Here is a 60,298-nt window from a genome sequence, read left to right as displayed (position 1 = left end):
ATTCTGTAAACTTAAAATAAACCACTGAAATTAGTGTTTAGTGTTTTAAAGTCATTATTAAAAAACATGAGTCAACATTACTGAAGTGACACTTTAACGATGCTTCATATCACAGTCTTTATGATGATAAAACATGTTCTCTCATAGTAGATGTCTGTGCTGACACTTGTCATGAAAATGTCCTGAGCCAGGGTTCCTCTTGGATTACCATTGATCATTAATAGGACGCACAAAAGATTTGTTGCGTTATCCCCATAAACAACATGCTTTTATAGAAATCATTGTGACACAAATATTTAGATTCTTGTTTCACAATGTGCCTGAACTCAAAATCTTTAGAGTTTCATATTTATAAAGTATCGCAAAGAATACATTTATACCATTGTATGAGCTACGCTTCTTGTAAAAAAATAAACTGATTGGTAATGCGTCTGAGAAAAGCTCCAGCTGTGACCTTCCTTCTGTGAGGGCACACACACACACACACACACACACACACACACACACACACACACACAGAGAGAGAGAGAGAGAGAGAGAGAGAGAGAGAGAGAGAGAGAGAGAGAGAGAGAGAGAGAGAGAGAGAAGGAGATCATCAATACAAAGGATTGGAGCCGTTTTTGGATTTTCACTTGTTGGCTTTAATATGAACAGTCACATTAAATTCATTCCAATTTTTAGCCTTTGCTTCAATTAAGATGCTTCTTTAAATCTACAACGGCTTCCTTTTCAAAAAGTTTACTGACATAATAAGGAAGTAGCTATGGAACTCAGTAAGTATGAGCAACAATAGCTTAGGGACAGTTTCCACAATAAAGAGGATTTCATCATCTGCAGTTCGTCAAAAAAGGGCCGTATTAAAAACAATTCAGCAGACCCTCAGAGTGTGGATACAATCTGTTTTCAACTGTAGAGGTAGAGGTACACTTCATGTACTTATCAATATGCAGTTTAGAGGCTTGCATTAGAGGGCTTTGGTGCTTGGGCCTCTTTTATTTAGCATGGTTATACCTTTGTGAATTTAGCTATCATATGTTTGACATTCAAATTCAAATTCAAATTTTATTTGTCACGTACACAGTCATACACAGTACGATATGTAGTGAAATGCTTGGACAACTGCTCGTGACCTAAAGAGAACAAAAAAGGAAAAGGCTATGTATAAGATAGGAAATAAATATGAAAAATTAAAAAGGGTAAATTTAACTAGGAAGGAATAAAATATAAATTAAGGTTAAAAATGAAATAACTGTACAACACAAATTAGAATGAAGGGTAAATTTAACTGGGAAGAATAAGATAAAGATAAATATATAAATTAAAGTTGAAAATAAAATAACTGTACAACAAAATACACAATACACAATATAGAACTATATAAGAATGTATGAAGAAATCTAAATATAAATAAATATATACACAATAACAGCAGCTGTACAAGTATTAACCGGAAATGAAGAATATAGTGACCAGTGTTGTGCAAAACCAAAGTCCAGAAAGTCCAGTGTGTGTGTAAGAACCATATACATAGACATGCAACTAAAAATTCGAAAATACATTTTTTTAAATCAGTAACTTTGCAAATTTAGAGGAATTGTTTTCGGACAACATATGTGTCACATTTTAAACAGGGTTTGAATAATCAGCACTGACATACAGACAGACATTTATGCCCTGGGTATAACAGACATGCTTACCTTGTGAAAGGCCCTCGGATTTCTTGGAGCAGAGAAACAGGCTGTATTGTTGCTTTTCTCTATTGTATAAGCAGCGCCCGACTGTCAGAAACGCTCTGTGCGGGTAGCAAAGTCGGCTCCAACGCACATTCAGGTGAAAAAATAAAAAGTTAAAACGATATACCTTGCGGCATTTGTGAAGTGCTGAGGAAATACTATGTGTCTGATGGGGTGTTTTTATATAGGTGGACTTGGTTTCAGTTGGGCTCTGAGATGCAGATATAAAGAGCAGGTTGTAAAGAGAAAGGTGGAAAAACTATGGTGGTTCGGTTAGTCAGTAGGATGTGTAATTGTCTGCCTGTAGAGATAAAGGTGTGGGGTGTAAGAAAATGTGAAAAACATTTGGAGGCTCAGTTGGACATGGTTTCAGTTGACCTCTGACATGATAAGATAAGATAATGGAACTGTTTGTAATTAAAAAATGTGGAAACTATGGAACTATAGTTGGGTTGTGTGCTGGGATGCTCTTGATAAGGGAGCCTCTTTTATTGTTTCATGACTTCTTTTGCTGACTGTTGGGGGCCTAACTGTAACCCTCTCTGTCTAACTGTTGCAGAGTGTGACTAGGTGTGAATATGTGGTTTTAGAAGTATCACAAGAAAAGTTTATTTCTAAAGGAATACCTATTCTTGTTTGTGGTACTCTATTTAAAACTATTAGCCTCTGTGTCTTTTCGGAGCGCTAAGGAAAAAAGTAAAATGCCCCTAAAGTAGTTAAATCATCTATGTGTAATCATCGAGTCTTACTGTTGCAGTGTGTTTGTGACTAGTAGATAATCATAGGGCTAGTTGCATTAAAGGAACATTGGGGTTGATACAGTGCTAGTGTGACTAGGTGTGAATATGTGCTTTTAGAAGTATCACTGTTTATTTCTAAAGGGATACATGTTGTTTGTGGTATTCTGTTTAAAAACCACTAGCCTGTGAAACTATTAGAAAAGTGAAATCTTCCTAAACTAGCTAAATGCCGTGTGGAAATACACGGTTTTTAGAAGTATCACTGTTTATTTCTAAAGGGATACCTGTTATTTGCGGCACTCTGTTTGAAACTATTTGCTCCTAAATAGCACTAAAGAAAAAGCAAAATGCTCCTAACTAGTTAAAATACCCCTAAACTAGTTAAATTACTACAGCTCTGCATTTAACACCATAATTCCCTCCACACTCACCACCAAGCTGGAGCATCTGGGACTCAGCTCATCTATGTGTCAGTGGATCTCCAACTTCCTAACTGGCAGACCACAGGCAGTAAGGATGGGCGGACATGTCTCAGCCTCCACCACTCTCAGCACTGGAGCCCCCCAGGGGTGTGTTCTGAGCCCCCTGCTGTACTCTTTGTACACATATGACTGTGTGGCCACTACCAGCTCCACCACCATCATCAAGTTTGCTGACGACACCGTCGTGGTGGGCCTGATCTCTGATAACAACGAGACGGCCTACCTGAAGGAGATTAGGAATCTGGAGAACTGGTGCCAGAGGAACAACCTCCTTCTAAACGTCAGTAAGACAAAGGAGCTGATAGTGGACTTCAGCACTAAGCAGGAGAGGAACTACCAGACCCCCGTCATCAACGAGTGCCCAGTGGAGAGAGTGGACAGCTTCAAATACCTCGGAGTTCACATCACGCAGGACCTGTCATGGTCCTGTCACATCAACACCGTGGTGAAAAAGGCCCGACAGCGTCTCTACCACCTCAGACGCTTGAGAGACTTCCAACTGCCCTCCAAGGTGCTCAGGAACTTTTACTCGTGCACCATAGAGAGCATCCTGGCGGGAAACATCTTAACCTGGTTCGGGAACAGCACCATGCAGGACAGACGAGCTCTACAGAGGGTTGTGCGGTCAGCTGAGCGCACCATCCGCTCCGAGCTCCCTGACCTGCACTCAATCTACAGCAGGCGGTGCTGGACCAAGGCCAGGAAGATCGTGAAGGACCTCAGCCATCCCAACAACAGACTGTTCTCTCTGTTGAGGTCAGGAAAGCGATTCCGCTCCCTGAAGACCAACACAGAGAGACTGAGGAGGAGCTTCTTCCCGCAGGCGATACGGTCTCTCAATCACACCACCACACAGTACTGACCCACACATATAGTTCTTACACACACACTGGACTTTCTGGACTTTGGTTTTGCACAACACTGGTCACTATATTCTTCATTTCCGGTTAATACTTGTACAGCTGCTGTTATTGTGTATATATTTATTTATATTTAGATTTCTTCATACATTCTTATATAGTTCTATATTGTGTATTTTGTTGTACAGTTATTTTATTTTCAACTTTAATTTATATATTTATCTTTATCTTATTCTTCCCAGTTAAATTTACCCTTCATTCTAATTTGTGTTGTACAGTTATTTCATTTTTAACCTTAATTTATATTCTATTCCTTCCTAGTTAAATTTACCCTTTTTAATTTTTCATATTTATTTCCTATCTTATTCATAGCCTTTTCCTTTTTTGTTTTCTTTAGGTCACGAGCAGTTGTCCAAGCATTTCACTACATATCGTACTGTGTATGACTGTGTACGTGACAAATAAAATTTGAATTTGAATTTGAATTTGAATTTGAATTAAATCATCTATGTCTAAATAACAGTGCTCTGAGACCTATACAATCCTTTAAAAAGAGTTTAATTAAAACACATAATGGTTTCTGTGAGGAGAAAACTCTTAGGAGGCAAGAAACTCAGACTCAACGATTTTGCATGTACATGGGCGATGCCCCGCACAGAGGAATCGCGCGGGGCTGTCAGTACATTCTTTATTTATACTCAAACAGCTTTCACACCAATAGGTGTGGCATGTACAGAACTCAATAACAACTCCTTAAAAGGAGAGACCGTTAGCTTATCTGTTGAAACAGGAAAAAGGCGTTTAGCTGTCACAGCACATTTTTTCTGCACACAATGTCTCACTTCCCTTTCCTGCAGTTGTACAACTCATAAACTCTTCTTCCTTTAAATGAAGCTACAAATAAACATAACACAAAACTCAAAATCTTCCAACATTCCCTCCTGTTGTAGCTGAATTTAAAATATACAGCAGATACATCAATGTGTTTCAGACACAGACCCTACATTGTGAGTGCTTTCGGTCTAGTCGTCATAAAATGTGTATCATTCAAACATAATCATTCATCATATTAGTTTCATACTCATCGTCTTCTCCTTCTTCCTCGTCTGGCACAGGGACATATGCAACAAGAGATTGGGATATCATTCTTGATACCATTCCTCTCACACAGGGAATAATGCATGTCATAAAGATACAAAACATGATAAGTATTACGCCAATAAACATCAAAACCTTAAACATCAGCATTTTCCATGAGCCGCTCATAAGCCAATCCCACCAATTACTTTGTGAATTTGCCCAATCGGTTACCTGTGCCTGTTGAATTTCTCTAAGTAATTGTAGAGCATTTGTCATATTGTCAGAATGCACACAGTCCGCCCTTTTCTGCCAAGATCATGTCCAGGGCAACTCAGTGTTGCATAACAGTTATTCTTATGGCATCAATTTCCTGATTTTGCTCTTTGTTGATGCTGTTCGATGCATTTTAAAAACAGCCCAAAACGATAGTCCAATAGTCAGGGGGTCGCTGTGGTTTAGGACAATTCCTGAATATTGATAACCTAGACTGGCAAAACTTGCTGTGCATTTCACTTGGGTCATGTTCATAGGTCTGCCATATAATGTAGCATGCTGTGTTGTAGCAGGCATGTGTGAGCATATATAACAATCTTTGCCTTCTGTGCGATTATATATGTATCTGTACCAGGCGTTGTTCATCCAGGGATGGATGTGGTCCTGTGTCACTTCAGCCAGGTGTGAGTTGTCATGTGTCCATGCCCTTCTATGCAAGTTGACTTCTTGATCCATTAAGTACATCAGGGTCCATGCTGTAAGCAGCAGGGCCAAGGTGGTAAGCAGAATAATCTTCATGGTGACCAGACACACCGATTTACTCTGGTGAGTAGACTACAGGCGAGAAGTAGAAGGCGGGATGTACCCAATCAGCCCTCCCTTCACCTTATAGATCACCAAAGAGTCGGGGTGGTGGTGTCTTTAGGTTGGGCTATCACTCACTTCCACCTTTTTGCAATGGCTCTGGTGGATCCAAGAGGGCCTCTCAGCGATTTTGCAAGCTGTTGGTGTCGTTAGGAGTACTTGGTATGGACCTTCCCATACCATCGAGACAAGTGGGAGGTCAATCTGTAAAATTTTAAGCCAAACTCTGGCCTGTTTTCTCCCAATTATTATTATTATTATTATTAACCTTTATTTTACCAGGAAAAGTCCCATTGAGATTAAAAACCTCTTTTTCAAGGGAGTCCTGGCCAAGAGGCGACAACATGTTAAAATTACAAAGTTACATACATGTTATAAGTAACAATTACATTTTAAAAAACATTTTTCTCTGGCTCTCTCAATTTGGACTTAAAAGCATTTAATGAAATAAGATCTGCTATCTTCCAGTCTTTTTTGCATCATGTTCCATATAAAAGGTGCAGCATAAGAAAAAGCCCTCTTTCCCAGTTCAGTTCTGGCAAATGGAACATTGAGCAGAAGAAGATCGCTTGAACGCAGGCTATAAGAAACAGTACTCCTCTATGTGAGCAGATCGCAAATATAGGTGGGCATTTGTCCAAGCAGGGCCTTGTAAATAAAGATGCACCAGTGATCAAACCTCCTGGAGGACAACGAAGGCCATCCCACTCGAGCATACAGATCACAACAATGGGTCAAAGCCCTACAGTTTGTAATAAACCGTAAAGAGGCATGATATACTGAGTCAATCTTATGAAGACACTGGGCGGAAGCATTCATGTACAGCAGATCACCATAATCTAAAACAGATAAAAATGTGGCATTTACAAGACGCTTTTTTGTCTCAAAAGAAAAGCAAAATTTGTTTCGAAAGAAAAATCCTAATTTTAGTTTGAGTTTTTTCACAAGATTGTCTATGTGAGATTTAAAGGTCAGAGAATCATCAATTAAAAAGCCAAGATATTTATACGTGTGCACCACTTCTATGAGGTTTCCCTCAAGAATGGACACCAAAGGGACAGTTTGAGGAAGTCTCTTCATGTTTGAAAACAACATTAGCTTTGTCTTTTCAGCATTAAGAACCAATTTCAGCTCCAGAAGTGTGTGCTGAACCACATCAAAAGCTTTCTGCAAAGATTCTATTGCCTTTTCAAGGTTTGAGCCAAAGGAATAAATAAGATAAGATAAGATAAGATAACCTTTATTAGTCCCACACGTGGGAAATTTGTTTTGTCACAGCAGGAAGTGGACAGTGCAAAAGTTATGACGCAAAAATTAGAATACAATAAGAATAAATACAGTACACAGCTGTACAGAATAGAATCAGAGTCTAATTACTGATACGTTAGTTATAAAAAATTACGAGAAGAAAAGATAAGAAAGAAAGAAACTCAGAATGAGCAGAGCTGCTGTAACAGGCTGCCGCACACGGGGGGCGCCGGAAGTATGCCGGAAGTATGCATTTATTATTAAATAACTGTGTCATCAGCATAAAAATGCATACTAGCATTTGACACATTTTGTCCCAAATCATTTATATACATGATGAACAACAGAGGTCCTAAAATTGAACCCTGTGGCACCCCAGTGTGAATATTCAAAAATTCTGAGTACAGATTTTCACATTTAATGCATTGAGTCCTGTCACTCAAATAGTTAGTGAACCAGGAGACAGCATGTCTAGACAGCCCCAAAGAAAGAAGCCTATGCTTCAAAATAGCGTGATCCACAGTGTCGAAAGCTTTTGACAGGTCGATAAAGAGAGAAGCGCAGTGCTGTTTTTTATCCAGAGCAACAAGTATGTCATTTATCACTTTTGTGGCAGCCGTAACAGCACTATGCTGTTTTCTAAACCCAGACTGCATTTTTGAGAGAACTTCATTAGAGTACAAGAACTCTTTTAATTGCTCACTGATGAGAGACTCAAGGACTTTTGCCAAGACACACAAGTTTGATATTGGCCTGTAATTAGTCAGAATGGCCGGGTCGCCTCCTTTTAATATTGGCGTAACAAAAGCAGACTTCCAAACAAGTGGAATTTCTTTAGTTTGGATTGAAAGATTAAAAAGGATCATAAGAGGTTGTGCAATGTAATCAGCTGCTATTTTCAGAAAATAGGGCTCTATTAAGTCTGGCCCTGGGGGTTTCCTGTGATCTAAGGCTTTAAGAGCTTTATGCACTTCCTGGACAGAAAAAGGAGAAAAATCAAAAAGCTCCCCAAAATATGTTTGGGGTTCTGTACAGGGAGTCATGGGGGCTGCTCCAACAGAGTTAAATAAAAAACCAGTAGCTACGAAGTGCTTGTTAAAGCTATTTAAGACCTCAGTTCTGTCATAAACTGGGACAGAATCTTTTAAAATGAATTTTGGAAGAGCCTGTGATATTTTATTTATAGATAAGGACTTAATTACTTTCCAAAATTTCTGAGGGTTATTGAGGTTTTCTGTAGTAACAGATAAATAGTATTCTGACTTAGCCTTCTTGATAAGTGTCGTGCATTTGTTTCTTATTTTCCTAAAGTCTAACCAGTCAGTCAGGGAATCATTTTTCCTAGCTTTTGCCCATGCCACATTGCGCTGATGGATGGACTCTGATAATTCCGATGAAAACCAAGGGTTCTCCCGTCCCTTGACCCTAAATTTTCTGGCAGGTGCATGCTTATTTAAAATCTTCATAAAAATTCCTTTAAAATAAGCCCAAGCCAGATGGATGTCTGGTATCAGACTCAAATTTTCCCAGTTTACCGTGGACAAGTCATAATGAAACGCTTGCTCATTAAATGTTTTAAAATTTCTTTTACAAATGATACGCGGTTTACATTTAGGGATTTTAGTGTTCCTACAAGTAGCAACTACACAATGATCACTTAAATCATTACAGAACACGCCTAGAGACAGGAACTTATGAGGGACATTTGTTAGAATTAGGTCAATCAAAGTAGATTTGTCAGGACTCTTTATATTTGGCCTTGTAGGTAGGTTGACCAACTGGCTAAGATTTACAGAGTCACAGAAGGATTTAAATTCATCAGAAGCTATATTCAGCCAGTCCCAGTTCAAGTCTCCAGCCAATAGAAGTTCATTATAATTTAATTTGGACAGAAGATGCTTTAAAGATAATAAAGTTTCCCTTACAGCAGACGGAGGCCTATAGCATCCAACAACTGTTATAGAGAGAGACTTTACTATTTTAATATTCAAAGCCAAGACTTCCATTTGTTTAGGAATAGATTCAGATAAAGCAATAGATACTTCATATCTTGATTTAACATAAATTGCTACGCCTCCACCTTTCCTAGGCCTATCTGTACGATAAAGATTGTATCCCGTTATGTTGATGTCCTCGTCTGTAATAGATTTGGACAACCAAGTTTCGGAGATAATCACAATATCCGCGTTTGTCGATTTCGCCCAAATTCTGACCAAGTCCATCTTATGTAATAAACTGCGTACGTTTAGATGAATACATTTTAACCCTGGCTGAGATTTAAAGTCGGCAGGGGTCTGAACACTTTTTAACTCAGGTCCAGGATTTGGTTTCACATCTCCGGATATAAGTAAAAGTAAAACAATCATCATTAACCTTCGTTTCATATTACATTTAAAAGCATTTTCGTACTTTGCAGATGTTAACGACAAATACTGCTTTTTCTTAAGTGAAAGTGAAAGATTATACAGAACAAGAGAACCTTGTAGTTTGGGTAATACTTCATATCGGTTTAAGCTTACAACCAAAGCCAAATGAATCGTTGGTGACTCCAGGTGCTCTGCTACAGTTGACCTAGTGCCACTAAAATAAGTCTCACCCATACTCAGCTCATATTTTGCAGTTCTCACCCAGGGAGCACCGCAATGTCCCAAGTCCCAAACCACGAATGCACACAATAAAGCTTCGATAAGTTATGTTATGTTAATCTATGGTTTTGCCACTGTACTCAAAATTCTAGGTTGAGAAAAGTCCACCTTTATTTATTTGTGACCTGTATTGACACACTAAACCATACCATTAATATCATTTTCATTTCTTTTCTTAAAACCTCCATTTGCTTCATCTGGCTAGAGTCTGTTTCTTCTGTTTTTCTCTCTGGGTGCTCAGTTGTCACAGTGAGTCTCCTTTTATGGGCATGCAAAGTTCCTGTCACACACACACTTCCTGTTACTCTCTTTTGTGTTTCTACAGGCTAATCAAACTCATTTTGTATTTACAATCTACAAACCCTCTGTAATTCTACTAACTTTTGATCTAAAATGTAGCATTATTCACACAATAATTTCATAATCCTCTCACACACACTGCCTTTGAATAAACTAAACTCTTTGCATTTTTATCTATTTCAGGCATTTTCTGAGTCTCTGTTTTATGGTGCCGTTAGTCCTCTCTACTAACCCTGCACTCCGTGGGTGATAAGCACAATGGTTCTTATGCTGAATCCTAGTGCTTCAGAGACCTTACTGATCACATCATTGACAAAATGTGTCCCATTGTCTGATCTTCTCAGAGAAGGGATACCATATGATGGAATAAAATGATTACATAGACATTTTGCAACTGAGATTGCATCTGCTTTTTTCACTGGATAAATCTCTGGCCAGTTTAAAAACACATCTATGATCACTAAGGTATATTTTGATCCTTGACATTCATTCAACTCAATAAAATCCATGTGGATGGTATGGAATGGATGAGGTGGTATGGGGAACTGGCCTCTCTTAGGTCTTAGGTTTCCTTGTGAGTTGTGTTTCTGACAGATTAGGCATGTTCTTACAAATTCTTTTGCTGAAATTTCAAAATTTATAGTGTAAAAGTGTGTATTGATTATCTATACCATCCCTCCTGTTGACACATGTGTTACTTTATGTGTCACTAAGGCTGCTGTCCTGTGTAACGACTCTGGTAATATTGGTTTTCCATCACAGACCATTAAATCATCTTTCAGTTGTGCTCCACATTTCAGCCACCTGTTCTGTTCAGTGGTTGTTGCAGATTTTTTGTTCGGTTTTTAGTACGTCAAGTGGTATTTGTGGACAGTAGTCGGATACTAGTAGCTCTGCCGATTGTTGTGCAGCCTGTTTTGCTGCTTGATCTGCAAAATTATTTCCTTTTGTGACAATAGAGTTGTCTTTTTGATGTGCTGCACATTTGCAAAGTGCCAATTGTTTTGGCAAGGTGATCACTTCCAATAAGGTTTTTAATAAGCTTCCGTGTTGCATTGGGTTACCCGTAGAGGTGACCATACCTCTGTTATGCCAAATTTTTGCAAAGTGGTGCACTGCTGAAAAAACATACTGGCTGTCAGTGTATATATTTATATTTTGGCCTGCGTGCAATTCATATGCACGTATGGCTGCACACGTGCAGCTGACTTTTTTACTGCCTCTGCTGCGGCTACACAGGCTTGCACATGCAGGCAGGCCTGACGCAACAGAGTCTAATTTACACGAGTCTAAGTTTCACTAGGGAGGCTAACGGGCGTTGTTTTTCTCCAAATGCTTGTGTTAACACAGCTTTCACATAACCTGCTCCTCCATCTACACGTAAGTAGAAAGGCTTATCATAGTCAGGCAATGCTAAAACTGTATTTGTCTGTAATGCCTATTTTTAAATAACTGAATGCTTCTTCTTTTTTCTTCTCTATAGATGCAACATTACATTTTCACTTAAGGCATTTTTAGATAATTTCTAGTTTTTCAAAGAATTCACACATCTCACACATCTTACATATTTCAAACTTTGAAGTTAGGGTTTCATATATATATATATATATATATATATATATATATATATATATATATATATATATATATATATATATATATATATATATATATATTAAACTTTGCATTACTCACAGCTCATAGCTCACAGCTCTAAAACTAGGCATTTGTAAATCATATGCCTAATCACTATGTGTCACTGTGATCCACAAGTATGGTCACAAATTTGTTTCCAAACCAACAAAATAAAATAATCAAACAAAAACAAAAAACATACATGAGTCAGGACACAAAAAGAAAAAGAAAAAATGCTGCCACTGAAACAAAGCAGAAGTGTGAGGGAAAAAACTGAACTCACAGACAGCTGCATGTGTTGGCTTTTAATAGTATGCAGCTTCTGCTCTAAAAAACAAATAAATAAAAAATAAAAGAAAATGTGTAACATGCTTATCAGCTTAGCAGTGTCCACATATTTAATTCAGCTTCTCAATCCTGTAGCTTTTACTGTTGTCTACAGGGTTTGGCTTATTAGTTGTTATTATAGGTGTGCTCTATATCTCAGTAATGTTTCATCTAGGATGAATGACAGGTTTTCAAGCAGGTCAAGTGCCTCTATGCACTTAATTAGTTTAGATATTTTCTTTATTTTCTTCATCTCATATGTCATTATACTGAGTTTGAGCAAACCTTAAGCTTGATGCAGACTACTTCATAACAATCGTCCACCTCACATCATAACTGACTAAGGTGCCTCTTCATATTAATATTATGTCATTATTAATATTATCATCTTTTTTCTTTCTCTATAATAACAATAGTATATTACAATATTTTATTAGTGTATACCACTATACTACTACTGAGCCAATTTAATAGTTAGGATCATCTTACTCAGCAAAAAGATAATTTAGAATTCATCCAATCTGCACAGATTTGCTTTTTCTCTGAACAGGTTTGTGCCTACTTTTTTAGACTGGTCTTCTGTTTGCCTCATCTCAGATCCAACCTTCGTTCACATTCGTTCTCTCTGTTGCATGGCGAACCAGGCAGTTTATTATAATATATTATTTATATTTTATTTTGTATCCATCAAGGGCTTCGGGTGATCTGCAGTTTCACCATTTCCCAAGTTGGAGACATTTACCTTTTCACACACTTTCCTTGGCTGAACAATGACACAGCCTTAATGTACCTTATGCATCTCTCTGTTTTATTTAATAGGTTTTCGTGTGAATTATTTCCTTTTATTCATTCTATACATTCTGGGCATGGTCGTCATGCCAACTATGTTTCATTGTTAATATCAGTTTACAGGTGGTTATCCTTGCTATTATTAGTTTGAATATGTTAAAGATAAGTTCTAATGTAATTTTGCCTTTGTTTATTTTATTTTTATACTTCTTATATTTATATCTATTCGGTGGGGTCTGTTTCCAACCTTTTTAAACTACTTTAAACTACTTTAAACTACTTTGATCTCTAGTTTTCCCTTAATAAGGGATTTGTCAGTTGCTGCACTGTAGTGTGACCTGATGCTGATTTTACTATTAAAGTATCTTCTGAGAATTGTACTTCCTGTGGTTTTCTGTTCAAAACGGTTTTACATGCTCCTGTGTCACATAACATCTGCACTGGTTGGCCATTAACATATACTGTCAATGTAGGTTTGCCTTCTACTTCAGAAACTAATTGATGGATATTAAATACTTCTGCGTCACTTTTGTCCTTTTCTCATTTAGTCATTCATTTGAATATTGTCGTTTGTCTGTTTTATGTCTGCAATCTCTGGCAAAATGCCCTTCCTTGCCACAGTTCCAGCACTTATTATCTCTTTCTTTACTTCTTTTGCGTAAGTCTGTCTGTCCTACGTATGTCTGGCCCTTTCCTCTAAATCCTCCTCTGTCCCTATCTGTTACCTCTGCCTTTTTATTTTTCTTTTCTTGTTTATTTTGTTTATTCTCACATTGTCTATCTGCCTCTCGCTTCCATACTTGGAAATATTCTAATTCTTGCGTGCGTTTTCCTTTTTTCTTTAAATCTTTTGCTTCTCCTACTTCTTTTAGTAGGGCTTCTTTAAGTTGTGTTAGTGCAGATGGGCTACCACTTTCACTACTGCCTGCGATTGGATCCTCCTTTTTATTTCCACACGGCTCATCTCACTCGCCGTGACAGTTTTTGAGGGTTTCCACTGATATCGCACACAAGGTTTTGGGGGATACTGGGAGTCCCTAACAAGTTATTGTATGGGGTTTAGCGGTGTGAGCTCGGGAGAAGCCGGAGGGTTTTTTCAGGAGTTTAACCTGCTTATTTGCCTAAAGGTTGGGTGGGAGCCGCAGTGAGCTTATGCTTGGGGGGATCGCAAGGGTTTGTGAATCAGATTTTGATTCTCATTTTCTTTGTTTGGATTAAACAAATGCAAATAAATTGAAATAAGTTTTCCAACGGGGCATGCAGCCTGTATGTCTCACCATACAGAACGTTACAAAAGCACAAGTTTAACTAAGCACTTTTACTCTGGTTTAAGACATTTTTACACACACACACACACACACACACACACACAGAGAGAAGGGGCCCAGACACAGGCGCACGCACACACGCACTGACCCACCACCAGATGGCGGGGGGTTTTTTTGCCCATAAAAAAAAGTAAACTTTTTTTTGGCTTGAAAATAAAAAATGCTATTTGATATATAAAAACGTTATTTTTTCTTATTTTTGGAAAATTAATGAGTTATGAAATATGATAATTTTATGAATATGATAATTTTATGAGTGTCACTTGTCTTTGAGTGAAGATTTAAGGTGATGGGAAATACAAATAACTGCAATTTGAATCTTTACTGAAGCTCAGTATTTGACACAGAGTTCAAGCTCATTGCTGTAATAACTAATAATGATTAATATAATATTAACTTTAATATCGGCCATATTATATTTACATTACCAAAGTGAGATGACTTTAGTCTCATGAACAATATTAGCCAATTGTTATTTACTACCTAATCTTAAAATGACTGTCCAGTACAGAAATGAAGCCCAACAATCATGTTTTTACAGTCCTGTGGTCTCAGTCTCAGATACTTATCAAATCACACAAAGCTCATGTTGACACAAACAAACAAATGAACAAAAGATTTTCTCCTTCATTTCTGTCAAACAATGCTGTTAGAAATGTTTCCAGTGGTTAGTATCATGGTTGCTGGGCAACCTGGGCAGCGCGACGGAGGCTGGACTGTCCCATTTCACAGGCCTCGCACTTCCGGCCTTAGGGGTCTTTGAGTACGCAGCCCTTGTGGACCATTAAGGCTGCGTACTTTAAGGCTGCAGACCCTGAATTGGGATACAGCCACAGAGTGGCATGTGCTGCCAACCCCTGTTCCCAACCCCTGTTTTAATTGAGGAGTGTGTGTGGAAGTGAGGGGAAATCATCTTGCAGGTTTGTGATGGTTTTTAGAATTGCATACACCTGATCTGTCTTAGGCCATTTGTACCTTGCTCAGTTTTTATATTTGCTTTTATACTTTTATGACTGTTTATGTCTAAATGTTATCTTACCATGTCTGATATCTATACATTTTTCTTATGTTTTTAATGGTATTGTTTATGTGTTACTGTAAGGTGACCTTGAGGGTCTGAAAGGCACCTATAAATAAAATGTATTATTATTATTATTAGTCCCTAAGGAAATTATGTGGGTTACAGTTGCTCCAAGACAGCAAAAGTAACAGACTAAACTATTTAAACAATACAATATGTTACAATTTTTAGAAATAGCAATAATATATACATACATTTTGGGATGAATATACTGTGTGGCATTATTAGTATGAGGTAATTTTTCCATTTCTGGGCTTACTGCTTTCCATAATATTTAATTTTATATTATAGATTTTATTATCAAAGGAATATAAATGGATGAGGTCAATGACACAATCTATAAGGCTGAAATCTTTATAAACATGCACATTTTTATTCCATTGCAACATCAGATCAATATCACCCCTGAGCCTGGGCATTAGAATAGAATAGAATAGAATAGAATAGAATTCAACTTTATTGTCATTGCACATGCACAGGTACAGGGCAACGAAATGCAGTTTGCATCCATCCAGAAGTGCTTTAGTGATATAGATATATTACAATATATATTAGCAATAGTATAGATATGTAAGTATATTACAGAAATGGGTCTATTATGGTATGTTATGATGTACACGGTATGAAGTATGTTGTGAATGTTCTATAACTATAAGTATGTACAGGCTGTAGTGAGTACAAGCTATGTACAGGCTATGAACAGGATATAAATATGAAAAACTATACAGAATATGAAATAAATAACTTTACAGAAATCTGAGATATACAGCTATACAGAAATGGGAACTATGCAAGTTGTAAACAGTTGTAGGATTAAGTTTCTACAGAGGCTATATAAAGTGCTAGTGGTTGTAAGTGGTGGTTCAGTCCATGTTATTATTGTGTGTTTGAGGGTACAGTTGTCCATTGTGGGTGTGTGTATGTTCAGTCCATGTGTTAACGTGGGTCAGACACAGTTTTAAAGCATGTTTTTAAGATACAGTGGATTGCTTTCATATTAAAAGGTCTGTCTGCTGCTTTTCAGGTGTGCAACAAGCCAGGCCAGATACTAGTGATGTGCGGATCGATCCTGAAATATCGATTCCTCCAATACCAATCATTTATGTTCTAGAATCGATTCTCACATTAAAATATCGATATTTTAGTAATTTAGAGTAAATTTGTAGTTTATCATTAACAGTAACAGAGTGGAAAGAAACCATAACATTTGGATTGTCTACATTAAAAGGAACTACTTCCTCTTCCACCTTTCATAGTCATGTGCGAAATACGGCTGTATAAATGTCTCGCAGCCCCTTGGCGTGTACAGCTGAGCGTAATTGGAGTCATGTGCGGACGTATTTTACCTCCACAAACAGCTGAGACGTGGTTTGCGATACATGTGGCAAAAAAGTGAGGTGTTGTGGCCATACTAGAGAGACATTCAAAAGGGCTGTTGGGGGGTGATAAATACATTTTACAGGGTTTATTTAAGGGATAAAATACGTTAAATGTCACCGTTATTATTGGCCGGCTCGGAAACAGCGGGGGTGTCCAAATTCAGAGGCTACTTCCACCTGAGGACCCGGCCTTCGCGGTCTAAAGAAAGCCGGGTAGTACGGCACGAGCTCCCTCGGTGGAGTGAAACTCAGCCGTCTGCTCCTTGCTATCTAAAATATAACTGGGCGCTTGCGTGAACTCTGGACTGTCTCACACTTTGTTTAATTAGTTTTCTGTTTGACGTTTATTCAGCTGTGTGAAAACCCCGGAGGAACCCTCCCGTTAAATTTTATTTAATATCATAATTTTAATCTCAGCCAAACAGATTTACTCACAAACATATAAAACACCAAAAAGCCAAACAATAACATTTTTAAGTTATCAAAGTGACTTATATATCATGTTTAACCCGAGTAGCGAAATACCGCGGGGGTTTGAAGACGATGTGTCGGTCGGCTCAGATATTTGACGTTTACAGAGCTACATTTTCACCTCAAAATATGTTAAACGTTTTTTTGCGACCCAGAAAGAGAAATAAGAGTAATATTAAAACTAAGTAGCTGCCGTCATTGTTGGAAACTGGAATTGGCTGGGCTGCGCTATGAATTCTGCAATATGGTTTTTCAATTTTGTTGTCCGGTTGGAAAATCGGGAGAAATTCGGGAGAATGGTGGCTCCGGGAGATTTTCAGGAGGGGCACTGAAATTTGGGATTCTCCCGGAAAAATCGGGAGGGTTGGCATGTATGGTTGTGGCAACATCACTAACCTTGTCAAACACCTCAGAGTAAATCATATCACAGAATATGACGAGCATATGTTGAGGCGAACTGAAGAGGAGGAGAGGGACAGGTGATGCTAGGGCAAGACACACGTCTCTCACAGAGTCCTTTAGTGCTGCAGGCAGGCAAGGTGTTCAAATAGCCACAACTTCAGTTTTTTATTTCTATATGATGAACTCTGCAACAAGTAATCTGATGTCCTGTAATCATTATGATGCTATAATTTGAGATACAATAAATAAAATAAGTTTTTGTACAAAGTATCGGTATCGGATCAGTATCGTCGATACCACCCTGAATATTACTTGGTATCGGATTGGAAAGGAAATCAGTGGTATCGCACATCACTACCAGATACTACTCTGGAAAGATGTGTGAGAAGCTTAATATAGATAGAATCTTCCTGGCAGCTGTGACTGGTGGCATAACAGGAACAGTAGTGCTGACCCTGGTTATTGTATTCATTATCAGAAGACCACAGTAACTTTCACTTGAGTGGATGACATTTTCTCTGCATTTGTTCATTAATGAAATCAAAACTGTCATCAGTACTGGAGTGTAATGTAGCTGAAACTTTAACTTTGAAATGTAAATTTGTTATATTAGGGCTCATTTGGGAGGGAGATGGATTGTGAATGTTTCCACCTGCAAAGATTATTGTATCACATAAACCTTTCCATTGATTTGTGAAATAACAAGGACCTTCTATTAGGCATCAGGATTAGAAGCAATATAAGGACCAGGAGTAAATTGAGCCACTCCACTCAAAGGTGATGTCCCAACATAACATTATAAAAACAATGATTTGTCTATTTGTATGTGACAGTGATTTTTTTTAAAGGAAAATGTAAGGTTGGAATTCAATTTCACAACAAAAAAAGAATGTTATTTATTTTTATTTGAACAGATTTCAGATACATACAGTGGCCACACAGGGATAGTATACAGGTTATAGTTCACGCCAAACATAAATTTAAATATACAGTAATTCATCTTAAATACAACCATTAAACAAGTCCGGACTTGTTAAAGCATTTACTTTGTTCTATGCACAGTGAGCACTTGCACTCTTGGTCTACTTAATATCCAAAATCCAGTTAAGTCGAAGATGTACACAGTTAGTTATCTTTAATTTTACTTGGAATGGAAGAAAACAAATGATTTTTGCATCTACAAAGATAACTGACAAAATCTACCAACCTTAGCTAATAATAATAGCAAGAAGAATAGCTAGAAGTACTATGTGTCATGTACAAATATCATCGGAACCTTAGCGCTAATCATTGACAACAATGCTCTATTTAAAGGTATAGTATGCTACATTTTTTGGTTATTGCTAGCAAACACAATTTTCAAACTCACTACCAGATTCACTTCAGCCAAAGACAGTATAAAAGATGTTCAATGTTACCCGCTGGTTCCTGAAATCTCATTTGAAGCTTTAAGATAATTCTTTTGAGTGGCATTTTGGTGTTTTGAAACCTGATGTGAAGAGTGAAGGGTAGAACTGACCATGAAACTTGTGTTGATGTAGATATCGTGGGAAATTCTCTTTTCTGGCAAGAAGAATGACCTAGATTTCCAAGATGACTGGAAACGAGTCACTGAAACCCTAACCCTTGCCATTCAGGCTGTCATTTATGTCAAGGACGGCATTTAGTAACGACTGCAAACAAAAGTATAAGACAAGCCTCACTTTTACATCTGGCAGGTACAGCCATGTTTTACACTATCTGTCAATGCAGCTGAAGTGCATTCTTCGTCCTGTTTGCTGTTATTGTCCTGTATATGTGTTACAGTCAAGAAACATCAGTTACATGGCAAAATAAGAATAAATAAGAAAGGCAGGGTCTCTGGAGATAAAGACACTGTCATGCACTTCTAATTGGTCATAAATAATAACTAGACAGGGGTTCTATTGCTTTTTAGGAAAACTACATATAACTATAGATAATGATATGATTATAAACAACATTTAGTTAAATCTCCTTAAACAACGCACTGTAAATGTCAATGAACTACATACTAATTTAATGCTAACTGTATTCTCCTGTAGAGGGGTAGTTGGACAGGCGAGTTGTTAGTTCAGGATTCACAGTCTGAAAAGCAAAAAAATAAAACTTTTAAGACTCAACTTTAATTCACAAAAGATCATTTCTGCTTCCATGTGGTGAAGAAGTAATTAATGCTGACCATATGGGTACTATAACTGTTTGACACGAGAGCCTCGTGAAAAACAGCACAACATTCAAATTGTGATCACAAAACCAGCAGAAAACAAGTATTCATATTGTTTCAACAGGTTCAGTGTGACCATGGTTTAATAACTCATTTTATTCAGTTTGGGTTACCCAGAAATCAAAATGTCAATTTCTGCTGCTTAAAAAAAAGCAAAACCTTGAGAAATGTGTCTTTTCCACACTGTAGATAAAGCAAATAAACAGGGTTCATAACTTTGGCAATCCATGAAATGTTTATCATCCAACATAATCAAGGCAAAATTACAATTTCTTTCTTGGCTAAATTGTTGCAATTATTTGTAATTACCTTATCCCTTATCCCTAAACATGATATCTGCTAAACACCAACGTTATCATTTTAAGCATGCTAGTATGTTGATATTACACAACCTATGCCGTTCCACCGGAGTACAAGTGCAACCCTGCTACTCAGCCTTATTATAGATTACTTTGTAAACACAAAACAACTTGTATTTGTGTGGTGGTTTACAGCAGCCATCAACAGTTAATAGATATAACCCTGAAAATGCGAGTTTAGTTACTGAAGGATCTCTCATCACTCAGGATTGATCAGTTCAGTGGGCTACCAAGTTTCAAGATAGAAATTTGGCATTATTAAAGGAATATTGTTAAGGACAATAGATAGAACTGACCTACATCTTCAGTGGTCTTTTGTGTACGTAGTTGAAGTGAATTTCTTTGTGCTGTCATTTCCTTTTGATTTTCCCTGAGGGAAGAGACCAGAAGTATTATCAACCATGTTTCTATCACTTTATCAGGCAATTCTGTATGTATCTCATTGTTGTGCTTACAGTTATGAGCTTGAACAGTTCCTCTCTGACCTGATAGTAACAATGTAGACAAATTGTTTAATACATTAAGTACATGGCAAATACTAAACACTTTCTTCTAACCATCAATTTTTTTTTTTTATAAATATATCTAGAGTGATATCTGTTCCACTAAAATGATTAAACCTACCTTCTGCTCTGCAAAACACCCTGTGATCAAAATAAAAAAACCCTGGAAGAGAGAAAAAATACGTAACATGTCTAAAAAGACACAATGGTTTTCCTTTTGAATCAGGTTTGCAGTTTTTATCAGCAGAGACAAGAGTTTAAGGGAGTTATATGCCAATGGGAAAGTTAGATCTGTGCATTGCCATTGAATGAAGTTTTCTGATCATCATCAGAAACTTGGATATTGATAATTAACTCAACTTTAATACATGGCTTTATTTTTACTTTTAAACAATGAAATAATGAATGTTTTAAAATATGTTACTTCTACAATTGATCAACAATGAAAAGCAAAAAAATATAACTTTTAAAGAAAAAGAATTATAAAAAAAGACAATTATAATTTATAAACTATAATAGAGGGAAATGGAGATTTGTCCATTGTTGATTTTCTTATTCATATTTGTGAATGTTTTAGATCATCAAATACATTTTTTGAAATAATTATTACCTAAATTTGCTTGGTATGTGCTAACTGTGCATTCAAATTACCTGGAAGGTATTAAGGATGGTGAAAATGTAGGTGATAACGTTATAGATGGGGCTATCAGACATGATGAGTTGAATGAAGCCAACAATCCATGTCACTCCAAAGACAGGTGTTAGAACAATCACCACTTTGAGGATGCCTTTTGCCGTTTCCTTGTCATCGGCCTTGCTGCTGTCAGGGACTGAGGTCTTCATCAGTGTAACGATGACAACAATCATGGAAAAGAGATTTGCCAAAACAATGGTTCCCACAGGCAGGAGAAAAGCATGCATGGAGCCAACCAAGAGTTTTACATAAACTAGCCAGCATGTTTTTCTGTCGTAGTAGTCCTGGTTGGTGTATTTGCAGTACACATAGCTGGATCCCACCATTAGGATTGGGCAAACATAGCCTAAAATGCTGGAGAGGAACATGAAAACTCTTTTCCTCAGTGGGCTGAAGACAAAGATGAGCTGGTGGACAAGCATGATGCTCAGGCACAGCATCCAGCAGAACATAGCCAAGAAAAAGAGGTGTTTGCATATGGTCAGTACTAGACACCAGCTGTCAGTTAAAGTCTTGGGATTGCTAGAAGCCAAGAAACTGCAATCTGCAAGCAAGAGGAATGTGGCAATGTTCACTATAGCTGTGTGCCGAAAATGAGAAAGGTTAGTCTTGACCACAGCTGACCACACCAGAGATTCAATGATGAGAAAGATCACCAAGGAGCAAATGGACACACCAAGGCCAATATTTGAAATAAGTTCAAGGATAGGATCTTGTTTTCCTCCATCACCCTTGGACATTAGGACAGAGAATGCAGTTAGGTGGTTGCACTCACATATTGTGTGGTTTTTATCAGAAATGCTGATATTGCATCCTTCATCTGACCATTGATTCCTTGTGGTGTTCCAGAAGACACAGTGAGGTTGAGTGGGGTTGGTTTTCCCACTGGGGAAGTCCAGTCTAATTTGTATAGTTGAATCACTATTATTGTCCAGTGTGGCTGATAATATGAGGTCGGTACGTTCAGGTTGTATGCCATTAAAGCTGTTATTTAATTTACTCATTAGATTTTTCACAGCTACAGTTTTCAGTATTCCATTGGTCTTGTTCATATTCACACCAATGTCAAACACAGACACATCACAGTCATTACTTCGACAGAATGTAAGGTCTAGATTTGTACTGTTGATTCCGTCGCTCTGGTTGACCTTAATGTTCTTCACTAGACCTTCCACAGACTCTAGGTAGTTTGATGACATTTTATAACGAATTGTGTCATTTACCCCACTCCAGGTGCCATTCAACATATTGCTTGCTGCACTAACAAAATCCTGAAAGACAGTAAAATAGAAAATAAACTTAAAAAATTTATTTGACTGAACAGTGACTTTTCACACTTTCTCAGTTGATGCTAGGACCCCTATTCAGGCGTAATCCGCTTGGGTGTACAGTCAAGGATCTTTAAGTACTGCATGGTCTGTTGTTGAAATTTAAAGTGGAAGAGAAACTACATGTATAAAGGGTCATTTCCACTACAGAGCCCTGTTTTGGTTAGTTGTTGCTAATAGACTTACATCATTTATGTTAGCTAATTAGTAACAGAACAAGTAACATGTTTAGAAAGAGTTATATGTTGCTGTATTGACAGTTAGCTGCATCACAGAGTCGTGAAGGACATTATTTTAGCAATTCTTTTGTTATTCTATTATTTCTTAAAGGTCTTACTGTAGATTAAAGAAAATGTAACATATTTAAACTGATGAAACTGATAATCTGCCATATTAATCCATATTATACAGTTCGTGGACATTTTTTCCTGCAGAATAGGTACTTGTACATTTTTATTGACTTATTTCCATTGTGTTGTATTATTGGTATTATTCCTCTAACTATCTTGACGTGACATGAGTAGTAGAATGTAGAATGAGTATATGTTGAGGATTATTTGAATTTCTACTTCTAAAATGAAGTCTGAACTTTTATATTCAGAACTATGTATGTATAACAGAAAAGGTAGATGTGCTTACAGGAAAGATATCCTCTCCCAACACAGTTGTGTTTGATGCGTCGGCCATCATATTTAGAACACCGATGGAGGCGCTAATGTCAGCAATACTTTCACCAGATCCAGAACTTAATGTAGAGCTGTTCTTTAGCCCTTCAAATATATTCTTGGCCACCTCCGTGGTGGCCCCTAGTCCCTTCAGGAAGGCCTAGATAAAGGAATTAGTGTGTAAAGAAAAGAAAAATCCTATAATTCTATTTTATAGTTCACAACAGTAAGCACAACAGACACTTTATTTTAAAGTCTTGACATACTTTTACATTTGGATTTGTATGGGTTACATGCAAAACATTAAACAAAGCAGTAGTTTTACATATGCAATATGCTACGCTGTGTAATTGAAATCGCTCCAGATTTGACCATACTCCTTCTAAATGGTATGATCTATATAGCTTAGTTTTGGAGTTTATTAAATTTTACTTATAATGTTGGGTGAAAATGGTAACAAATTGCAACAAAAACCTCTTCGTGATTAGTTGCCAGCAGATATCTGTAGTTTACATGAAAAATGCCAACTTGTCTGTCAAACACTCACCATTTTATTCTCTTAGTCGTAGTGACAGTATGATGCAAACAGTAAACTGAAGACTGAGTTGAAATGTATTGGTTGCATTAGTAAGGAATACTTTATCAGTTTCTGGTTTGTGTAAGTGTATTTGGAGCCAAGTTAGCATCTATTCTGTAAACCACTGGTTATTGTGGGAACCTGCTGGTGACTAAAGCAATTCACTCTAGCTTCCGTCAGCAAACTTCCAGTTACTACTTAATACTGGAATACACTTTTTCCGTAGCAACTAGTGGTCACCGACCAGTCTCTAGGCCTGTGTGACTGAGACCTAGCCTCAGCAGAGAGCTGAGAGTATGAACTTTAAAGTCAAGGTGAACTAAGATGAAAATTTACAAACCTTTATCATTGCAGTTTCAGAAACTAAAAATACTGAAACACATACACAAATGCAAACGAGAGCAAACAAAAACGTATTATTGTAATGACAAATAAAGACACACTCACTTCAGCTGCATTTGAAATTTTGTTCAATTGTTCACTGACGCAGCTTGAGAACACTGCCTGCCAGGCTGGGCCGTTACAAGGTCGGGACTTATAGCCAACCGTGCCTGCTGGGCATGTTCGAATAATCACTGTGTCTCCAGCTGGGGTTTTTGGCCATGTATCTTTATCCAGTAGCTCCTCTTTACAAAATGGCTTCCCAGCTTAATAATAATAAAAAAAAACATTAGGAAAAAGAAAATAATATTATTAATTATATTTATATCATTAGCTGGTGCAGCATAGGCCTTTGCAAACATATGCAATTCTAAAGCCTGAGAATATGTCATTATACTACACATGAAATTTACAATAAACAGATTAAAGTAGACCCATTATACATTTCAGGCATATATTGCTGAATATTGGGTAGCCAGTCAGTTGAAAGTTGGCTTAAAAGAAAGGTGGTATTATTGGAACTGTTTTTCAGACAAGATTGCACCAGCCCCTGGCATAATAGTAGAATAGAAATCTGGAGCTGGAATGAGCATAATAAGGCCCCTTTAAACGTATTTAAAATAATAGACAATTTAAAGAATCCTTACCATAGATAACTGGGATGTTCAATTGTGCACTTTTAATTTGACTGATTACATTCTTAAAACTGATATTAACATATGGTTCAATCGTTTGTTTGCAGAGGATGGCAGGATTGAATGTGTAGTTGACGTAACTGCTTGAAGCTGTAACAGAAGATGACATTTTTTTTAAGTGAATAAAGATTTTGTGCAGTAAGCTTTACACATATTTTGCATTACTGATTAATCTGAGTGTTTTTAATGACATAAATAAAAAACAACAAAAAAAACTATGTATTTGTTTCTGTTAGAATACTGAAAATTCAAGGAAAAAATCTTACTTGTCATTTTTACATCAGGAGACACTTTACCATTGTAGCCCCACGAAATGGCATAGGTTGTATTGCTTGCTGGGGTTATGGCACTGACGGTAATGCTTACACTTTCCTGATTTTCTGAACAGTCCACAGTAAGAGGCATGCTACTCAGGGTAATTGTATCAGGTAGGAGGGCCACACTCAGATTAGTCCTGCCTATGTGCCTGATTGACCCAATGGTAAATCCACACTCATATGTGCCTGCAGGGAACATAAGACAGTTACAGTTATAATGGAGGGTTGGCCCTTTACACATTAATTGACATTTCAGTTAACAACACATGCAGGAAATGACAGGAGCTGAGCCACCAGTTGCCATATTACTGACCATAGTGGAAACAGCACTGAGAGTATAAACAATATATGTCAAAAATATTACAATGCAAGTTTATAAAAAATCAGATTCTTATTTGTTATGAACAGGTTCAGAGCAGAGCTGATCAAACAGTTTAAATCCATTGTGCCATTGTGCTACCCACACAAAGGATCAAACCAGTTTTTTTGACCTGTCCCCTCATCCCTGTTGAAAATCAATAAAATATCGATCACAAAAAAGAAAATAAATATTCAAACCTGTTTAGAGGAAGTGCTTCACAGGATTAATTCATTATACTATCTTGTTAGTGTGAGTTTATAACTAAGTGTATTTTGTATACTGATTTCATATCAGAGATGTTTTATCTCTAATCAAGAAAAAAGTGTAAACACTTGCCTTCCCAAGTGCCTGTCACCTTGTTGAGGGTAACACCAATACAAGATTGGAAGGTATTTGTGCTACAGGTCTTATTCAGCTGGACCACACTGCCGTCGTTGAGCTCAAAGCGCTGATTCCCTGTGGTTAGATTCCAGCCTGCGCTGTCTGTGGCCTCCTCAAGTTTGCATGCAAGTTGTGGCGTGGACTGATAGCAAACTTGAGTCCCTGGGGCCTCTACAATGACCATTCCTGTGTTAAGATAATACATGGAAATATAAATTATAAAAATGCTAAAAAGGTCACTTTAAACTTATCCAACTTTAAATTTAGCCAACAACATTGTTTTGGAACATTTATGAACATTTATTTTATTCATACTGAATGGTTAGAATAGATAATGTCACAGTTCTGGGTCATTTTGACCCAGCATTTTTTGTTTTTTATATTCTGGTGTTTATCTGTATTATGATTTATGTTCCGATTCTTGGCTGTGGCTCAGGTGGTAGAGCAGATCAGCTACTGATTGGAAGGTTTGTGGTTGGAGTCCTGGCTTCCCCAGTCTGCATGCCAAATATCCTTGGGCAAGTTACTAACCCCAAGTTGCTCTCCGATGCATTCATCAGAGTGTGAATGTTGGTTAAATTGCACTTGATCTTAGAAGTGATTGTATGAATGGTGTGAATGAGGCATGTTGTATGCAGCGCTTTAAGTACTCAATAGCCCTAATTTCACCCAGCTGTCTCCCTCCTGTTTTTCATTCCCTGATTACTATGCCATTTATTTAAACCCTGTATTTGCCTTTGTCGCGTTGTACCCTCTAAATGCTGTGTGTTTGTGTTCCAGCTCCTTTGTTCTGAGTTGAGTTTTGTTTTGCTTTTGTGACTTTTATTTTATGAGGTTTTTCCAGCAATAAAAGCTGTGTTTTGAGTTCCAGTCCCATCGTTGAGTGTCCTGCATTTTGGGTCCTTTTTTTCCTTCCTGCCTGCACACAGCCTATCATGACAGATAAATTGTAATAACCATGCATTAGTGAAAACTAAAATTAATTGGCCTTGAAGACAAATCATGGGGATATGGTAAGCTAATGTTACTGCAGCTAAATTGGTATGGTTAAATATATGTGGGCATAATATTTCATTTTGTTTTGTTTTTCCAATTTTTTCACATGTAGTTTTATTGATTCTGAAAAGACAGATCGACATATTTGACATTACTGGAATTAACTGAAGAACTCAAACATTTTATAGACAATAAAGAGTGTGCAGTTGGAATACCTTTATCTAGGGATTGAGAGTAACGAAGTTTCTATTCTCTGTATGTCCTGTACATGTGGCAGAATTGACAATAAAGTTGACTTTGACTTTGACTCTAGATCTCAAAATGCTTTTGACACAATATATTATTAAACAAACTGGAAAAGTGTGGTATTAGATAGTTTGTGCTGAATTGGGTGATGAGACAGCAATTTGTAGATATAAATGAATACAAATCAACCTGCATGGATATACAATCTGGAGTTCCTCAAGGTCCGGTGCTAGGCCCGAAACATAAAATATTCATATGACATATGAGTCTCAAAAATAATAAAATGTTTAAGACTCATGCTACGTGTTCTCACTTTGTTGCACTTGTGGAAATATATGTTTTTCAGTGAGAGTTTACAGCAGCTTTGCTGAATGGTAAATGGCCTGTATTTGTAAAGCGCTTTACTAGTCCCTAATCAATCAATCAATCAATCTTTATTTATAAAGCACTTTTCATACAAAAAAAATGTAGCACAAAGTGCTTTACATAGTTAAAAGCAGCCCACCCCACCCTCCAACTCACTCCCCACACTCTCATTAACATAAATGATGTGAATACACACATATCCCCCCCCCCCCCCCCCCCCCACACACACACACACACACACACACACATACACACACGCGCACACTTAAAGAGTAAAAATTGGGCTGGGCTCGCATGAGCCAAGTGAGGAAACACTATAACAGGGAGCCGTCTGCACCGGGAGCCGGTCACAGACCGCAGCCTCCAGGCTGGGCACACAGCAGGAGGGAGGCCAAGGAGCCCCCCAGCCAGGCTGAGAGGACCCCCAGAAACCCAGCAGCCACAGTCGATCACAGCCCCGGTGCAGAGAGCGCCCTCTGAGGAAATATGACACAATAGGATATATACAGGGTAAAATGATATATACAGGGTAAAATGATAAAATAAATAAGAACAGGATACAATATAAATATAAATATAAATAGAGTAAGAAGATTAAAAAATGAATAAGAATAAAATCAATAAATATTAGGTAAAGTCTAAATTAATAATAGAATAACAGGATAGAATAAATAAGCATAAAATAAATAAACGTTAGGTGAAAGCTAAATTAAAAAGGTGGGTCTTGAGCCTGTTCTTAAAAACATGTACGTTCTCTGCGGCCCTGAGCTCCTCCGGCAGGCTGTTCCACAGACGAGGACCATACCACTGAAAAGCTGCCTCTCCGTGAGTATGTGTCCTGACTTTAGGGACAGTCAAAAGGCCAGTACCAGAGGACCTCAGGGTCCGCGAGGGTTCATACGGTAAAAGCAGATCTGAGAGATAAGAAGGCCCAAGACCATTAAGACATTTAAAAACCAATAAAAGAACTTTAAAATCGATCCTGAAACACACGGGGAGCCAGTGCAGCGATTCTAAAACCGGTGTAATGTGGGCCCGCCCTCTGGTCTTCGTCAGCACACGAGCTGCCGAGTTTTGCAAAAGTTGTAAAGTTGAAATATTCTTCTTAGGAAGACCAGAGAGCAGGGCATTACAGTAATCAATGCGACTGGTAATAAAAGCATGCATCAGCATCTCCGTGTTGGCCCGAGAGAGAATTGGGCGGACTCTGGCTATATTTTTTAGATGATAAAATCCAATTTTGGTTACATGTTTAACATGTGGGATAAAACCAAGCTCAGAGTCAAAAATAACACCCAGGTTTTTCACTTGTAGCGAAGGACATAGTGAAAATGCCTCTAATTTAGACAAGAGTTTCTCTCTCTGAGCCTCAGGACCGACGATTAAAACTTCAGTTTTGTCCTGGTTAAGCTGTAAAAAGTTTTCTGCCATCCAAGGACCTTAAAGCGCTTTACACATTCAGTCATCCACCCATTCACACAAACATTCACACACTGTTAATTAAAAAAAGAAGTGAGTAAATTTGGCTTGATATGAAAACTTTATGTAGCCCTGGCTATATAAATAGGTCATTTATTTAAATAGTTCATTTATATTGATAGTTAAATGCAAATGTTCACTGTGTTCAATAATGTGTATACAAATGCCTGTAAGGTATGTGATGTGTGTCACTTAAATGCACAGCCTTTTTATTTGTATTTTGAGGTTTATGTCATTATTTTTGAAATGTTATTGATATGTACTACAGCTCCAGTGAACCCTGAAGTAGTCTCTGGTAGATGGGTGGGAGTAAGTGGGGAGTGCACTCTGCAGGAAGCGAGAGAGATGAGAGCTGAACAACAGTGTCGAGTGAACGCAGAGTTCATAGAAGGGCGACAGACGTATTTTCGGGTTGACGGGTAGTTAACTGTAGTGGAAAACTGTTGTACTCTACTGTGAGTAGGAGGAGACGGACGTCTTGCTGGTGTGTCAGAGAGGTCCCTTCTGCTGGTGTGCTGAAGTTATGTGTTCACATGATAGCACGTGGAGACGACGACTGTGAGTGCTGCTGCCGCGGCCTGCTGGTAGCCTTGACCCAGTTTCCTCCACTATCCCCTTGAACTGCCTGGAGGTGTGAGTACTGTTGTTTGCACGTGCTTTTTATTTTACTACTTGGCAACAAGTGAAGCGACCATATTGTTTTAGGTCCCAAAGCACCCGAGCCACGACTCAGGCCTGCAACGAGGGGTTTGCTAGCAGAAAGACTGTAGCACTTGAGGTGTGTGTGTGTCGGTGAGAGTGCGTGTGGGCCCACAATATTATTTGATTATTTTGTTTCTGTTCAGGTAGATGGCTTACCATTGTTTATCAAACTTTATTAATTTTACTTATTTTCCTTTGTGTTGTTGTTAACCAATTATTCACTAAAGTGGAGTTAACTTTATAATTGACCTGCTTGTGTGTGGTTTATTTCCATATAGTGTAGTTTTATTGCATATTTTATACCATAAGCATTAAAAAGGGAGTATCAGTAGAAAAGTAACAACAGGAACCCAGGGCCCCTCTCAATAGAATGTGGGATGGGTGTTACATTTAACTTTGCATTAAATGTAAGCAAAACAAAGATCATGTGCTTTGGAAAATGAAAACTAACTCATTAAGCATTGTTGCTAATGTATGGATAGAAAATACACTTGGGGTGTGAACAAAAACAGCTGGACGGCTCATTTTAGACATAAAAGCAAAAGAGCAAAGACTGTTGCATTGTTGGAAACACAAGTCTCATTCTGAACCATACTGCTTACTTATTTTGTCATAGTTGAATTAGTGTGTGGAAATATGGGGTAACATATACAAAAACACAATACCCATAATGCACATTCCAAAAAAAAGAGGTATGATACTTAATATAACTCCATATCTGGAGCACACAAACTCTATATTTTTAGGTCCAAACAAATGTCATAAATCTCTGGTACAGAGAAATATATAGATTAGAAGATCAAGTTGTACAGGAATTGAAAGAATAGTAAAAATAATTTTTACTGACCTAAAGTGTCCACAAATATAGCTGTAGGTGTAAGCAGACTTGTAAGATTATTGACTATGTCTTGAAGTTTACTAGTCAGCACTCTGACACTGACAGCTACCTGAAAGTCAACATACTGCAGCGATGGGGATGTGGAGATGGTTCTGTAGAGAATGATGGAAAAATAACTTGTTATCGACATAAAAAAAAACATTACAGTACAAACAGTAAGTTTTATTTACTGTGCATATCTAATAAATTTTGTCAGTCTCCAAAAGTGTCTAAAACCGACATTATATTACATATTGCAAGGTCTCCAAAAAGTATTTGGACAGTCTCTTTGGAATCCTAAGATTAATCTTTTTCGCAATCACTTTTGTGCACCATGAAATGCAGAAAAGAAAATTAATGAATGCAGTTTTCAAGTGCTGTCCCCTCTATTGCCAGGGAACAGCTATTGACACTAGTCATCAGGTATGCACAGAGTTACTGAAATGATGAGAGTTTTACATAGAATTCTTTGGCATGGTTTCAGGGTTTCCCATCTACCAATCAGCTTTGAAGCTCAGGTCTCTGAAACAGCCCTGAAGACATTAGCTAACTCAGGTAGAATCATTTACAAAAAACTCACCTATAATAACTAACAGTTTAGTTGGTGACTATAAGTGGTGTCACAATAATAAGTGATGTTGTTTAAAAAAAAATAACATTGACGAAAAACAAACACAAAACCAAAAAGGTAACTTATATAACATATTTCTTTGTAAAATACAGTACCTTGGACCAGTAACGTTCACATACTGAATAGCATTCAGTTTTTGAAATTGGTTTCGAAGCTAAGAAAAGAAAAAGCATGACATCGTTGATATTTTTGTACTATGTAACAATAGAAAACATATTTATATTTATAGTTTATTTATAGAATAGTACAAACGTGAGGATGAGACATACCGTTGTGGTCTTGGTTGAATCCCATGCTGCAGTCTGTACTGATCCATTGATGAAAACTGTGTTCATTGTAAATATTACAGTTTGTTATTACTTTGGGTTTTATTTTGGTTGTCAAAGACAAGCATGCATATCAGCATGGGGACTGCTTTGAATGCACAGACTGGGATATGTTTAGAGAAGCTGCTACATACTCAGACACCGTGGACCTGGAGGAGTACACAATCTCAGTGACCAGCTACATCAGCAAATGCATTGAGGATGTCACTGTCTCCAAGACCGTGATCTGCAAACTATAAACCCTGGTTCTCTGCAAAGCCACGCAACCTGATGAAAATCAGAGACTCTGCCTTTAAGTCCAAAAATAGAGGAACTTACACTACAGCCAGAGCAGATGTATCACGGGCCATCAAAGACGCAAAGCGGCAGTATGCAGATAAGATCAACACACATTTCACAAGTACAAAGGACACTCGGCGAATGTGGCAGGGCATCCAAACAATCATGGGCTACAAGCCAACACCTCCAGCATGCAGCAGGGATCCCTCTCTGCCAGACCAACTAAATGACTTCTTTGCATGTTTTGAGGCAGAGAACAAAGAGCCAGAATAACAACCTGTCTCGCATTAGTCTTCTGAACATTTAGATGGTTGTTAACTTCAGGAAGACCTCAATGGCTCACACTCCACTGCACATCAACGGATCTGCTGTTGAGATGGTCAACAGTGTGAAGTTCCTCGGTGTGCACATCTCAGCTGACCTCTCCTGGAACCTGAACACCACCACCATCATGAAGAAAGCCCAACAACGTCTTCACTTTCTTAGGAAACTGAAGAAGGCCGGTCTCCTTCCTCCTATCCTCACATCATTTTACTGGGGAACCATTGAGAGCATCCTCTGCTGCTACATCACTATCTGGTACGGGAAATGCACCCTCGCTGAAAAGAAGTCTCAGCAGCAAATAGTGAGGAGAGCAGAGAGGATCATTGGAAGCCCTCTCACATCCATCTCCCAACTCTATGACAGACACATCATTCGACGTGCGAACAGCATAGTGAAGGACACTTTCCACTCCTCACATGCACTGTTCTCCCTCCTTCCATCTGGCAGACGGTTTCGCAGCATTAAAACTGTAATGACCAGACACTGCAAGAGCTTCTTCCCCCATTCAGTCATAGCCCTCAACTCACTACCACAAAAGGACTGATATAAACATACACCTCTACAAACACCTTACAATAATCATCAAAAGACTCAAAAACAACAAAAACTACCACAAATCCACTACAAACTGGTCCTGGGAACAATATTCTCATTTGCACACTCAGTCACATACTTCTGAACACACACCTAAATTCTTTAGGTGAAATCTTTACATTTTTGCATTTCGTACACGTCTTTGTCATGTCTCATCAATAATATCCTGACAATAGCTTGAAACTGGTATTCAATACCTACTGCACATTCTCTCAGTCCTGTCTTTGTTTATCTTTGTTTATCGTACAGGTAATATTGTATAGTTACCAGTATAGAATTGTATAGTTAGTAATTAGTACCTTTTTATCCCTTAATTTTTACCAAAACTTAGCATGTTATTTATTTATAATTCCTAGTTTTATATCTCTTGGATATATATTCTTTATATATTTATAAATGCACCATAGGGGGCTTAGGGTGGAACAGCATTTCAGTACACTGTATACTGTGAATACTACTGTATTGACAATAAAGCTCTTGAATCTTGAAAAAGTAGAAGAGTGAAAAGCAAAGGATAAACATAGCTGTATTCAACAGATTTGTACACCACACTTATTATAGTTTATATTAATTTAGTTTCAACTGGAATCCAAGTACATTTTCTCATTTTAATTTAGGTGTAATTGTTCAAAATGTTCAAGTTGTTACATTACTTTCAGTGTATGCTTTGTTTTTGATTAATTTATTTGTAACATAGGTGCTTTTTTCATGGCAATATTTTGGAAATTCAAAACAGTATCTTAATACTATTCAACAAAACAGACACTGTTGTCAAATTTGACCAAAGACATGTTTGACTATTGTTATATATATTTTTTTAAATAAATAATATTGTTTATTTGCAAAAAAAGTACTTCTATTTTTAAGTACTTTTAATGCTTTCAACACTCATTTTAATGCAAATAGTTTAATTTTGCATTAGTTCTCTATAACACTGGTATACACTAAAACTTATTCCATATCATTAATCAACAGAATAGAAAAAATAAAATAAAAATAATAAACAAAAAAACAAACAAAAAAAGAGTTACACATTTCAGGAGATCTACCTTGAACTTTAGGAGAACAGAGGGGTGTGATGTAGGATACATTTTGTTTGCAAGTAGCATCCCTGCAGCAGCTGTAGTTGTAGCACACTTCATTGCTCCAAAGATAATTTGTAGAGCAGTTGCAGTTCGTGTCAGTTCCAACAATGAGGCATTCTAGAAATAAAAGAAAACATTCTTAATTCTCTGAGTTTTTTCTTTTTAGTTTTTTTATTTGAGGGTTAGGGCCACTCTGGATCATCAGAACTGTATGGGAAAATTTGACTGACACCTGCTTTCCTTCATAGTACAACAGTAGACAACATGTAATGTAAAAATATCTTGTCATGGTCCGTGGTCCTGTGTCTAAGGTGTCTGTGTGTGTGTGTGTTGGATGCCCTGGTGGCCACACCCCTGGGCTGGGCCATTACCGGCACACCTGCTTTCCATCCGGGGCGATTACCTTTTTTTTTTTATAAATTAGTGTGAAAATGAAAATCGCTAAAATGACCATTTAAAGGTAATTTTTTAAACACACATCTACATCCCACTTCTGGTTTGGCAGAATCTGCAGATGCAGCTTGTAGCAATGCTCATGCAAATTCAGACCACACACCATTGCTTCCACAGGCATGCTGAAATGATCTGTATGTAAACATGCCATGTTTTTTCTTGCAGTTTCAGTACAAAACTATCCAAGGCCTAAAAACTCTGTTTGCATTAGGAGTGTGTGTGTTATTTTGATAGTCTTGTGTTTCCTGTGCTTTGTATCGGCTTTTACTTCCCCTGTCTCATTTCCTGATTTGTTGCAGCTGTCTTCCTTGGTGTTTCCCATCTTCCTAATTATCTGGTGTGTATTTAAATTCTCAGCTTCCGTATGCTCTTTGTTATGTCCTCTCTTGCAGTTTTTTTTTGTTGAGTAGTTGTTGATTTGGTTTCCTTGTTCCTGTACCTGCATTATTTTGTATTATGATTAAAGGACATGGGAAGTAAGTAATGAAACTGCTTGCAAGTTTATTTCTTACTTTCCAAGTCCTGTGTTCCTGCCTGCTTGCCAGAATGGCAGGCAGGAGTCTGACCTCATAATTAGTTTGTGGGTTACTATGTTTTTTTTCTGTTGTTTTTTCTGTTGTTGTTGTTTTTTTGTTGTTTTTTTTTAACCCTGCAGTAGTTTTATGATTTAAGCTTTCTTTGTGTATTAAAGTCACCAGTGACCATCAAAAAAAAAAAAAAAAAAAAAAAAAGATTAGTAGGCGGGGCCAGGTACGTGCGTTCTTTTAGAGCAGAGCTACAGATTAAAAATGGCCAAGGCGAAGCGGTCAAAAGTCTGGCTGTACTTCACAGCAAAATATGCAGACTCAGCAGCCTGCAATAAGTGCTTTAAGGTGATACTGTCAAAGGAGGTAACACCTGAAATCCGATGAAACACCTGGCGACGCATAGCGTTTTCTTTTAAAAGCCCAGAAATGCGCCGTATGATAGCTTGCTGTGAGACCTCACACCGAGCACATCTACTGTGCGTGGGTTGCCTGTTATCGGACCCGGAGTTAGCAATATCCCCCAAAAACCCCGAAGAGGAGAGTCCTGGCCCCTAGCCCTGCCAGTGTAGCAGAAATGATGATGGCAGCAGCAGCCGTTCTTCTCTGCGTGAGTAGCTTAATGTTGTTCATGTGTAATTTACGTTGCGTAGGCTAACCACGTTATTACATTAATGCATGTGAGGTGAACTAGCAAACACCATCATAGCTACATGCGGCTGTCTTCTTGTTTGATGGCAGATACTCCCTTCACCCTGGCCAAAAAGGCTAAAATGACCAAAGAAAAAGAGGGAAACAGATAAACATGAGAGGTTTTTGGACAAAGTGTTTTTTCCATTGATTAAGCACTGCTTCCAGCTAAGAGTGATACCATATATGCCCCATAGCTGCAGAAAAGGCTAACTTTGTTATCTTTTTACAAAAAACCAGCTGAACATGAGAGGTTTTGGGACCAATTTTGTGTTCTCCATTCTTTAAGCACCGGTTTGAGCACCGTTTGAGCACCGGCACCGTTTCAAAAGTACCGGTTTGGCACCGGTATCGGATAAAACCTAAACGATACCCATCCCTAGTCTCCAAAGACGTTTCAGAGAATTTGGCAGTACATCCAACTGGCCTCACAACTGCAGATCATGTGTAACCACACCAGGCCAGGACCTTCACATCCAGCATGTTCACCTCCAGGATTGCCTGAGACCAGCCACACGGACAGCTGCAGCAACAATCGGTTTGCATAACCAAAGAATTTCTGCACAAACTGTCAGAAACCATCTCAGGGAAGCTTATCTGCATGTTTGTCGTGCTCATTGGGGTTTGAACCTCACTGCAGTTCGTCGTTGTAACTGACTTGAGTGGACAAACACTCAAATTCAGTGGCATCTGGCACGTTGGAGAGGTGTTTTGTTCACAGATGAGTCCCGGTTTTTACTGTTTAGGGCAGATGGCAGACAGCGTGTGTGGGTGAGCGGTTTGCTGATGTCAACATTGTGGATCAGGTGGCCCATGGTGGTGGTGGGGTTCTGGTATGGGCAGGCGTATGTTATGGACAATGAACACAGGTGCATTTTATTGATGGCATTTTGAATGCACAGAGGTACCGTGACGAGATCCTGAGGCCTATTGTTGTGCCACTCATCCACGACCATCACCTCATGTTGCAGCATGATAACGCATGGCCCCATATTGCAAGGATCTGTACACAATTGCTGGAAGCTGAAAACATCCCAGTTCTTGCATGACCAGCATACTCACTGGACATGTCACCCATTGAGCATGTTTGGGATGCTCTGGATTGGTGTATACGACAGCGTGTTCCAGTTTCTACCAATATTCAGCAACTTCACACAGCTATCGAAGAGGAGTGGATCAACATTCCACAGGCCATGATCAACAACCTGATCAACTCTATGCGACGAAGATGTGTTGCCCTGCATAAGGCAAATGGTGGGCACACCAGACGCTGACTGATTTCCCCCCCCCCATAAAGCACAACTGTGCACGTTTCAGAGTGGCCTGTTATTGTGGGCAGTCTAAGGCACAACTGAACATTATTTACGCTGTCTAATCAATAGTGATGTGTGGATCGATCCTGAAATATCGATTCCTCCGATACCAGTCATTTATGTTCTAGAATCGATTCTCACATTAAAATATTGATATTTTATTAATTTAGAGTAAATTTGTAGTTTATCATTAACAGTAACAGAGTGGAAAGAAACTATAACATTCGGATTGTCTACATCCAAAGGAACTACTTCCTCTTCCGCCTTTCATAGTCATGTGCGAAATACGGCTGTATAAATGTCTCGCAGCCCCTTGGCGTGCGCAGCTGAGCGTAATTGGAGTCATGTGCGGACGTATTTTACCTCCACAAACAGCTGAGACGTGGTTTGCGATACATGTGGCAAAAAAGTGAGGTGTTGTGGCCATACTAGAGAGACATTCAAAAGGGCTGTTGGGGGGGTGATAAATACATTTTACAGGGTTTATTTATCGGATAAAGTACATTAAATGTCATCGTTTTTATTATCGGGTTGGAAACAGCGGTGGTGTCCAAATTCAGAGGCTGCTTCGCGGTCTAAAGAAAGCCGGGTAGTATGTCATGAGCTCCCTCGGTGGAGTGAAACTCTGCTGTCTGCTCCTTGCTATCTGAAATATAACCGGGTGCTTGCGTAAACTCTGGACTGTCTCACACTTTGTTTAATTAGTTTTCTTTTTTGACGTTTATTTAGCTGTGTGAAAACCCCGGAGGAACCCTCCCGTTAAATTTTATTTAATCTAATAACTTTAATCTCAGCCAAACCGATTTACTCACAAACAAATAAAACACTGAAAAAGCCAAACAATAACATTTTTAAGTTATCAAAGTGACTTATATATCATGTTTAACCCGAGTAGTGAAAGACCGCAGGGGTTTGAAGACGATGTGTCGGTCGGCTCAGATATTTGACGTTTACAGAGCTACATTCTCATTCTTGAGGCGAACTGAAGAGGAGGAGAGGGACAGGTGCTGCTAGGGCGAGACACACGTCTCTCACAGAGTCCTTTAGTGCTGCAGGCAGGCAAGGTGTTCAAATAGCACAACTTCAGTTTTTTTTATTTCTATATGATGAACTCTGCATTATTAAGTGATAAGAACAAGTAATCTGATGTCCTGTAATCATTATGATGCTATAATTTGAGATACAATAAATAAAATAAGTTTTTGTACAAAGTATCGGTATCGGATCAGTATCGTCGATACCACCCTGAATATTACTTGGTATCGGATCGGAAAGGAAATCAGTGGTATTGCACATCACTACTAATCAGCCCCTTGATATGCCACACCTGTGAGGTGGGATGGATTATCTTTGTAAAGGAAAAGTGCTCACTAACACATATTTATAAAGATTTGAGAACAATATTTGAGAGTCATGGGTCTTTTGTGTATGTAGAATAATTTTCAGATGTTTGCGTTCGGCTTGTGAAAAATGTGAGCAAAAACAAGTGTTGCGCGTATCAAAGAGAGGGAAGGTAGTCAGAACTGAGGGGATTGAACTACCAGAAGGCAACATTGCAGACATAGAGGACAGTTACAAGTACCTGGGGATCCCGCAGGCAAATGGGAACCATGAAGAGGCCGCTAGAAAGGCTGCAACCACCAAGTACCTGCAGAGGGTCAGGCAAGTCCTGAGGAGTCAGCTGAATGGTAAGAACAAGATCCGGGCCATCAACACGTACGCCCTGCCCGTGATCAGGTACCCTGCTGGGGTAATAGGCTGGCCAAAGGAGGAGATAGAAGCCACTGACATAAAGACAAGAAAGCTCCTTACCATGCATGGAGGGTTTCACCCCAAGTCCAGCACCCTGAGGCTGTACGCTAAGCGGAAGGAAGGGGGCCGGGGACTGGTGAGTGTCAGCACCACAGTCCAGGATGAGACAAGGAACATCCAAGAATACATTGGGAAGATGGCCCCAACTGACCGAGTGCTCAGTGAATACCTCAGGCAGCAGAAACCCAAGAAAGAGGAGGGAGACGAGGAACCATCATGGAAGGACAGGCCCCTGCACGGTATGTACCACCGGTAGATAGAGGAGGTGGCTGATATCCAGAAATCCTACCAGTGGCTGGACAAAGCTGGACTGAAAGACAGCACAGAGGCACTAATCATGGCAGCACAAGAACAAGCTCTGAGTACAAGATCCATAGAGGCTGGGGTCTATCACACCAGGCAAGACCCCAGGTGCAGGCTGTGTAAAGATGCCCCAGAGACAATCCAGCACATAACAGCAGGGTGCAAGATGCTAGCAGGCAAGGCATACATGGAACGCCATAACCAAGTGGCCGGCATAGTGTACAGGAACATCTGTGCCGAGTATAACCTGGAAGTCCCGAGGTCAAAATGGGAGATGCCCCCAAGGGTGGTGGAGAATGACCGAGCTAAGATCCTGTGGGACTTCCAGATACAGACGGACAAAATGGTGGTGGCTAACCAACCGGACATAGTGGTGGTAGACAAACAGAAGAAGACGGCAGTAGTGATCGATGTAGCGGTTCCGAATGACAGCAATATCAGGAAGAAGGAACACGAGAAGCTGGAGAAATACCAAGGGCTCAGAATAGAGCTCGAGAGGATGTGGAGGGTGAAGGTAATGGTGGTCCCCGTGGTAATCGGAGCACTAGGTGCGGTGACTCCCAAGCTAGGCGAGTGGCTCCAGCAGATCCCAGGAATAACATCGGAGATCTCTGTCCAGAAGAGCGCAGTCCTGGGAACAGCTAAGATACTGCGCAGGACCCTCAAGCTCCCAGGCCTCTGGTAGAGGACCCGAGCTTGAAGGATAAACCGCCCGCAGGGGCGTGCTGGGTGTTTTTATATGTATATATATATATATATATATATATATATATATATATATATATATATATATATATATATATATATATGTTTGTATATATGTGTGTGTGTGTATATATATATATGTATATATATGTGTGTGTATGTATGGTATGTACGCATGCATACATGTGTATAGATATATGTATGTTTGTGCGTGTATGGGTGTATCCGTATATTTGCAGGTGTATGTATAACTTGTACATATCTTTCTTGTGTAAATGTAAATTTGTCTGTTATTGTGTAAATACTTACGCTATTGTGTACTTCACATACATGGAAAAATGCCAAACAGCCTTTCACTATTCTTGTAACAGTGACTATAAAAGCTATTCTATTCTACTTCAAAAAAATTACAACTTAACAACAAATTCAAGAAAGTGTTCCAGAAACATACCTGCTACCAGTTCAGTGTTTATGATTTGTACTGTTTGTTTGCTCAGTGAGAGGTTTGTTGAATTGATAGCTGACAGGACAGTTTGGGCATCCAGTGTGACATTACTCTCCACCATTATCTCAGCGCTGTAGATATCTTAAATAGGAATAAGATTTGATATATGTTATTATTTTGTGTGATTAGCAACTTATTTGAATAGAAGAGGTATTTGAGAAATAGAATAAATGTAAAAATTATATTAACTACACGATGAATTATTGTGTTCAATTTAGGAATTCAGATTTATTGGGATAGTAAAAGGTAGATTTTGGTTCTCATCATTACTTGTGAAATACCTAAGGCTTACTAATAAAATAAACTAAAATACATTATTAAATAAACTTAGCTTAATCAATGTGATCACCTTCAACTCCTCCTTTTTACCTTACTGGCTTACCTTGTGCAAGGACCTGCAATGGCAAAACCAGAAAAATGACAAAATAACGCATTCTCAAAAACTAACAATTCAATGTTAAGACAAATTAAAGTACACAAATCATATCTCTGTCCATAAACGTGAATATATGGATATACTGTGGAGTTGAGATTTGGAATAAAACAGGTTGAATTTTCTACATTAAACTAGTATATAACACACAAGAGTAAAATATAATTAACATTTAACTTGAACCTTGATTGGTAAACTGTACTCCTATACAAAAAAGTACCCCATTAGACTGAAGAGGGTTCTCTACCTGGTAGTAGATGTACACAGCTCCGGTCAGAAAAATGAAAACCTTGGAATACATTTTCATCACCTGGAAAAAAACACAAGTTATGACAAGCTGAGAAGAGAGATACTCAATGAAGAACATACATAAAGTACACAATTTATCCAAGGTACAGCACATGGATGCATAAAGAAATACTGGTCCTATTTGTAAGGACATTAACACTCTCACAACTATTATTGTGATTTGCTATTATAAATAAAATGGAACTCAATTGAAAGTGTCAGAACTTAAAGCGTCGGGAAGTATAATCACTAAGCTAGAACTCTGTTTTCTGAAGCCAGTAAAAGCACCGGATTCAAAAGTGTGCAAAGGTAGGGGTTTTAAAACCAAAATACTGAGCTGAAATGCAGTATAAGACTTCACCTGTTTCTATTCCTACATGTGCTTATTGAAATCTCACTATAAAGTTTTGTCTTTTTATTAACTGTGTCAGCACTGGGTCTCCCATATATTTAACTATGAGTCTCAAACTATCTTGAACTATTTTTGTCTTTAGCTTCCATAACACTCTTATCAGCTGCTATCTGCTTTCCATTCCAAAGTACAGGAAGCTTGTATTTAGCTAGGAAAAACCTGTTTGCATCATTTTGCATGTTGGCTATGAATACAAACAACAAGTTGGTGGTTTTTCTTTTAACAGTGCACTGTTCATTCCTGTCCACACCAACGGTAGGATAGCACCACTGTGTACACAAAGCCCGGTGATGCGGTATAGCTTATGCCCACATTATTTTCTTGTTGAGTCAAAGACACGGCCGATGTGTTTGGTTCAGCAATCGTAATGTATCATAAATATTGATAATTTAAAAACACATTTTTTTTAAATCCAGAAACAGAAATGTATGCACCAAACCATGTTATAAACTAAAAAAAAAAAAAACCTAAACTAATCAGTGAACTGAATAGATATAAAACACAACTTGTTCACCTACTGTGATTCTACTCAACTTGATGAAATCACAAAGTATTTTCAGTTCTGTTATTTGGCTTGTGGAAGGGAAGATCCTGTTAACAAAACAGAGGTTAAAGGGTTTCTTATCATAGGAATAGCATATTGTGATACTGAATGGTAATGTATCTCATGACAGCCATAGCATGCTGGGGGCTTCTATAGCAGAAACATAAAGAGATTCACATTTAAAGGTTTAACTATTACAGGATTTATGACTTTTTAGATTATGTTAAACTATGATTATTTAACATCTTAAGAACCACAAAGGTCAGGGATAGTGTTTTGGTAATATGCATTTTTTAAAACTGATATATCCAGATGGAGACATTGACAACATAAAACCTGAAACTTAATTTGAAATGTCAGAAACTTTTAACTCCAATAATTTAATACAAGAGGCAGACTTGTGTGTAGTTCAGTCAGGTGGTAGTGAGAGCTCACCTCTGTTATTTTCCTTAAAAAGATACAACAATCTAAAGAAATACACAAATAAAACATTCTTACCTTTGCTGCACTCTACACAAAAATGATTGTTAACACATTAACTTTGCTTCAATTAACAAACAACACTCCATGTCTATCAGACACCGATCAGATTTCCAGTCAAAGTGAGTGAGCAAATTGCTTATGAACACTAAGTTACACTGAACAGAGGGTGTGTGTTAAGGGTAGTGCGTATGCGTTTGGTTGGGAGGGGATGTGTTACGGGACACATTCCCTCACAGATAGTGCTGTTCTGGCTTTGAAAGACCATTTGCATTGATGGCATCTCTCCATATGTGTCGAGCCTTTTGACTTTCCATGAATATTTGTCTAACAAATCGAGCATTCTCCTTCAGGAGGTCAGAGCGCAACTGCCTGCCTCATAAAAAAGCTCAGTGTGTGTGTGTGTGTGTGTTGTGTGACAGGGATGATTCTAATGTATATAATATAAAACAAGCATTGAACAAACTAATAAATGCTGTAGTGAGAAATGTCTTTTTTCAGCTATCTAGAGTTAAGCCTTTGATCTTTTGCCTTTGGCAAGAGATCAAAGAGATTTTTGCAATGCACTTTATGTTGGTGTTAATTCAAGCCACCACTTTAATGCTGCTCCCCATTTGCTGCAGGGACACAGAAACATTACAGTGGTTTCCTGTATGGAGTACCATAATGTGAAAACAATATGTTAGAATATTACACAGTAGCACATTCTTTTGGGTTGTAAGAGACATAGTTCAGTTTTGGAGGATGGTTAATTTTGTCACCAATATCCATCGATTTACTCATCCATCCATCCTTCACTTATCCAGTTTTACATTGGTAAAAGATGTAAAGATATCACTCACAGACTGTGGTGTTATGGCAGCAGCAAAGTTTACTTACACTAAAAGGAAACTAGACTCACCAAACCCAAAAGGCTAACCCTTGAATGCAAAAAAACCCCCAGTATCATAGAAACATTTCAAAAATTGTACTATTGTATTATCCAGCTAGGGTTTACAAAGTTATCTATGTATTTAAAATCTATAAATGTTCACATTTATGGTTTTCTTCATTAAAAATCATTTAAATACATCTATTAAGCTTTTGCAGGGCAACAAACCATTTTACGTCATACCTGAAGAAGTGGGTGAAATTCATGGAAAGTTTCTTTTCAAGTGTGCACACAAGGTGCGTGCATACAGTCACACATCTGCTTTTTGCATTTTCTTAAGACTTCCTCACTTATTTAAATATTTCAAATTAAGTGGGAGCATCCATCATGCCAAGGGCGAGCCAGAGGATGATACACAAATTAAAGGTGATGATGTATCCAAAACAGGAAATACCTCTGATCTTATATCAAAAGCGTAAAGACCAGTCATAATCTGTCTTTTTCACTTTTTATATTTTCCTGCTGTTCTTCAGGATTGCAAACTAATGCATATTGCGTATTTGCACATCAGCAAACATGATGTAATGAGCTTTGAGTCCCTTTTAGCACATTTGGGACAATTCCCAAAGAGATCCTAGCCTAAATCTTGCCAGAAAGAAATGACAGGAGTGTTTACATCATTTGCAGGAGATGAACCATGAATGAAAATCATGTGGTTGTGAAAATGCCATCTCCAAAGAAGGGAAACAGAGAGAAAAGACTAAGGCATGAAACATTTTAAAAAGAACTGCAGTATGGCCTTATGGACTGATTAAACCAAATTTGAAAATTTTGGAGTCTTTCTCAGTAAGTACAGTGGTGGTCAGGAGAACAGTAAGCCTAACTAAAGGCATCTGCTATGATGCTCACACCTCTGATAAGGTTTCACATGTATCAGTACTGATAAATGATCAGAATTATAATATTTCTGACTGTCTGAGGCAAAATTGAATCGAATCGGGACCTTGTGAATCGGAATCGAATGGCTTGTAGAAATCAGTGATGATACCCAGCCCTAGTGAGCAGCCTAGGCCCAACAGAAGTGGATATAGCTGTGGTTAATAAGAAAAGATGAAAAGGACTATTGATAAATTTTTTGATCCTTCTGAAATTCATAGCCAGTGCTCTGACACGGAGCCATCAATCGTTGAACGCTGAAAAAGCAGTGTATCCAGAAAATACATTATATGCTGCAATAAACGCACTGCCCAAGTGTCCCCTCTCTCCACTGACTTTAAGCGGCAGGCAGCAGCAGCAAACAGGTCATCAGAGGAGGCTGATGTGATGATTAAGTATAACATTGCCTTACAATATTGTCAAAGAGTGCCAACGCACTTTAAGCACAAGCAGTTTTTCAGTAACTTATCTTTCTGGTAGAAATGTGCTCCAATTTTGCATTGAAAAGATTGTTAGGTTAATCATTTACAAATTAATAGTGTCTGTATGGACAGCAATTTCTCCCCCTTAAATGTGCACACGTAAAACTGGGCACAAAACGTGTTAAGCGATCGTGCTGAAAAATTTTGGTGCACCTAACCATTGTGCTGGTGCGCCTAAGGAAAAAAGTTAGGCACACCAGTCTAACCATGGCAAAAAGTTAGTCTAGAACCCTGACTTATGTAATACAATCTGAAAAGCATCTGATTGGCAATAGATAATGGTAGGTGCTACATTTCTTATCATATTGGCATTAAAGCAATTAACATTAAGACAGACAACAACACTGGTGAAAGGTACGGGTCTGATCAGTGCTGTATGCCACAAGAAGTATTTGACATTCAGTGAAGCACTGGGATGAGTAGAAATGGCTGTTTTTTCAATTTCTGATCATTAAGGAGGGCAATTCCTTATTTTACATGCTGGGGTTCAATTTCACTGGTAGGCCCACCCAAGTCTGTTTGTCATTGTGATGTTAACCCTTGAATAAATAAGTTCACTGATCCTTTTCAGAAAAGCTTTGCCAACTGATTTGTTTTGCAAAGCAAAACAAAAGAAGATCAGTTTTGCATGTACTTCAAGGACAATGTTGTTTTAGAGTTACATAACGAAGAACATTATCTGTAACATGCATTTAAAAACAGAAGAGTGTTTGTGATACTATGAGTATGAGAGCGTTTGTTTGAAAATGCATCGCTTTCTCTCTGTTCTGTCCTCCCGTCTACACTGAGATGTCGTTTTCCCCAAGGAAAAATGCAGTGTTTTGAAAACGCATCATGTGATGCAGTCATGTGACCAATTTCTTCAAATTCTTTAATACTCACTGCCTTTTGCACATGCGCAGGACTGGAACGTAAGAGTTTTTGGCTGGTTCGATGTGGACGCACAACTGTGTGAAAACGACTGAAAATACTAGTGTGGACGTGGAGCGTTTTCAGACGAAAACACCGTTTTCGGGGACATTACAGTGTAAACTTGGTTCTTTTAGTGAAAGACTATCTCTCCACACTGTTACATATTCCATATGTACGGGGGTACGGGCCGGTTAGGGGAAATCAAATTTGGGGTTAGGGGGGGATCTCAAATTTGGGAGCACGGACCCCGAAGGGGGCCGGGCTCCGATGCACAGACCGTACCTACTCCCGTCTCAGGTGTCCAGGATTCCCGAAGCATGACCCAGAGGAAATTTAAAGTAGAATCCCGTGGATGGGGTTAATAAGATGGGGGGAGGAGAGGTAAAGAGGAGCAGGGAAAGGATAGGGGGAGGGGACTGAGCCTGCCACCTCTGTGAGGCAGGAAATGCACGGGCCATCCCTCCCGAAGGAAACCCACCCTGCTGGTTGTCACGATTACGGGAAAGCCTCCACCTTTTCCCGTATCGGATGACGGTCCAACCTGCGGAGGTCATCCGGTCCTCAGTCTTTGGCTACTTTTTGCATTTGTGTTGTTGTGTTGTATGTTTTGTATATTGTTATAGTTTTTGTGATGTCGGTTCGCCTTTGTTATCTAAATAATTATAACTCTTATATGAGCTTTTATGAGGCGAGATACAAATGCAGAAAATGAAAGGGAAAAAAAGGAAAAGAATAAAGAAAAATTAAAACAAAAGCTTTTATTAATTAAAAACGTTCAAAAAAATAGTGTGCCATACACGCAACGTTTCGACCCCTCAAGGGTCTTCTTCAGGTGCTTGGCACACAAAAAAACTGCTGCGAAAATGTGGCTGTAATGCACAGTGCTGCGGCTGGTAAGAGATGTTCACTCTTCAATGCTCCAAATCCGAATGAGCTCCTGGCTGACTCCACCTCCCTTTATACCCTTCTGTCTGTGAATGTTTTTTCTTTTGTCAATCCCTTTCCAATTCTGTTTTGTAAAATTTGTATTAACCTTCTGTATGTGAATCCTTTTCACCATTGCCATTAAATATGAACTGGAAACATTGTACAATAAACTTTTTAATATTTAATATTTTTAACTGTATTTGGTTTTTGAGTAAGAAACAGGCCACCAGCAAGCTGGTAGATTGGCGTGCATGGACCATCGATGGGGCTGGTGTCCCTGCCCTGGTTCAAAAAATTACCCATTTCTAGTGTTTAGTGCACTTCATTGGGCCTTCGCTGTCACGGTATGGCATGGCAAACCGTGGAAGGAGTGGGGAAGGAGGACCCAGGCGCGGTGCTCTATGTATAAACAGTGTGTTTATTTACAGTGTGCAACAAAGTAACAATAAATCCCCGTGTTTTCCCAGACTCCCGTGTCGTGTCTCTCCGTGAATAGTCCGTGTCTCTGTGCTCTCCGCTCCCGTGTCAGCATCCCCCGGTGCTCGCTGCTCTCGTGTCTTCCACGCTCCTCCTGCGGGAAACAATAGACGCAGGCGTCAGGACACATACAACTGCGGGCATACACACACACTAACTCAATCAACGGGACGACTAACGTGGAGCCTCAAGGAAATGATCCCGCGTCGGTGGGAGCTCCAACTCTCTCCTAAGTAGCTCCCCCGACGAGGCCTGATCAGCAGCAGGTGTGTGACTTCGGGTGTGGCCAGTCCCTCCGCAGGGCCACACCCCTCAGGCCTGCAGGTGGCCGAGCTCCATCCTCCAGGCACACCCGCAGACATACACACCCATACCTCGCCCAGTCCCAGGACCCTGACATTCGCGACGTTTCAGCGTAGTTTCGCCTTCCTCAGGCTGGCCCAATGTGTTTCTGACTGGGGTTAGGGAATGAAGACTGACTCCTCCCCCCTCTTTCGAAGGCAGAAGGACGTGCACGGTCCATCCCCCAGGTGACCAGTTGCTGCTGGAAGTTGTGCCTGTTTTTCTTAACTTTTTCTGTTTCTTAGTTTTTTCTTTATTCTCAGTTTTTTCTGCTTTAGCTCTCCCTTTTTCAAACTTTTTCTGTTCTTTGTTCTTTCTGTTTTTCTTTATCTTTCTCTTTGTATTTCTGTTTGTTCTTTATTCTTTCTGTTGTTCTTTATTCTTTCTGTTTTTCTTTCTCTTTCTCTTTGTATTTCTGTTGTTCTTTAGTTTTTCTCTTGTTCTTTATTCTTTTTCTTGCTCTTTATTCTTTCTCTGTATTTTTCTGGTGTTCTTTTCTTTATTCTTACTTCTTTAAATGGCACCCCCTTCTCTTTAGACATCCCGTCCTATGTTCTGTATTTTTCTGTTATGGCACCCCCTTCCTGTAAATCCTTTCCTTGTGTACTCTGTTTTTTCTGACTTTCTTGTCTTTTGTTCTCTTTATTTAGGCTTTTAGGTGTCCCTTAGGGTTAGGGCTAGAAGGGGAGGGGGGAGGGGGGTAGGGTTATGGTGATAACAGGCCACCAGGGGCCTGACTGCACTGTCCATAGGGTTAGGGGAAATTAAAGTTGGGAGTCCGGTCCCCGAAGGGTTAGGGTTAGGGGGGTTAGGGGTTAGGGGAAATCAAAGTTGGGAGCACGGTCCCCGAAGGGGGCCGTGCTCCAATGCACAGACCATACCTGCTCCCATCTCAGGCGTCCAGGACCCCCCCAGTGGAGTTCCAAATGGAATGTAATAGATGCAGTTAGAGAGGTGGGGGGAGGAGGGGTGTGGAGGTTAGGCTTAGGGTCCACTCAAGGGGTGGGGGATGACCAACTCTCGTGTCCAATCAGAGTGGCAAGTGGTTAGGTTTAGGGCAGGAGGTCAAATTATTATAGAGGTCACTGAGGTTAGGGTCAGGGTCAGTTTCAGGGCCAGGATGTTCCCCTGTGAGACATGAAAGAATCCGAGGTCCCAAGTACAGTGACAAAATATCCATAAATTCACACATAAAAATGAAATATTAACTATATACATGGTGTTGGATTAATACCTCCTAAAACCCTTTTCATTGAGGCCATGTGGATAAACTGTATTCAGTTTAGCAATCCACATCCTCTCAGCTCTCCATCTCTGTTGTGTTGCCCACCTCGAATTGATCTGAATGACCGTCGCTGTGACAGAATCCCAGCCATGCAATAAAAAATGTTTGACCAGGTGGGTGTGAATGTTCTTTTTTCGTGTGATATTGTACCTGTGTTGCGTGAATCTGGTGAGCAGTGTGTTACCTGTTTCTCCCACATACTGGATCCCACATCTCCTACACGTAATCAAATATACACAATTTTTTGACCTCGGGGTCCCTTTACACAAAGACAGAAAAACCTGACCATTGGAGTGGCTTTGCACCAACCTATGATGTTGGAAAAATTGCCCTTGATGTCTCTGTCTAGGCACAGAGAGAGGTGTGATTTGCGCTCGAATGAGGAGATCACCCAGATTTTTATGCCTCCTGAAGGCAGCAATCACTCTGTGAGTATGGAGTGTCTGGACATCCCGAGACAGGTTCTGAAAATTGTTCTTAATAGCCCTGACCAATTTGCAGGTGCAAGGGGCATAAGTGATGACCACTGGAAGTAAAGGGGAAACATCAATTGGCTTTGTCAGCAGAAATGATTTGAAGCACCTCCTTAGGAAAGACCACTGGTACCCTCTAGTGGAGAGAGCAGAGAATAGGGTTTTAACAGCAGTTCCAAAATCTGATTTTTGTGTGCAGATTCTGTGGAATCTAAGCAGTTGGGATTTGACAATTCCTGCAAATGTGTGTTTGGGATGAAAGCTTGTTTTAAATAGTAGGGCGTGAGTGTCTGTGGGTTTAAAGAATACCTTTATGTCCAATTTGTGGTCATTTATGAAATTTGTGCCCTTAAAGGTGGTTGTGTCAAGGAAATCAATAGAGGTCTTGCTGATGGTTGATTTAAGCTTAATAGAAGCATTGTGGTCATTTAAAATTTTAAGAAACATCTCAAAGTCCTGCTCAGAATGTTGCCAGACACCCCATATGTCGTCCAAAAAGCGATAATAATGCAGCGGCTTCTTTATGCATTTATCTAGTGCAGCAGTTTCCCACTCTGCCATGAAGATGTTTGCATATGCTGGGGCAAACTTTTTCCCCATAGCCGTCCCCTTGATTTGTAAATAGAAGTCACCATTGAATTCAAAATCGTTCCTTGTGAGGTTTATTTCTAAAAGTTGTAGTAATTCTTTTTCTGGCCTTTTCTTATCCGGGTATCTTTGAAAGACTCTCTTAATGGAGTCAATGCCTTCACCAATGTCAATGTTTGTGTAAAGGCTGTCAATGTCTATGGAAAACAGAAAAGCATCAATGGGGACTTCTATTTGCTTCACTTTATCCACAAAATCATATGTATCTTTGATATAGCTTGCATGTTTTGTGGATAAAGGAGTCAGGAAATAGTCCAGGTATTCAGCTGTATAATACGTCTCACTATCACAGTCTGAAACAATTGGCCGCCCTGGGGGCACCTGAAAGGGGACACTCCATTTCGCCGGATCCTTGTGGATCTTAGGCAGCATGTAAAAAAGCCTTCCTCTTGGCTCAGCGGAGCCCAGTAAATAGGTCTTTTGTTTTAGGTTTATAAATTTCTTTTGGTTCAAATTATTAATAATCTTTTCCACTAGTGGTACTGTTTCGTGGTAAATGGGTTTTTTTAGTTTCAAATAGTATGTTTTGTCGTTCAATTGTCTGTAGCCTTCCTCCAAATACTGTTCTCTATCCAAAATTACGACTGCGCTTCCTTTGTCTGCTGGTTTAATGATAATTTGTTTGTTTCCTTTCAATTCTGTTAGGGCCTTTATCTCTTCTGCTGTCAAATTGGACTTAAGTCGTCCTACATTAAAGTGGTTTTGAAAATATTCATTATCTGTTTTGATCAAATTAAGAATTTGGGATGGAAGCTGAGCATTGGGTGGTGACCAGTATGATTTTGGAGTGAAGGGCTGAGATCGAGACTCATTTTTATCTCCATAAAAGGCAGCCAATTTGATCCTCCTATGGTACTGCTGAATGTCATATTTACACTGTAATTTTAGATTTTTGTTATAGCCTTTTGTGGGGATAAAAGTCAGGCCTCTATTCAGTAGGGTCCGCTGAGCAATGGAGGGACGGAATTTTTTGGACAAGTTCATGACACCATTTACAACATGTAAATCACTTGACCCCTCCCGTGTTAGGCTTATGGGGAGTTCCCATTTACATACTTCTCCCAGTGCTGAAGCATTGCCTCTGCAGTTTCATGCGACCAGTGAACATCATCATCTTCTGTGGAGAAGCTGTCTGGGGTGAGGGCTGGAATGTGCTCTTTTAAACCTGTAATAAAGGTGTTCATATGCAGCAAAGTGTCCTGTTCGATCTGAGGGAGAGCAGAAGAAAAGTTAACCTCAGGCACATAAATGTCTGCCTCAGGGAATTTCTCCCGGGCTGTCTTTAGGACTCTCTTTAGTTCTAGAACAGGCACATTTTTGTCTCTCTGGGACCTGTTATTAATGCCAAAGGACAGGATCAGATGTGTCACCGTAGTGTCAATAGTGGCCTTCTGTAGGATGAACTCTGCATGCCACCATTTGGCACCCGGGAAACTGTCAATCTGAAGGCTGTCGGCTGCAAAGGGAGGCAATTTGCTAACATTGGAATCGCCGACGATGAGCCAGGGGTCCCTGACGTGTAGATGCCAGTCTGTCAGTTTCCTGTATGTGTTGGGATGTCTGGTCGGGGTCCTCACCTGCTGTCCCGGTGAGGTTGGTGAAGAAGGAAGAGATGGTGGAGGAGATGGTGATCCTTCTGCTGGCTGAATCTGGAGCCGAGTTTGCACACAGGAGCTGAGTCTGTCTAAACCGCTGCGAGGTGGGCCCTGGTGAGAAGCTGTTTGTGGTTTAAACACTTTCACAGGGCCAATGCGTCTTGCCTTAACGGGGGTGGATTCCCCCTGTGTGAGGTCCAGCACCTCAGCGTGTGACACCTGATCAGGTTGTGGCGTTTGGGTAGAGGGGGAAAGTGGTCGTTCCTGGCATGTTGTCTCTTGGAGCGAGGCAAGGAGTCTGCACACTCTCTGGTCTTTCGGAGTCTCCAGATTTGGCTCCGTTAGTTGTAAAGGCTCCAGAGGAGGGGAAGGTGTCGGTTCCCTCTCTGGCTGCTGCTCCGTCTCACCGAAGGGCGACCAGTCCCCCGCGACGTGGTCCGTCATCGTTGCCGTTGTTGTTTTGGAAGTTCTGCATGGTGCAGGCGGGGCGTGCACCTGTGCAGAAACAGTCACCATCCGACCAGCGCCGGTCTGTGTCGGGGCGGGTTGTGTGTTCTGAGCATTAGGCTGCGTTACCTCGCTAAGGAGTTCAATAGTGTCCTGCTGCCGTCTCATCACACAGCCTCTTGGCCCCCGTGTAGTTGTCGTGGTGGTGTCCTCCTCCTCTGTAGCAGTGGTAGGTCCCAGGTCACTCCACTTGGCTACGATCTCAGCTCTGGCCTGTTCTAGAGAGTCTGGTAGGAGGCGGCGGCCCAGGTTCCTCCTAGCCCAGGAGGCGGCTATTTGGAATGGGCCCTCCCAATCCTGTTTGGAAAACTCAGAGAGACATTTGATCTCCTCCTCCACACTCTGAGTGTAATGTTGCCGGAGAATCATCATGGTCGTGCTGGCCCAATTTTTTGCGTTCTCCTCAATCCTGGTCTGTGTTTTTTTCGTGGGGACTGCTGGCTTAATGACAGTCTTTAAATTGTGTGTTATTTTATTTAGCGAAGGAGGATAATTGTCATTAGTCACATTCTTTAAGTGATGTACAGCTTTAATCAGTCTGTGAATGACGCGGACTTTCGCAGAAAAGTCTGGATCCTCCGACGGTATTTTGTGAACAGGAGGACCAGCTCGTTCAATTCGAGTGTTTCTCACATACCGGTTGTCCTGAGCTGGTCTCCGTTCAAAGCGTCGGTCCCGTCCGGTCCGATTCCCTGGTCCGGTTGCCAAGCGACCTGTCGTCTGCTGTCGTCCCCTCTGACGTCGCTGTGGCGCGTGGAAGAAATCTGGATCATCACCGCGGTGCTCCTCTCTCACGGCCGCTGCATGAATCCTCCGAGTCTCTCGAGACGGGTAACTGGTGTGTCGGGGCGGTCTGCGTGCGTTCTCCACGGCTGTCCAGCCGCGCTCTCCTCCCCGACCCCTCTGTTCGGCTGCATAACGGTCCGTCGCGGGCCGTTCTCTCTCCCATCTCCGTTGTGGTGCGTGGAAGAAGTGTCGCTCACCGCTGCGATGTTCTCCCCTTACGACCGCCGCGTAGGTTCTCCGGGCCTCCCGAGATGGATAACTGCTGTGTCGGGGCGGTCTGCGTGTGTCCTCCACGGCTGTCCAGCCGCGCTCTCCTCTCCGGCTCCACCGTTCGGCTGCATAGCGGTCTGTCGCGGGCCGTGCTTCCTCCCATCTCCGCTGTGGTGCGTGGGGGAAGTGTCGCTCACCGCTGCGGTGTTCTCCTCTCACGGCGGCCGCGTAGGTCATCCGACCTGTACGAGATGGATAACTGCTGCGGCGGGGGGACCTGCGTACGTACCCCTCAGCTGCCCAGCCGCGATCTCTTCTCCGGTCTCTGCGCCGCCGAACAACGGTCCACTGGTCATCCGTTGCGAATGTGGGCATGGTTGTATCGCCGCTGATGGCTTTAGCTACAACCTCTCTTCTCCACCGGTCGTGTGGTAATGCTAGGCGATGCTGCGCCCACGGATGACTCGTGCTACCGACTTTATGATAAATGAGCGTTTATTTATTGCTCAAATTCAATAAAGCAAACTGTAAAAAATATATACAAAAAATATATATATAAAATATATACAAAAACAATGCAATACAAGCCAAGGTCGCGACGTTTCGGTTCGCATGAACCTTCTTCAGGCTGGCTTGCTCAGAAACAGAGAACAGTGTAAAAACACATGGATATAATCTATTTCGCAGGTGTATATACTGCGCAAGTACATTTTTAAATCTTGCGGGTCTCAACAACCAATGAGAGGAGGTCATGCTCCGTACGTCAGAGGTCCCTTTGAAAAAGTCCGAGTTGATTGGTTCTTCGTCCGTGTGTTGCGTTCAGGGACATTTGTGAAGTACAATGATAAGTCAATCGAGATATATACAGTTTTCAAAACAAGTTACTCTACATGTGAGAGTTAGAGGGATACCATCACAAACATTATAGTGTTGATGATATGAACAGGTCCAAATATATACATACAAAATGACCTTAACTTATGAACAGAAACATATAACGTTTTCATAATAAATCCACCTCCATATGAGGGTCAAAGAAAAAATACCATAAGTGGAATCAACAGAGCATCACAGTGAGGGGCCCCAGAATAACCCAAGCGGGTAGTCAGGCGGCACGGGCCGGTTAGGGGAAATCAAAGTTGGGAGCACGGTCCCCGAAGGGGGCCGTGCTCCAATGCACAGACCATACCTGCTCCCATCTCAGGCGTCCAGGACCCCCCCAGTGGAGTTCCAAATGGAATGTAATAGATGCAGTTAGAGAGGTGGGGGGAGGAGGGGTGTGGAGGTTAGGCTTAGGGTCCACTCAAGGGGTGGGGGATGACCAACTCTCGTGTCCAATCAGAGTGGCAAGTGGTTAGGTTTAGGGCAGGAGGTCAAATTATTATAGAGGTCACTGAGGTTAGGGTCAGGGTCAGTTTCAGGGCCAGGATGTTCCCCTGTGAGACATGAAAGAATCCGAGGTCCCAAGTACAGTGACAAAATATCCATAAATTCACACATAAAAATGAAATATTAACTATATACATGGTGTTGGATTAATACCTCCTAAAACCCTTTTCATTGAGGCCATGTGGATAAACTGTATTCAGTTTAGCAATCCACATCCTCTCAGCTCTCCATCTCTGTTGTGTTGCCCACCTCGAATTGATCTGAATGACCGTCGCTGTGACAGAATCCCAGCCATGCAATAAAAAATGTTTGACCAGGTGGGTGTGAATGTTCTTTTTTCGTGTGATATTGTACCTGTGTTGCGTGAATCTGGTGAGCAGTGTGTTACCTGTTTCTCCCACATACTGGATCCCACATCTCCTACACGTAATCAAATATACACAATTTTTTGACCTCGGGGTCCCTTTACACAAAGACAGAAAAACCTGACCATTGGAGTGGCTTTGCACCAACCTATGATGTTGGAAAAATTGCCCTTGATGTCTCTGTCTAGGCACAGAGAGAGGTGTGATTTGCGCTCGAATGAGGAGATCACCCAGATTTTTATGCCTCCTGAAGGCAGCAATCACTCTGTGAGTATGGAGTGTCTGGACATCCCGAGACAGGTTCTGAAAATTGTTCTTAATAGCCCTGACCAATTTGCAGGTGCAAGGGGCATAAGTGATGACCACTGGAAGTAAAGGGGAAACATCAATTGGCTTTGTCAGCAGAAATGATTTGAAGCACCTCCTTAGGAAAGACCACTGGTACCCTCTAGTGGAGAGAGCAGAGAATAGGGTTTTAACAGCAGTTCCAAAATCAGATTTTTGTGTGCAGATTCTGTGGAATCTAAGCAGTTGGGATTTGACAATTCCTGCAAATGTGTGTTTGGGATGAAAGCTTGTTTTAAATAGTAGGGCGTGAGTGTCTGTGGGTTTAAAGAATACCTTTATGTCCAATTTGTGGTCATTTATGAAAGGGTTAGGGGTTACGGTTAGGGTTAGGGAGAGGAAAAGTGTTCCGGCCCCTGAAGGGACGCGGAGGTGCACGGTCCTTCCCTTGGGCCCTCCCGCTACTCCACTGCCTGTTACGGCCACCAGGCACAAGACGCCGTCCCCGGTACCGTACAGGGATCCAATCCTGGTCCTCATCCAGATAGACCATTATTGTCTTGTCTGTGATGAAGCCTTTGTTATCTAATAATAAAGTTTTGTGTGGATGATGCAGCCTTTGGTATTATAATTTAATAAATTTTGTTTGTTTGTTATTTATGAATGTAGGTATGAATGATAATGTATCTAATTTATAGTGCAAAAAAAATAATAATGAGAAAAAAAACGTTTGTTTTTTATAAAAAAATAAAGAAAAACTGATTAATTTTTAATAAATTCAAAATAGGCCAAATGGTAGTGTGCCCGGGGCAACGTTTCGACCCCACCGGGTCTTCTTCAGGCCAGGGCACACGCGGTACAAAACGAAAAAGTGGCTGCTGTGAATAATCTGGAGATGTTGCTCCTTTGGCTGTCAGGGCTAGAATGAGGGTGTTCAGCACTCCTCTCCTTATATAGCCTCTGACGAACTAAACTAAAAATGCAGTTTTCAATGAACTGATGTTTTAAAGTTATGCAGCCTTGCCTATAATAATGAAAAAAACACAGAAAATGGAAAATACGTACATAGTCAAATAATACAAAATTGTTTTTAACGTATTTTTTAATCCTTTTTAACCACTCTAAATGTTGTAGATAAAACTATTTTTTAAATTGTTTTTAGTATTTTATGAAATGATTTTAAATGTTTTTTTTGTTGTTTTTTAATGGTTTTTTAATTTTTTTGTTGCTTATTCATTTTTGGTGCTTTTATTTACATTTGTAAACATGACAAAATTGTTTTTAACGTATTTTTTAATCCTTCTTAACCACACTAAATAGTGTAGATAAAACTGTGTGTTAAATTGTTTTTAGTATTTTATGAAATGATTTTAAATGTTTTTTTTGTTGTTTTTTTAATGGTTTTTTTTAATTTTTTTGTTGCTTATTCATTTTTGGTGCTTTTATTTACATTTGTAGACATGAAGTTTGCATGTTTTGAAGATAAACAATGCTTCAAACAGGAAAAATTATTTTTAACTATTTACAACCGTATGAAACATTGAAAAGAAATTTTAACTAATGTGAAAAAATTGAAATCAAGATTTTTAATGTTTTTAAAGATATGTGACGCGTTTTTGTGTATTCCTTTGTGTTTTTAAATAGGGTTAGGGTTAGGGAGAGGAAAAGTGTTCCGGCCCCTGAAGGGACGCGGAGGTGCACGGTCCTTCCCTTGGGCCCTCCCGCTACTCCACTGCCTGTTACGGCCACCAGGCACAAGACGCCGTCCCCGGTACCGTACAGGGATCCAATCCTGGTCCTCATCCAGATAGACCATTATTGTCTTGTCTGTGATGAAGCCTTTGTTATCTAATAATAAAGTTTTGTGTGGATGATGCAGCCTTTGGTATTATAATTTAATAAATTTTGTTTGTTTGTTATTTATGAATGTAGGTATGAATGATAATGTATCTAATTTATAGTGCAAAAAAAATAATAATGAGAAAAAAAACGTTTGTTTTTTATAAAAAAATAAAGAAAAACTGATTAATTTTTAATAAATTCAAAATAGGCCAAATGGTAGTGTGCCCGGGGCAACGTTTCGACCCCACCGGGTCTTCTTCAGGCCAGGGCACACGCGGTACAAAACGAAAAAGTGGCTGCTGTGAATAATCTGGAGATGTTGCTCCTTTGGCTGTCAGGGCTAGAATGAGGGTGTTCAGCACTCCTCTCCTTATATAGCCTCTGACGAACTAAACTAAAAATGGGTTAGGGTTAGGGTTTGTGAGAGAAAACGCAATGATCCCTCCCCACTTCGTCCGACGACTGGGTGGTTGGATGGAGGGCCACTGGAAAGGCACGGGCCACCGCACGTCATGCTCAGTCCCCATTTCCCTTCCCCGTCACAGTCCTCCTCCTTCTGTCCTTGAGAAGTGACCAGCCTGCCCCCAGGAGGCCCTGAGACAGCACTTTTGGCCACTCCCCATATATATGATGCCCTTCATTTACACCCTAAACCTTATTGTTTAAATACTTTTCTTAGTCTGAATCCATGTTCTTTTCAATCCTTTATTATTTCTTGTTACGTTTTCTTTTTATTTATTTTATTGTATTATCTTTTTATTGTCTCCTTAATTTGACATTATTGTGTATTTTAATTTTTTAAGGTAATATTTAAGGACACATCATCAGTAGTGGACCTTGGAATCATTGGGTGTTTCGGCCATTTATCACTAGACACCCTCTTCCAAGGAAGGCCCCGCCCAGGTTGATCAAGCCTTGGGGTGTGTCATCAACTAAATAAAATAACAGTAATTAATTAATGCCTTTCTGGGCTTTAATTTTTAAAGTTTCCAAGGGGTCAATGTTATACCGTTAATTGTTGTTCACATTTAATGACATACTGTCTTGTTGAGTCGCATTTCAAAGAGTTAATGAGGCCCTATTTGGGCTCATGGAAGTCTAACGTATATACGTGACTTTGAAAATTTGACTCATTAGTTCACAATTCAACTAAATAAAACAACAGCAATTAATTAATGCCAATCTGGGCTTTAATTTTTAAAGTTTCCAAGGGGCCAATTGGCCCTGTCAAGTTCAGTCCAAATCCAACGAGGTGCCGTGATTTTGTAAAATCCTAACGTTAGTCGTTTTATCTTTATTTCAATAAAACCATCCAAAATCAAGTATTCCTGTTGTACCGTTAATTGTTGTTCATATTTAATGATATACTGTCTTGTTGAGTCGCATTTTAAAGAGCTAACGAGGCCCTATTTGGGCTCATGGAAATCTAACGTATGTACGTGACTTTGAAAATTTTACTCATTAGCTCACCATTATTCGCTTTTAGCTTCTACAAATTTAAAGTATTAATATCATCACATAGATGCTTCTCCTTCATTCGTTTCCTATATTTGTTATCATGTATTCCCACTTACTTGTACCTTGTCCTTCAAATGAGGCTTCCTCCCTGCCTGACCTGTCTGCCATCTGCTCCCTGAGCTCCATGTGCTCTGCCTGGTCTGACTTCCTGGTTCCCATCATGCACTTGGTCAGTATCCAGGGCAACCACTTTTGTGTCCTTGAACTGCCATTTTGAAATCCGCCATCTTCTCTCCACGGTAACCATTTGGTTTATAATCGCCATCTTGGATCATTAGCTTTAGCTATAGTGCAATGTTAGCTTCCATATTAGCATCAACGAAATTCAATATAAAGTTGACTAGTCACATGTACATATTGTCCTATATCATGTGTCACTGTCATATAATTGTTAGCATTAGCTTAGCATTAGCATTAGCCCTCCACCATTTTGTAACCAAGGGCGACTGTATTTGTTTACAACGAACCGCCATATTGGATCTGGATGAGTTCCTCCACCATCTTGGGTCTTCCATCTTCTTGTCACCAGGGGCAACCAGTCCATGTCCAGCTGGACCACCATTTTGGATCCTGATGAGCACTGGTAGCCATTTTGTTCCCACTGATTTAAAAAAAGAGGTGAGAAAGAAAAAAAAAAAAAAAAAAAAAAAAAAAAAAAAAGGAGAGAGAGAGAGAGAGAGAGAGAGAGAGAGAGAAAGAAAAGAGAAGGAAAAGTCTATTTAATCCTATATTAATTTATTGTATTTTATTATATTTTATTTTATTTCCTATATTATTCTATTTTATTTCTATATTATTTACTATTATCCATTATTAATATTATAATTATTTACTATTAGTATTATTAGTATTATTGTCATTATTATTATTATAATTTACTATTAGTATTATTAGCACTACTATTATTATTATTTACTATTATTAGTATTATTATGTACTATTAGTATTATTTACTATTAGTATTATCTACTATTATTTAATATTAGTATTGTTAGTACTATTATATCATTATTATCATTATTATTATTATTATTCCTTCTCTTGAGAGGTGAGGAAGCAGGAGAGAGGGAGGGAGAGAGAGAGAGAGAGAGAGAGAGAGAGAGGAGAAGGAAGAGCCAGGAGGGGTCCACCGGTCTGGCAGGGTCCCCTCCCCGCCGGATCGGGCTGTCACTCATTCCTCCCCTCGGCCCCCAAGAGATGGATAGACAGAGGGGAGAGAAGAGTGATGAAACAGAACAAATTCATCTAAATTAAGTCCATCCTTGGTTAGGTTTAGGGTTAAAATCCCTGGTCAGGACATCCCACGGTTAGGGTTAGGATTGGATTTCTTGGCTAGGGTCCCCCACGGTTAGGTTAAGAGGTTGGAGTCCTGGGTAAGGATGTCCATCTCCGGTGTTGGTCCAATTTTAACCAAAAAGTATACTTATCACTTCACGAACAATCTCCGATCGTATAAGGGCACAAGTAGGTACTTGGAGGGGGTCCGGACGAGGATCACTGGACTCTAGAGGGACCTGTATTCCGAAGGCACTGGCTGGTTAGGGTTTGTGAGAGAAAACGCAATGATCCCTCCCCACTTCGTCCGACGACTGGGTGGTTGGATGGAGGGCCACTGGAAAGGCACGGGCCACCGCACGTCATGCTCAGTCCCCATTTCCCTTCCCCGTCACAGTCCTCCTCCTTCTGTCCTTGAGAAGTGACCAGCCTGCCCCCAGGAGGCCCTGAGACAGCACTTTTGGCCACTCCCCATATATATGATGCCCTTCATTTACACCCTAAACCTTATTGTTTAAATACTTTTCTTAGTCTGAATCCATGTTCTTTTCAATCCTTTATTATTTCTTGTTACGTTTTCTTTTTATTTATTTTATTGTATTATCTTTTTATTGTCTCCTTAATTTGACATTATTGTGTATTTTAATTTTTTAAGGTAATATTTAAGGACACATCATCAGTAGTGGACCTTGGAATCATTGGGTGTTTCGGCCATTTATCACTAGACACCCTCTTCCAAGGAAGGCCCCGCCCAGGTTAGGGTTAGGGTTAGGGGGGTTAGGGTTAGGGGGTTAGGGGGTTAGGGTTAGGGTTAGGGTTAGGGTTTGGGGAAAGAAAGGGGTCCCAGGCAGAAGTCTGGGTCCCCTGGTGCACGGGGGTTAGGGGTTAGGGTTAGGGTTAGGGGTAGGGTTAGGGGTTAGGGTTAGGGTTAGGGGGTTAGGG

At 39.7% G+C, this 60,298-nt stretch overlaps 1 protein-coding gene across 1 annotated transcript; it reads right to left on the bottom strand.

Moving 5' to 3' along the window:
* Positions 1-19,347: 19,347 nt before the first annotated feature.
* On the bottom strand, positions 19,348-40,814 carry adgrf3b (adhesion G protein-coupled receptor F3b; the record flags this gene model as incomplete). Its single annotated transcript, XM_080882756.1, has 17 exons — positions 19,348-19,464; positions 20,259-20,332; positions 20,418-20,447; positions 20,587-20,628; positions 21,117-22,430; positions 23,127-23,312; positions 24,177-24,376; positions 24,758-24,895; positions 25,072-25,308; positions 25,820-26,050; positions 30,501-30,643; positions 31,257-31,315; positions 31,431-31,486; positions 33,734-33,886; positions 40,021-40,155; positions 40,457-40,469; positions 40,755-40,814. The coding sequence occupies 16 exons, from the start codon at positions 40,812-40,814 to the stop codon at positions 20,267-20,269; spliced, it is 3,063 nt and encodes a 1,020-aa protein (XP_080738882.1). The 3' UTR covers positions 19,348-19,464; positions 20,259-20,266.
* Positions 40,815-60,298: the final 19,484 nt, after the last annotated feature.

This window comes from Rhamphochromis sp. 'chilingali', assembly GCF_963969265.1.
Source record: "Rhamphochromis sp. 'chilingali' genome assembly, chromosome: 5".
Taxonomy (NCBI): Eukaryota; Metazoa; Chordata; class Actinopteri; order Cichliformes; family Cichlidae; genus Rhamphochromis; species Rhamphochromis sp. 'chilingali'.
This window is presented reverse-complemented; position numbering and strand designations above follow the sequence as displayed.